Genomic DNA, 72089 nt, shown 5'->3' with positions numbered 1-72089 from the left:
CTAATCCCCTCTGGGTATAAAGGGAATTGGACTTTGCTTATTAGATATGCCATATTTCCTTGGCTTTTTGATCCTTTGACTTCCTCGAACCGACTTGGAAGTAATCCTTATATATTATTTGTGACAGCTCATTGACATATGGTCCCTGCCAGATGTATTTATACATTTGGGAGACCTTAGTCGCCCATTGGTTCCAAAATATGTCATCATTTTGCTCGCTTATTGACCTTCCCAATTGTTTTTTTCTCCCGTTTTTACAAATCCATCCCGTGTTGCGACAAGCATACTATACTAATCTTTCCATGTTCACATAGATAATACTTTATATTATTATGGGCATCCCACACACACTTTTCAGACATGCATCACCCATGCCGAGATCAGCACTAATTTCTGCAGTGTTCTATAAAACAGCACCAATCCAATATGGTATCCGGTGTGCTCCTTTGGCAACCAGACCAGTCCTAGTGGTGACTTAGATGCTGACCAAGTACAGAATCATGTGACATGGTACGTAAAGCTGGGTTACACAGTGTTGCTAAAATACCTGATCCACAGGAAATTCCGTACGTCCAGAGACAGGAGAACCGGAGAGTAAGCAAGTTTGGTGTTCCTGATACATTGAGGTAAGGCTTGCACACAATCCAGACATGGCCGGTGTTGATAGTTACATCCAGACTAGTAGTATGATCGACCAGGACAAGTAATTAGACTTTGTCCAATGTAGAAGTTTCCAGATAAAGGGAGTCCACCGTGGAACATAGCAACATAAACAGCATAGAAATTGACTTCGGAGTCTCAACTCATATCAATGTAATCCTCTCTACACAGGTATGATGGCCCCCAGGGGTCTTTTGGGACAGATACTTTGCGTCATTGTTTGGATAAATACTGCAAACATGACTCTTGTTTTTTTGCATATTTAGGACCACAGTGTTCCGTATTAAGAATTGAAAGGTATGATGAAATTTCTTAATCATATACGCTATTGGGTGACACAATCTTTGTTAGATACATATAAGCACCTAATCACGAAATAGGGGAGCATCCCTTTTTACACTCAGCACAGACGCCCTAATCTGCATGGAACGTATAGTATGCTATACACAGCAGAATATGTGAAGTGGTGATTTGCATCCTCACAATTTGAAGGATATGGTTCTGGTCATAATGAGTTTTTCGTAATCTGATGGTGATGGAATTATTGTGATGTCACAGTACATATATATGAACATACCCCAAACCCCAAACCCCAACCCCAAAACTACTACCAACTTACTAGTGGTATACAGATCACCCAACAAAAATACACACCCTGACTTGGACATACCGCTACTCCTAACGCCCCTCATCAAGCCTAAAACTAAATGCATAGTCCTCAGTGACTTTAACCTAGGATACGATGACCCCCTGGACTCAGAAGCTTCTACATTCTATACAGCCATGTCAGAAATGCACTTTGTACAACTGATAGATAAACCCACCCACTCAAAAGGAAGAACCCTAGACTGGCTTCTCACGCTCAACTCTCTAATCACCATTGACTCCATCCTCCCAGTCAATTGGTCAGACCACTATGTAATTAACTTCACCATAGATAATGCCAGTACAGAGTACATCACCCCTAAAAAACCAGAAGCATTCGAAACTAGAAATATCAAAAAACTCTCCTCCGACAAACTCACTCCAGTCCTGAGTGCTGCCCTTGCCCTTACGGTTCCAGGCACTAACAACCCTTCCTATCTAGCTGAACAATACCAACAATCCCTTACCCAAACTATTGACCTACTTGCTCCCATCACCACCAAAACCCGTAGACCTGACAAACGTTCCTGTTTTTGGTTTAATGAGGAACTTGTAGCCTTAAGACGCACAAAAAGATCTCTTGAACACCTCCATAAGAAAAACAGTACCCCAGAATCGGCACTAGCCTTCGCTGAAGCTAACAAAATATATAAATCAGCTATAATCTCTCAAAAAGCCAACGCCTTCAACCTCTGCATTACTAATGCGTCCTCCGACAGCAAAGAACTGTTTACCATCCTTAGAGAGCTCGAAAACCCCTGTCAAACTTCGGCACCTTCTAACGCTAGCAAAGACTGATGCACCACTATACAAAACGCACTCTCATCTAAAATTCTCCTACTACAAAACAAAATTGATAATAAAAAAAGGCTCCTAGCTGACAAAACTCCACCCACTATATCAACGACTACATCAAATGCCACTATTGGCCCCCCATTTCAATTTACACCAGTGTCTAACAAAGAAGTATTTGACACCATAATGAAACTCAAAGCTTCCAACTGTAAAGAAGACCAATTCCCCTCCCATCTAGTAAAACTCTGTGCCCCCACCCTCACACCCATAATTACCGAATTCATCAATGCCTCTTTCCTCACAAACACAGTCCCCACTAGTATCAAAACAGGTTGGGTGACACCACTCCTAAAAAAAACATCCCTGGACCCCTCATTACCCACTAATTACCGACCCATTACAACGGTCCCATTTCTCCTAAAAATAATTGACAAAATTAGCCTATTGCCAAATTCAGAACCATTTGGAACAACATCAACTATTAGGAGACCGCCAGTCAGGATTCCGCCCCAACCATAGTACAGAGACAGCCCTCCTTTATCTGAAGATCCAAATGGGTGCCACTAAAGAAGCAGGCAAACTCTGTCTGCTGATGCTCCTGGACCTCTCAGCGGCCTTCGATCTGGTCGACCACGACAAACTCTGCAACACTCTAGCAAACAACTTCAACCTAGCTCAGAGCGCTACCAACTGGATCAAATCATTCTTGCCTGATAGGACCTCCAGAGTGTCCATCGGCAAAGAATCAGCAGACCCAGTGCCTGTCCCAGCAGGTGTGCCGCAAGGGTCTTGCCTATCCCCCACACTGTATAATGCCTACACTAAGCTATTATTTGCAGCTTTGGATGCCATGGGTGTCATCTATACTAACTTCGCCGATGACACCCAAATCCTCATCCCTCTCTCAGGCAATCATGAACAAGACTCCCTTCTGGTTAACCAAATCTCTCACTCATCCAAAACTGGATGGCCAATAACAGCCTTTGTCTCAATGACAATAAAACGGAGCTCCTCATACTAGGCTCCTCCAGCAAAATCAACACCCTTGAGCCCGCCTTCAAATCATTCACCATCGATGGAACCACAATCCCTGTTCTTAAACAAGTCAAGACCCTTGGCGTCTACTTAGACGCAACACTATCCATGTCCAAACAAGTAAACACATTAGCCTCGTCCACCTCCTACACCTCCAAACTCATCTCCCTCAGCCGTAAATTCCTCTCAGCCAAAAATTGTGTTACTCCTGCCAGAGCACTCATAGTGTCTAAGCTAGACTATTGTAATATCCTTTTCCTGGGCACGTCCAAAGCCAATTTAGCCAAACTCCAACTCATGCAGAACAAAGCCCTCAGAGCAGCCTTAGGCATCAAAAAATCTGAAGATATCTCCAACACCAGAAGAGACCACCACTGGCTCCCCATCCAAGCCAGAATTCTATTTAAAACCCTGAGCATCACCCACAAATGCAGGGCTAACAAAGCACCCAAATACCTCAACAATACAGTCACGATGAAGCCTCAGACTAGACTTCTCAGGTCCAACAAAAACGCATACCTCGAAACCCCCAGATACAAAAGAGAGAAAGCAGGGGGTAGTAGCTTCAAAACACTGGCACCTAGACACTGGAATGGGCTACCTACCCACATTATGAACGAAACCTCCTTCCCTAAATTCAAAAGTTTCCTGAAGACTTGGCTCTTCAATAAGTTCTAACTGAACTAGAGCACTAATCCGCTCCAATTAACTGCACATATCTGACTGCTTTGCATTTTGCTCTATATTCTTGACTGCCTCGCATATTATTGTATATTACTGACTGTTATTCCTGTGTTTTCCTCTGTGTACTTTCTAAGATTGCATTCCCCCATTGTCTGTAACTACGCCGTGATACCCCCGGGTCTGGGCGTATAACAAATGTAATAAATACATTTTTAAAAAACAAATACTGGGAAGAGTTATTTTTAATATTGGTGATGTATCATTGTATAAGAGATATGTAGGAACAAGAAGTGTAATTAATGTAATCTGGGTCTTGCTTTGTTCTATTCTGTTTTACCATATACCCATAGAAGTCCACTCCTGAAGAAGGGGTACAGCACACCGAAATGCACAGAGTATGAAGGACTTTGCATGAAACAATTATTTTGCTGTAGAAGAAAACTACAAACTTGTTGTTCACATTGAAAAATGGTGTTGTTCCTGACTATGATCACATCAAATGATGTATCATTTTTTTAATTGTTTGGTCAGTAATCAGCATGTATGGTGTGCAGGGAGTGGGAGTGTCTATAGATTAGACACTAGTTCATTGTTTGGCCTGTATGATAGGGCAGGTGCAGGCTGTTTGAACTCCCCAACCATGCTCTTTTCCGCACCACCATGGCATTCAGCTTTGCTGTGCTCTCATTTTAATTGATGCTGCCATGATTTTACAGGAGGGGGCCCCTTTGGACCTTGTTCTATTTGTGAATGGGCATTGACCGGGTGAGGGCTTGTTTTCACCTTCTGGACTACTTGAGTGGTGTGATGGTATTCCAAGAGAATGCTTCTCAGCTTCTCAATAATGCCAGGGCACTTGTGCAGGATCAAAGCTTGTTTATGCATATGCCCATTCAATGCCTGGATGTCACCTTTCAGCACCCTGAGCATTGTGTCCACTCTTGCTGCCCATTCCAAGAAAGAACCAGGGTTGCCCCCTCCCAGAGATCTTTTGGGGCTACAGCTGGTGATACATCCAATGTGTCCGGTATTTGCATAGAGAATAGATCTTGGCTTGCAGGGTAGTCCAGTGGGGTGTCATGAACTTGGGAGGGTGCACTTTCAGCATTATCTTTCTAATCTTCTTCATCATCCTTTACACTGTATGCCATCACTGCCACCCCAGCAGTAACTGAGGTACTTCCGTGCCTGCTAGAGACGTATCTTCTGTCTCTGGTAAAGCAATTACAGCCATCCTATCTATAATCACGTCGCTAATTAACATAATTTCAGCAAAGAAGGGTATTGTTGCAGCCTTAAGGTGGACAGTTGCATTATTAACTCGATTCAAGTTGGTAAACAAAGGGCCATTCTGTATTCTGAAAAACCTGTAATTATTCTGCCCATCACATCTGTTTAGTGGTTGTACTAAGCACTTTTTAACATACAGCCTGTCAATAGAGCGGTCCAAAGCTACAAGGATAGATTGGGCCAGCAGGGATTCTTGGGCTGTGCCTGCCATTCCTGCAGTCGGTGTCACTTTCCACTTAAGTCTAATGCATCGAGGATTGATCTGTCTGCAAGGGTATAGATAGTATTGTTAGTAATGACTTCTGTGTTTAAATGTAAAGAGTAATTTTCGCTAGGAGCACCACTGACTTCATCAGCACTGACTGCAGTCAACATTTCTTGGAGATCCGCACGTGCCAATCCTCTGAACCCCAGGGGGGTAATCACAGTTTTCCAGCATTGAGGCTGTGTTTGTATGTGGGGCCATAGGGGTGTTAAAGTGACAATACAATCCCTACCTTCCTCCACTGTCGCGAGGCTATGCCTGGCTGCCTTACTGCCAACTTAATTGTTGATTGTATGTACTGTTTCATACCATGCAGATGTTCTATCTGAGAGGGAGGTTTCCTCCCTTTTCACTCTGAGGGCCTGATTCACAGATGTGTTTTATAATGGCGCAATCCCATTGGAAAATCCTCTGTGAATCACACCTTAAATGTCAGAGCCATTATAAGTGATGCCGAGCACTGTTTATGATCAATACTTTATGTAAACTATATGGAAGGGCAGTACCGAGCCAAACTGGGCAAGTGGCGCTCAATGCCGGGCAACAGAAAGTAGGAAATTATGAAAATGATGGTAATAACCCAATCATAACGGTGCACTGCAGGGTGTGGCTTGCACTCACTGCAGATGCCATTGGCAGAATAACAGGCCCGTCCTTACCCTTCGGTTCAGGTACGTGTCCACCCTCCACCTTTCACGGCCTCAGAGGGCTCTGCATGCCACCATCAACCTCTGTTAGTCCTCAAAAGGTATCTGCATCCTCATGCGTCTCAATCATCTCAAAATAGATGAAAGGACTTCAAGGCACAGAAACCGTTAACCTGAACTGCTACGTGCAGCCTCTTTCGATGGCAACATTTCCCAGAATTAGCCTGGTAAGCTCAACAAACTCAGCTATGTTAGGGGTTTGTGCCCCAACATCTGCATGCATACCAATTACTGAAGCCCAGCAGAAAGGATAAATGAGGTTATGTTATGTTGTGTTGAAGGTAATTATATAGTGCACCGTCACCAATGGATTTGGTCCCCAGGCGAGGTGTCATATATTTCATTAGTCTACATGGCAAGATTATGAATATTGCACCTTCATCATGTATACTGCACACACTGCCTAAGTTTCTGCATGAGTTGCTTAGTATACTGGATAGAACTTCATAATAGAATGCTATTCATATCAATGCATTGCTTAATGCACTAATTAGCTCATGATATTTATTGAAATGATCCTTGACACTTTTTGGTCAACATTATAAGAATCCCTCCTACAGAGTTTTCATGAAAAGTAAATGCACATGTGATGTCATCAGCGATGTCATCAATTACATTTGTGATGTCATCTTTGATGTCCTGGGTGTTAGTGTTAGCAGTGCACGGTGGCGCGAGTTATGGTTGCTTATTTTACCATAACTGCCGAATTTCAGGGGGTTTTCGTTTTTACTTTTAACTATAACGTCCCTTTAACAAAGTTTTTTTACTGAATTTCATAGTTTTTTTAGTAGCACAACGTAACAATAATAACTTTGACTTTATGTACATGTAATATGGAACACACTGATCCCTTTCTACTGAATTTGACTGTCCGCGGACATGTTTGAACAACAGTACCACCACCTAAAAACTATGTGGGGGTATGTGTAATTGTTATATCATAACCTAGGAACATTTAACAAATTCACAAAGCAGCACACATACAAAGTATATGTAGTAATACTTAAGAAATGTAACCCATATATGTAAAACACTAACCATTCATTTAAATACAATATGTTCTAAAATGGAATATGCCAAAAGAGGATAAAGTGCCTTCCAACATAATTACCTCACAGACACTCCACAACTAAGAGCAAGACCAGACGTTCAGACTACTCATCACATACTTTCCTGAAATAGTAAGTGCACTTCATTTTACTCATATATTTATAAACTTTCTGTATTAGATAAAAAAAAAATATTACTTTTTTGATTTCTCACAGAAATGTGTAGTACTCTGGAGTGGCTAGAGGAGCATTTCCCACAAGACAAAATGTCAGAAGATAGTGCACCTAATGGTACACACTTTACTATGTAAACCAATTAATAAATATTATTTTGTATACATTTAACATATACATTTTTTTTACAGACCATACAAAAATTGCCACTACCACAGAAAAGAAGCGGTGGATAACACTCTGGAACACATTAACCAAAAAATGGACCAATTTATGGCAAATTTTAACGATTTAAAGAACTTTGTGGAAGATCACCTAAAACTACCAACAACATACCATTGTCCCACCTGTACTTGTCCCCCCTCACCATACCCCACTCATTTAACCCCAAACCCTCTCCATGGACCAAAACGTTTTGATGACATTTCCATCCCTTCTTCACCTGATCCCAATTATGTTGAAATCCCTAATACTCCTGTTTTTGTTTTCAGTTTCTGCCCCAGCTTCTCAGTCATAAATTGTTTATATATGTCAAATAAAGTTACTTTTTTATATTGTGTTGTAATTACTTTCAGTTCTTTGTGTTAAAACCAATTTAGGGGTCCACGGACAGCGCAGTTGTTCGGAAATGTTCGTAAATAAACGAAAATGTAAGTGTCCTGAGGACACTATATCTGTCCGTAATGTTCTCATGCAAGTTGAAACTGTTCTAAGAACACTCGTACTGTCCTGAAATGTTCGTACATAAACGAAAATGGAGGTGTCCTTAAGAACACTATGCCTGTTCGTAGTGTTTGCTAGCAAGTTGAAACTGTTCTAAGAACACTCCTGGTGTCCTGAATTGTTCGTAAATAAATGAAAATGTAGGTGTGCTGGGGACGCTATGTCTGTCCGTATTGTTCGCAAGTAAGTTAAATTGTGCTAAGAACAAACTTCTGATGACCCTTACCTTTCGAGGGTCACAGTTGTATGTATTTATGTACTGTGACACAGTACTCTGCAGGGGGGAGCGACTTCGGAGTGCTTTTGAGACTATCGTCTCAGAGCACGAGAAGACCTGCTCACTACCCATGCTCACTACCCAAATAAAACCCACTCTACATCTTCCTCTCTCAGCTCGCCCTTTCTTATCCCTGTGGTTGGTGTCCCCCACTTTACCGTCCTTTCCCCTCCTCTCCTAGTGTGTCGTGTATAAAAAACCAAAAAAAATACAAAATAACAAAAATAAAAAAAAAGATAAGGCTCTTTTCAGAGCCGCCTTTCACAGTTAAAAAATAGAAGTGAAGATAAATAACACAGGGCCCTTTGTATATCTTAAAAGTCTGTGGACAGTTCGCGAACATAAAAAAAAATGGGGTGCTACCCTATTGTAACCATTGCATTTTTCTCTGGGAGCAAGTGGTGGCTCTGAAAAGAGCCTTTGGGAGGTGTTTGTATGTCAAAAATTATAAATACTTAACACCTACTTCAAAATGGATGCTGTATTTCTAAAAAAAGGTTGCAATGCATTTTGTACATTTCTCAGAAAAATCTTATTGCCAGCATAAGTAAGATGGACTCCATCTCTGCGAAAAATGTATGTACTACGAAACATAATATTTTCATTGTGAAAAGAGGACATGCCAAAATCTCTTAGGAAGGCACAAACAGCCTTATTGACATTACGCCTTGCTTTCTCCATTTGTGGACCACATGAGAAAGAACAAAGCCACATTTGTCTCTGCGCAATCCGAGAAAAAATTACTTTGGAGTTTGGAAACATGTCGATGATCTTCTGAAGTCCTTCTTTCATTGCAAATTGCAAAGAAATTCCAGACACATGTCCTAAACTGTTCCCTCCACAATGAATTACAATTATGTCTGGATGTTCCTCTATCTTCAAAGTTGCACAGAGAGGTAGCAAGTCCAACCACTTCATTCCACGCACTCCATGCCAGTGCACTTCCACATGTGGGAATCCAAGATCTGTAGATACTCCACAGCTTTCTGCATGCACCTTCAACCAATGTATCCACGAGCCTCCCAAAATCCACACAATCTGTTTTTTGAAACACTCAGCCATAGCTATCTGTTCTTCTCTCAGCAAAAAGAATATCTGAGAAAACCTCTCCTAGCACAACACACTCATTAAACTTTACTGACCAATCCCTTGCTACATTCAATCTCATTTGCATGCCTCCCCACCCCAAATTCCCCGGATGTAATACGCGGTGTCCTAGAACTACCGCCATGTCCGTGAACATATTGTAACATGGACAGCCCTTCTACCATTTCCACTTCACTCTCTGTACCATTCCATCATTGGATGTAGCTAAGAAATCACATGACCATCCACCAATCAAATCCAAGACCTCTACATGTAACTGCATCATCATAGATCAGCACTGCAAATGTACGGTGAATCTCTCGGAGTACAAGTCTCATACCATTGGCAAGCACGATCTAGGAGAAATACTATACAAGTCTCCAAGATTTCTACTTGCAGCTTCGTCCATATCCATATGCATGAACACAAACTACAGATATGCATATTTTCTATACAGTACATGAACACATTTTCTAACCGACTTTTACCTTGTATAATCTGTAAAATGAATCTACAATCATTTTTTCATTGTCCTAAAACTGTGACTTACAAATCTTTATACTGTTTAATTTCTTCATATACACACACGCAAATAATGTTAAAACAACATTTTTGAAATAAAATATATAGACTACATATAATCAAACAAAATTACATGCACACTCTATGATCAAATCTCAAACAATAATAATTGTACAAACACATAATTTGTTTTCATTTTTTCAATTTATATAAATTACTTACATTTATATATGACAAGCAGGCTATGACATTGACTCACTATTATGTGGAAAAGAAGGCTATGACATTGACTTACTATTACGTGGAAAAGCTTAGTTACAGGAATAGTGGTATACAGTGGTACATTATAAATTTCACAAGCCATAGTAAAGATATTTTCTTTCCTACAGTTAGTAATAAGATAGTTTTAATGGTTTTGAGGAAGGCGCTGAGCATTTCAATTTAAAAAATCTATGTCTAAATTAAAAACAGTGCTATATACAAAACGAATTACTAATTTCTTTCTTTTACAATTGCAATGAAGACCATTCTCCAGAAAAGAAGCAGCCGAATTTGAAGTACAAAGAACAACTAAGAAGCAAACTGCTCATTTTAGAAACAAAGTAAGTAAAATGTTACCATAATATTTGAATTATTACTCAAACACACTGTAAGGGTAATTCATGCTATTTCTGTGCCTAAAAATAGAGATTCTGCACCATTCTGACCAAAAATCCCCCCTTCTTAAACTGTGATTTACTGGCAGAATGGCCCACAACTTCCTATTTTTTGACACACAAATTACCCAACTTTAATTGTATAGCTTTAGATATACTATTTATACTTCTGAAACCACTGGCTTACTTGTTTCTGTCATCTGAACCCCAGTTTAGTAACACATTAATTCAAGAATACCCATCCCTAGTAGTTGTACTTCTCAAAGCACAATCACACACCATTACATACATCTTTATCATCTTACTCAAACACTCATGCACACAACACACATGCATTCCAGAACACCCCAACCCATACCTTCTGTATTTTTTTCAACAGACCCTAAAGAATGCCTACCAAAAAGCAACTCCGTAGAAAGGAACGCAGAAGTAGAGCAAATGAAAAGAAAACTCTCCAACATAAACATCCATCTATAGCAGAATTTGTAAAAAAAAGTTGAAACACAACAGCTAATACAGTCATGTAGTGAAACAGAAGAGGTTTCTAGTACAAAATCTTTGCCTCCTCTATCAAAAAGTAAAACAAACCAAAAAACAATTAACAGAAAATCAACTATCACTACAAATAAAACTTCTTCTATAAATCTTGATGTAGTACAAAGTAAGCATACCAAGAAAAGTATTTTAGCCAAAATGTTCCGTCACAAAGTCCTTCAAAATCTTATGAAAACAGGAGAGAAACCAGGTTCAACACTTCAAACCTATCGTAGAAAAGTAATCTTAGAAGCGTTGATAGACAGTGCAATTCTTCTCAAAAGAAAGTTATTTATTTTAGTGTTAAACAGAATAAAACCACTAACACAACTAATAACTAAATTACAAAAAAGACTTCTCAATAAACAAAATGTCAACAGAAATAACTTCTTAAATATCTGTGGAGGTGAATGGAGTCACACTACAAGCACAGAACCATACTTTAATGAAGAAGCGTACAAACAAAAGCAAACACATACAATTGACATACAAAGCAGTGGTCGAGGTTATGAAAAAGTTAATAATACCATAATGGAACAAGAAGTACTCCTTACAAAAATATGTCCTGAAAACTTAGATTTACCCCTCCATTCAACTGAATCAGAACATCTAGTGTACAAATGGCCATGCACGTCAATGTGTAACATTCCCAAAAAATGTTCAAGTCTTTATGCCAATTCCTCAATCAATATCTGAAAAGCAAAGACAAAATGAAAATTAAACTACTGCAAAATATGGATGCTTGTCCAGTACGCAAGTACACAGGACTACAAGGACATTCATTGGCCTGCATTACAGGAACTACTTGCAAAACAACCTTCAATGATATCAAAAGGATATCAACACATCATGCAAGTATAAGAATTCTAGTTTATAAACTGTACTATGCTAAAAGTCCTGCTTTAGCACTAGCCAATTTAAATAACATTTTTCTACATGGTACAGCAAAAGACCTACTAAAAGAAATCGACTATATCCAGACAAAATATTTTGGAAGTTAAACCCACTTACAAGATGAATTAGCTGTAAACCAACTTCGTAACAATTCTGCACATGGCAACCTTTCACTACACACATACAAAAAAGAAATACTAAAATTTGAAAGTACTTCAGCTGAAGTAACAAACCACGTGTGTGTATGTTGCCGCAGAACTTTTTATAAAAGTAACACAAAAACTGTAGACCTATCATACAAAATAGAAGACAATGAAGAATCTAAATGGTTTGAATTAGCTCTCTACCTTATAGCAGAAAACAAATATGAAATAACTGACCCCATAATACTTTGCAGTTACTGCACTACAAAACTTGACAACAACCACACTCCTTCACGTACTATCACAAATAACTTGGAATTATATCCACTACCAAAACCCCTTCAACAACTTAATTTATATGAGAGCATCATAATTCAAACAGTGCACCCATTTCAAGCAATAATACGCCTTGAACCAAAAACTGCTAAATTACCTCCCTCTGAATTAGTGAAAGGTATTCGTGGAAAAGTAGTGTACTTACCATTAGATCTAAAAGAAAATGTGCACACTCTAGGAGTGCAACGTCCAATGCAACAATCTTTAATTATCTTGGTAAATGGAGTACCTACAAAGGACAAAAAAATTGGCAACAACTGGTAGATTTACATAAAGTTAGAGAAGCCCTGCAATATCTTAAAGAGAATATTACAAAGAAATTAATATTGAAAAAACTTGAAAGATACAACTGAAATAATTCAAGAGACACAAGAAGCTGGTCAATTTCAGCTACTAGATCCTGCTACAATATCAAACACTTTAGACCATTATACAATTCATCCATTGCACTCTAATGACACCATAGAAGATGCACTGGAAACGTACCAAGTGCGTCAAACAAAAGGATCACCAATCAGCATACTCTTTCCGACTGGCAAAGGAGGAAGATACGATGATAGACCTATTCAAATATCAGCATCAGAATAGCGCTCATTACGAATGTATTCTGAAGATCCCAGATTTCGACAAAATGTGAAATACATATTACACCTACTCTTTGAAAGTGAACTAGCAAGTTTATGTTACGGAGTTGCACACATATTAAAATCAGGATCACACTTTCAAAATATGACAGCTTCACAATTATTACAAAAAGTTCAACAAAAAGATTAGGTTTTACAAGCAAATCTTACAAATCTATTAGCAAATATGCGTGGTACTAAATTGTACTGGTTTCGACGTCATGGAGATGTACGTTGTATGATCAGAAACCTTGGCCCACCCACTTGGTTTGTTGCATTAAGTTGTGCAGAATATGCATGGGAGGATTTACATGCTTTCCTACGCATATCAAACGAAAACAAAACAAACATAGATATACTAACACCTGAAGAACTTTGTTCTCAGGATCCTGTTAATGTTTCAAGATATTTTCACCATCGCTTCATTGCTATGCTACATTTTATTTGTAATAAAACTGTTCCTCCCCTTGGAGAAGTGCAACACTTCTTTTGCAGAAAAGAATACCAAGCCAGAGGAGCACCACATGTCCACATGCTTTTATGGATTAAAGATGCTCCTAAATTTGGTCAAGACAGTGATGCCACTGTTTTCCAGTTTATTGAAAAATATGTCACTTTTGAAATTCCATCAGAATCCACAAATAGTGAACTTCATGTGAAAATTTTACAATTCCAAAGACACGAATGTGGCAAATATTGTTGTCGCAAATACAAAAACAAAGGGAAATACTACACCAAATGCCGATTTGGTTTCCCTAGACCAGTTACAAATACAGGTCAAGTGAACAACCTCATGTCTTCAGTTAAACATAGTGTTATAGGTAAGTCACCTAAAAATACATATTGCATAAAAAGAAAAGAAGAAGAAAAATATATCAATGATTACAATGCAATCATTGCCCACTTATGGAATGCAAACATAGATGTGCAGTACATTGCAGACAATTCTACTGCAGTTGCAGGATATATCACAGCATACTTAACCAAATCAGAAAAGACAGAGCTCCAAGACCTCTGGAATGACCTGTCATCAGATAAAACAGTGTCTCAGAAATTATACAGCTTGGGCATAAAAATGCTGTCCCATAGAGAATGTGGATCCTATGAAGCAGCTGATCGATTAACTGGTACTGCATTGTATGGTAAATCTGCAAATATAGTATGGCTAACTCTTGGTCCAGCTAAATCTAGAAAAAGAGTTCTAAAATCATACGAAGATATAGAAACAATAGCCAAACATGATCCCGACAGCCAAGACATTTTAAAAAACAATTTATTGGACACATACTACCCAAACAGGAGTGCCACTTTGGAAACCATGTGTCTTTACCACATAGCCCAAAACTACACATACAAAAATAATATAAAACCTGATGAACAAAACCATGAATACAAAGTGACAAACTGTGAAGGCAGCTTAGTAAAACTCACCAAACCAAATTGAATTAATCATATCAAATTGTCATTAAAGACTCCTCAACATAAAGAAGTATATTACATGTCCCTGCTACAACTCTTTAAACCATGGAGAAAAGAAGAAGAAATACTAGATAACTGTGACTCATATGAAGACGCTTTCAAAGCAAATGAAAGCAGTATAACTGATGTAAACTTTGCACATTACAAAACAATGTTGCACAATGAACAGCAACACGAAGAAGAACTCCAGGCCCAACTAGATAAGGACACTCCTGACAGTAGTCAACCTTCTGTCACAGGAAGCCAAGAACAACTGGGAGACCCAATAATAACAAATGAGGCAGAATTAGCTATGATAGAAGTAGAAAACACCATGTGCCAGTATGAAGATAAAGAAGACTTAACTATACTACATTCAAAGCTAAACAATGAGCAACGTAGCATTTTTCAAGAAGTAACAAAAGAAATTTCACATGGTGTACAACATGAAAACAAAGAATGCACCTATCAAAATTACAAACCTATACTATTGTATGTCAGTGGAGAAGCTGGTTCTGGCAAAACATTCCTAATCAAAATCATCAGTAAGTTCCTTCAACAATTGACAAACAACAAACTGTCAGCTGTTGTCACTGCCCCCACAGGTTTAGCTGCCTACAACATAGGTGGTGTCAAATTTACACCGATTACTACTCCTGCCAGTAGAACACCAAAACAAATTAGATTATCACAAACTTTCTGCAGAAGCTGCAATGGAACTACGCAGAGTATTGAAACAAATGAAAATGCTACTAATAGATGAAGTGAGCATGGTGTCCAACCTAATGTTGGCTTTGATTCACCTCAGATTACAAGAAGTACTCAAAACAAACTATGAAGAGCTCTTTGCAGGAAAACACATTATGGTTTTCGGAGATCTTCTTCAATTGACACCAGTAAAATGTGAGCCTATTTTTAAAACATTAGGACACAAACTCTGCCGTAAAACTGTTGGCAGCATAGGAAATGTCAACCTTTGGCAACATTTCCAATACACAGAATTAACAGAAAACATGCTCCAATCTGCAGATCTCACTTATGCTAACATCTTAAAAAGTATCAAAGTTGGTATACTTTCTAAAGAAGCAGAAGCAATATTGAAAACCCGGCACTTTCATGCACTTTATGGTGATAATGCATGTGCTACAGATGTTATGGAACAATTAGCCCACAAAAATGTCAATTGTATGGCCTTAATACCAACTCTTGCAAGCTGTTTCAAATTCAATGAAATAATGTTAAGTAATGAAATGCAACCAATAATGGAAATTAGCGCCACAGACAAACTAGATGTACATGGAATTACACTACCCATGTGTGACCAATCCACAACAAGACTAAATAGTTTAGAAAAATCAATCTCAAACACAGCAGGCTTGGAAAAGATATTAAAATTATCCTTAAATTGCAGAGTAATGCTGAAACGTAACCTTTACGTGGACCAAGGACTAGTTAATGGAGCACTGGGTACAGTTGTCGGCTTTCAAACATACCCACTTGACAACAAAATTCAGTCTGCTCTTCAAAGACATGTATGTACGCAGAGAACAATTTTCTCTAACTCTTGCATACGCAGTCACCATTCATAAATCACAAGGTCTTACGCTAGACAAAGCAATGATAGACATTGGTAACACAGTCTTTAAAGAAGGCATGAGCTACATAGCACTATCACGCTTACGTACACTTGACGGTCTATTTCTAATCAACTTTGATGCAAGTAAAATAAACGCTAATATTCCTTGCATTTTAGAATGCAATAGACTTTGTTCACTATACACTCCCCATCTAAACACATATTCTGTTCCACAAAAGGTAAAACATTATAAAAGAAAAATAAATCAAACAGAAAAGCAACAGGATGTCACTGCAAATCCTCCAAAGAGAGTAAAAGAAAGTAATACTTCATCAAGTGCCACAAGCAAAAAAGAATCAATTAGGGAAAGTCAACCAGGTACTTCTTCAAAGAAGGAAGACAAACTCCAAAAAAGCAGTCAGATACAGAACTACCTGGTCCATTTAAACTCTCAAATATAGTTGGTGTAAATTGCTATGCAATGAATATTCTATTTCAATTACCACCAATTGTTGAGAACATTTACTTACACAGTACAGACCCATTGTGTTTGCAAATGTTAGTACTTCACAGAAACACAGCAAACAATCCTGACAACACGTATAGTGTTTATGGAATAAGACAACAATTGGACTACTCTGCAGGAATGCTGAAATTCACTATAAACTCACAGGAAGATCCACAAGAATTTCTAATGTACTTACTATTAGTACTGGAAAACAAAAACATACCTATAAATGAAATCTTCCAGATTTCATACATGTGGAAACAAACATGCACTCTCTGCAACAATGTGAATCCGTTCCATTTCAGCAACTTGTAGAAAATGCAAATCATGGTAGATAATGTTCGACCTGCAATTCAGATAATCGCTCCATGTTAGTAATTCAAACATATAGTAAATATGTAATACTAATGCTTCTACGTTACAATGCAGATGGTACCAAAAACAACTGCAAGCTGACTGGATTCACACATGGTCAAATATCACTTGGTAGGAAAACCTTCACAACAATAGGTATAATCTACCACACAGAAGCCACAACCAATTCAGGGCACTACACTGCATATATAAAAAAGAAATGTGGATGGTTTGAATGTAATGATAGTACCATTACTCTAAAGCAGAGATTCCCAGCAAATCTTACAAACGCTTATTTAATGTTCTTAAAACAAAAATTTGATAACTAAACTGTACTTAAACCTTAAGTACACTTGTAGTAAAAAAATATAAACTGTCACAATATTCCAAAAGCTATCTAACTGCCCAAAGATGCTACAACAACTAATCAGATAAATTAATACCACTCAAATAGAGAAAAAAACAGACAGTTAGAATACGCCAATTGGTATCTAACTGTCCCCAAATTTAGAGATATCCAAACAGATAAATCAATACCACGAAATTATATAAAAAAATAAACAGTTAGAATACGCCTACTGGTATCTAACTGCTCCAAAACAAACAAACAAATAAACTGTAGCATAACACAAAAAGGTTATTTTTTTAATCCAACATGGATTTTTTTTCTCCCAAAGACCCAATGATTTTAGCAACAAACACAGAAACTGAGCAAATTGCACAGTACTCTCGTTTGTCATCTACTAAATATGAGGGTCAAAAAAAAGAAGAAAATGTTGATTGTACAATGTAATAAGTCTTTATAAAATACTAATACTAACATGCAATTTTCTTTTATCACATAAATGAACAAGAAAAACATGGACTCCCGTTACTAAACCAAATAGTAAGTATAACATGATAAATACAACCATCGCAGCCAGCATATCACACCCATACTGGCTTATAACAATGTTCCTTATAAATTTGTTTTTGACCCAAAGTTATAAGCCACTATGAGTGTGATATGCTGCGGTGCTTGTGGCCAGAGCATAGACTCTTGGGTGCATGGCATATGAGTGTGATATGCCATGCACCCAACATTCTATACCCTGGCCACAACCACCGCAGCATATCACACCCATAGATTCAAGCATTGCAACCATTTTAATGTCTGCGGACACAAGTAAGTTCCTAGAACACATTCAACTTGCCAGAGGACGATACGGACAGCGTCCTCAGGACACCCCCATTTTCTTTATGTACGAACATTTCAGGACACCGCGAGTGTTCTTAGAACACTTTCAGCTTGACAACGAACAATACGGACAATGTCTTCAGGACACCCCCTGCGAACATTCCAGGACCCCACGAGTCTTCTTAAAACACTTTCAACTTGACACCAAATCCATTCTGCTTATTTACGAACATTTCAGAACAGCCGTGTTGTCCGCAGACAAATCGAACACAACAAAAGCGTCTAGCACATAAAAAAAATACAACATTGCACCTATCTCATACTCCCCCACCCTCCCCAAACACTCTTACACACCAACACACTCCACTAAATACAATTTTTAAACCAAGTTTCACCTCGCTGTCCGCGGTCGTCCGCGAATGCAAGATGTCGTGCGCCACCAAAAATCTGACGCGCTCCACGCCCCACGCCGTCCAATCAGCGAACACGTCGGATGTCCGCGGACATCGCGCAAGCCGCTCAGCCAATCAGGGCACTGTCCGCAGAGCGAACCGGGAAGCGAACGGAGATATCACTAATTTTTTTGCCTTACATTTTGGTCATTTAAAAAAAAAAACTACTGGACGGATTTATACCAAATTTGCAAAAGCATGCTTTCGGGACCAAGCCCCCGCTCCTGCCAATTTGGTGTAAATCTGTCCAGCGGTTTGTCCCCCCTGGACTAAACCTCTCCAGACTTTGCAAAAAAATTCAGAGTGGGCCATATACTTTTTTTTGCAAAGTTTGGTGAGGATTCGTCCAGAGGGAGCGAAGTTATAAGCCGCCCAAAAAATGCTCTTCCTATGGAAACACCAACTTAACCATAACTACATGGATGCTACCACATCCATATATATATATATATATAAATACTTATGTGTGATTTGTATATTAAATAAATAAATACATATTTACATATTTACCTTTACAAACTAGCCTGATTCCTTACTTGTGGGGTATTTTGAGAAGGGTGTGATATGTGTGGTATATCATTCAGAATATTGAATTCATAGACACAAATAAAATAAGTATTTCATTGCGCACTACATGCTAAGCAAGACCTGGGTGTGTGCCTGATTGAAATCCTTAACAGCTTGGGGTCTTGTGCCATGATTCGGAATTTGAAATACCACCCGTGACAGTCTAACACAGCATACTGCCCTGCAGGGTACAGATACCTTGCTGGGTTGGGGTACTGTGCTACACTGTACAAGCACCTCTCAAAATAAATACTCAAAAAATCGGGCCTGTTTGTAAAAGTAAATTAACCCTGAAATAAGTCATAAGGAAATTGACATTTCCAGGAAATTGATATTTCCAAAATGGCGATCCCAGTAGAAATTTATATTGCTAGGTGACACAACCTGCACAAACTCTTTGTCAGGGGTGAGTGGCCTGAACAGGATGAACAGGTATGGCTGCAGGAAATAAAAGAACAGGTCACTGCTATAGACTTAGATACATGGCAGGACAAGGGCCCATTACACCAAGTGCAAAGTGAACTGTATATGGCCCCAAAAATAAAAGAGGAGCCGTGTAAAATTGTACCTCCATGTAGGAACCATACAGGAAAAGCATGCAGAAAACATAGTTCTGGCAAAGAAGCAAAGGAAAACACTACAGAAAATCCAAACTAATCGGGACTCTGCAGAGCAAATGCTCCAAAAGAGCCAAGAATCAGAGACCGAAGCTAGGCAGTACTTGACAAACCTAAAGGAAGATCTTACAGCAAGAGAAGGCAGAGCAAGATACCCAAGTACAGACACTGCAAAAGGAGTATCAGGAAAGGGTTGACTCCTTACAACAGAGTCAACAAAAGCTGGCACAACAATTCACTTTTAATAGAGTCTGTGCAGAACAGATGGTCGTCTTACAAGACCAGATAGACCAATTAAAAGAGGAAAACAATAAATTAATTATTAAAGACTTAGAATCTCAAGCAGAATTTGATGAGGAGCGCCAGAACTCCCATGCATTTAAAAGACAAAGGGATGACCTGGATGAACAGAGGGGCACTCTAAGTCAGGAGAGGGACGCCTTAGGCCAGGAAGTCAGTCAATTAAAAACCACGTTAGAGGAAAGAAAGCTGGCCTCCAGGAGCTTAGTGAAGTTAAAACTGAATATGAAAAGCTACTAGAGCCCACCAGGTGGGTGGAGGATGTTCTAGAAAAGAACACTCAGACCAATAATGACAAAACTCAGGAGGTGAGTCTCCTGCAGCAAAAATTGGCCCAGTATTTCCAATTCAGGCAGTAAGCACAGAGGGACAATGAGGCTCTTTGTGAAAAAATGATAGGCTCCATAAACAGATAGCCATGCAAGAGCAAATCATTGAGGCCAGTAAGGCCTTAATAGAGGAGCAAAAGAGTCAGATTTTGGCATGTCACCAGGGAATAGGGGCTGACAGAGAAGAGGTAGGAAGGAACAGAGAAACCCCCTGAGCATAACATCAGGACCCCTGTCATCAGGGACTCTAACTCCTTCAGTACCATGGACTCTGCCACCCTCATGTCCACTGGCTCATATGAACCAAGGGCCATGGGGATGGTAGACTTCAGCAGAATGGGCAACATGGGACTGACAGATCAGTGCCTCCCAGAAATGGATGGGTGGGCATCTCTGTACAGATTCCCAAATGTTAGGGCTAGCCTCTCTGATCAGGAAGACTCATGTGAGGGGAGAATCAGGGAATTAGATCCTCAAAAATACTGCTTACCAAAGGATCAGTCTGTAAAATTTGGTGGGGAACTCCAGGAAAGTAGGCCCACAAAGAGTATCTTACAGACCTCTTCCCAGCTAGGGCAGTGGGGGGGGGGGTACTCAGCCATCCTGGGAGTAAGGGAGAGTCAGAAGGTCAGAAAATTCTTCTGAGCATCACAGGCATCAATAAACTAGGCCCCCACATTCTGCAAGCCATTCTCAAGCTTACAGAATCAGGGAGAGCCTAGCAGATCAGATAGCCACCTCCTGTAGCAGTGCTTCTGAGTCAGAGGATGAGTGGACATGGGTGACTAAGACTAAAAAGGTCAACAAAATTAAGAGGGCTCTACTAAAAGAACCCCTGAAACAGATCAAGGCCATTAGGAGTGTCATAACTACCTATCACAAAAATGGCAAGTATTCAGTTGGGGAGCACCTGGAGTTATACAAGCAAAAGATGGATACTTTCCCCTGAAAGATAGCCAGAGTTGCATCCAATATGTCAAGTGGACATTTTCCCCTGAATACTCCAGATTCTTTGCAGGGCTGGAGGATCAGAACCACTCAAGATGGTCCACCTATAGAGTGGCCATCTTAAAAGATTTTTCTGTACATAGCAACCCCCAAGAGACCCGCAAGGCGGCCTACAATCTGCAGTCTAGGGAAGAACATGCCACACAAGAATGTGTTCAAGAACTAAAACGTGCCTTTGCGCAAACCACCAGGAGGTTGCACACAGATAGTAGGGAGTTCATTAATAGCTTCTTTCATGCACTCCCTAAATACATCATGACCCATCTGGTGAGGGACTTTCACAAGAAGAGATCACTATACTGGGTCATTGAACAGGCGACTCGTATTTATGAGGTGCAGAAACCGGTAGAGAATAAAAATACAAATAAAAACCCCAAACCAGCCAACACCCCTGCTGCTGCTAAAGTGGTGGAGGTGAAGGTTACCCCCATTTTAGATCTGGAGTTGGGGGGCCTAAGAATATTCCTGTGCAAAATCCTTCTAACCAAAGAACCAAAAGGCCCTCGGGCTAATCCCAAACAGGTAGCCAGGGAGATAATCCCACAAATGGGACCCCTAACTCCCCTAATTATATCAGCCCCCGTTACAAGGGCAACATACCCATCCTGGGGTATGTGTGGACTCCCCCCCCGAAGGGGGGGGTCCAACCAGGTAGCAACCAACCCAGGAAACTTCCCTCTTAATTTTCCCCAGGAGGGCAGTAATCCCCCAAATGCTGGGTTGAGCTTCTTTCCCCGATACCTGCCAAATTTCTACCCCCAAAACAACCGTCCTTTTTTTCCCACTTTCCTGAGGCCAAGGGAGGAGGGCTACCAGAACTATCCCAACCAAGGGTATCATGGGAGAAGGGACAATTACCCTTCCCGTGATCCACCTAGGATGGACCAGAGACCTCCTTACCAGCCAGAGCGGGTGTTCCAACTAGAGTGCCAGGTCCAGAACTTGTCACAGGATCTGGGTCACATGTTGAGGGCTCAGCAGAACCCTCCTATGAACATGGCGACCCAGAACCCCTCAAACTAAGGGCCTGGTACTCCAGAGCAATGACAGGAGAGAACCCTGACAACCCACCGGTTCACAGGGAGGAGGCACATGGGGAAGGGGGTGTAAAGACTCAGAGGAAGCTTTCTTCCCCACTTGTGAAAAGCCCCTTGAAACCCAGGAACCGGAACCAAAATCTCCTGCCCCCGAAAGTCTGCAACCTAAGGAACAGAGGGTGGGTAGGAGAAATAAAGGGCCTAAAAAGACTCATTTTGTGGAGGAGGTTGGAGTCTTTCAATTTGAAGCAGAGTGGTCCTCAGAGGACTCTGGGAAAAGGATCTTCTCCTTCAGGGATGGGGGAACTCCTCCCAAAGAAAAATGGGTCCAGAGAGATCCTAATCCAGGCTGGGTAGATGTGGGGTCTGAGTTACAACCGCCCATCATTGAACCCCAGAATGATAAGCCAGAAAGTCACCTGGCCCAAACATATTCTGGTGACTGCCTCCAAAAAGCGGGGGCGGCCCAGAATCTGAACCAGGGGAGCCCGAAACTCTCCCAATATCCAACTGCCCTATTTTCTTTGCAGATCCCCAAGCTCCCACACCAAGTCATTCCCAAACCTATTCGGCGGAATGCCCCCAGAAAAGGGGGGTGGCCCAGAACCAGAGAAAGAAGATTCCCTAGCTCCCCAAAGCCATTCTGGGGACTGTCTCCAAAAAGGGGGGGCAGCCCCAAATCCGAAAAGGAGGTGCCCGGGACTCCTCAAATCACTGAGTGTGAAATTGCCTGTTCAGATTCCCAAAACACCCAACTCCATACTGGGGACCACCTCCTAGAAGGGGGGGGCTGCCCAGAACCAGCACAAGAGGAACCAAAAACCCCACCGACCACTTCTGTTGGCTGTCTCCAGAAAGGGGGGGCAGCCCAGAACCAGAACAAGGGGAGACCGAAACTCCCCAAATAGCAGCGTGTCAAAATTCCTTGCCAGATTCCTCAACTCCAACACTGTCTCTTGACCCAACTATCCTGGTGTCAGAGTCAGAAATGAGTAAATGGACCATCCAGCTCACCAAGAACACCCATTACCTTTGCCCATTGGATGAGAATGAATGTAGATTCTACGCCTCCGTCCAAGTGCAAGGGCAATGTGCAATTTCAGCACTGGTGGACACTGTATCCCAAGCAACTTTGCTGTCACAGAAGAGTTTTGAGCAGCTAAATTCAGTAAGGGGGGAGAGATACCAGATCCCTCTCACTCCTCTTCCTGGACAGCTCCAGAATTTTGATGGGAAGGACATTTCTGTTGAGGGGTCTGCAGAGCTGGAAATTAAAATTGGGCGACACAAAATGAAGCACCCGGTCATAGTCGTATTGCCAGCGGGAACCCCCTGTCTATTAGGGAATGTTATCCTCCGTAGGGTGTCTCCCCTAATAGATTGCGTTAATAAGGTACCCTGGACCCAGACTTACAGGCCAATTAAATTAAAACAAAGTGTCAACCATGTTAGTCTAAATGGCACATGCCACATGGTTGAACAAAAACTAGACCAAATTAAGTTCTACCTTCAAAACAAGGACATGCCTGACGTCACCATCATAGCTGTGGGACAACAAACTGGTGATGGGAACTCCTCTCTATTTCTGCAAATCAACTTTCCTTCCAGTCTCAAGTGGCATTCCACACTGGAAGGGGATACTCTAAAGTTGTATATGAATTCACAATCAGAAAATCCCAGTTCCATAGCCAAAATGTATATCAAACCAGCACAAAACTTAGCTGGCATTCTGAAGAAGTGTGAACAGCTCTCTCTCCTGATTCAGTTAAATAGCGGGAGGGAGTCTGTCTTCGCCCGAGTTGACCTGAATAGCGAAGAAAGCTTCATCAGCAAAGTATTACTCAAGAAACTCCCAAAAGATCAGACTTTACCCGCCATAGATTCGGTGCAGCAATGGGTATGGGACCCGGAAACTCCCTGCTCCAAACATCCTCTGCTTAGCAGTTGAATGATCAAAATTTCTAGAGATAAGAAAAGCATAGTACATAATTGTTGGGTCATGCGAGGTGGTCACCTCCTCAACCAACTTGAAATTAATTTGGACCCAAGTTATTGCGAAGCCCGGTCCCAACTGGAGAGTAAATCTCAGGGTCCTGGCAGTCCTAAGGAAGCCTTCCGGTCAGCACTAGTGCTACGGTAGGAAATGGAATTTCAGAAATGAGGAGAGGTCACCATCCTAGGCCTCACCTACAGAATCCGCATCCCCAAGGGAAATTTGACAGAAGGGGAAGACAAGTGGGTCCACATAAACCAGCTAAAGAGTTGCCATCCCAGGCATACTTTGCGGCAAATAGAAGAGCCTAACGTAAACCCAGAGGGGGAAAATCCAGAGATCTAAAAAATGTATTAAAGGTTCATTAATTACATGCAAGGAACGTGTTACGACTATCACTGAATATAGGCGGGGAATATTGGCCATTGTTATTAAATGCATGCATCCGCCCCACTACACCCCTCGGGGAACAGTAGTGGGGACCGTGCTATGTTCTGTTTTCTAGTACTGGAACTAAATCCACCTAATCACCAAGGAGTTCCTCCTCGGGGACTGAGAGGAAAAAACCTAAGAGCTTCGGAGTGTCGCTCCACACTTCCAACCAGAACTAGCGAGGAGAGCATTTCGCATTCATCGCTGACGGGAGAAGCAACCGGATTTCTTCACATGGACATAAAAAATCCCATGTGCCCGACTCCCCATGACTGGAAATCACGCTGAAGTCGGGGGGGGGGTGGGATATTTCTATTTCAACCCATGCCAATGCACCACACTGCACCCCTTTGCCAATGGGGGAAAGAAACTGCCAAAAATGGAGACGCTAACCCCTGTGCGCGCCAAATCTGCAAAACTGCACATGGTTCATAAATCACAAATGGGCTGAACCACCTTGCCAAACACAGGCAAAGTTGATGTCAAAACAAGAACTCCCCGCTCATGTCCCGTGTCTCTCTCCTATTGCCCCCCACCCCCCGCTCATGCTCCGTGTCTCCCTCCTGTTCCCCCCACCCCCCACTCATGCCCCGTGTCTCCCTCCTGTACCCCCCAACCCCCGCTCATGCCACGTGTCTCTCTCCTGTTGCCCCCCACCTCCCGCTCCTGCCCGTGTCTCCCTCCTGTACCCCCCACCCCCCGCTCATGCCCTGTGTCTATACTGTTGCCCCCCACCCTGCGCTCATGCCCCGTGTCTCTCTCCTGTTGCCCCACACCCTCCGCTCATGCCCCGTGCCTCTCTCCTGTTGCCCCCCACCCCCGCTCATGCCCTGTGTCTCCCTCCTGTTCCCTCCCACCCCCCGCTCATGCCCCATGTCTCACTCCCTTTCCCCATCACCCCCCGCTCATGCCCCGTGTCTCCCTCCTGTTCTCCCCCACCCCCCGCTCATGCCCCGTGTCTCCTTCCTGTTCCCCCACCCCCGCTCATCCCCCGTGTCTCCCACCTGTTCCCCTCATGCTCCGCTCATGCCCCATGTCTCCCTCCTGTTCCCCCCACCCCCGCTCATGCCCCGTGGTTCTCTCCTGTTGCCCCCACCCCCCCCGCTCATGCCCCGTGTCTCTCTCCTGTTTCCCTCCACCCCCCGCTCATGCCCCATGTCTCTCTCCTGTTGTCCCCCACCCCCGCTCATGTCCCGTGTCTCTCTCCTGTTGCCCCCCACCCCCAGCTTATGCCCTGTGTGTCTCTCCCATTCCCACCCACCCCTGCTCAAGGCCTGTGTCTCTCTCCCATTCCTCCCAACCCCCGCTCATTCCCCGTGTCTCCCTCCTGTTCCCCCCACCCCCTGCTCATGCCCTGTCTCTCTCCTGTTCCCCCCACCCCCTGCTCATGAACCGTGACTTCCTCCTGTACCCCCCACCCCCCACTCATACCCCATGTCTCTCTCCTGTTGCCCCCCACCCCCTGCTCATGCTCCGTGTCTCCCTCCTGTTCCCCCCACCCCCTGCTCATGCCCCGTGTCTCCCTCCTGTTCCCCCCACCCCCCATTCATGCCCCGTGTCTCTCTCCTGTTGCCCTGTGTCTCTCTCCTGTTGCCCCCCACCCCACGCTCATGCCCCGTGTCTCTCTCCTGTTGCCCCCCACCCCCGCTCATGCCCCGTATCTCTCTCCTGTTGCCCCCATCCCCGCTCATGTCCCGTGTCTCTCTCCTGTTGCCCCACACCCCCCGCTCATTCCCCATGTGTCTCTCCCATTCCCCCCCACCCCCGCTCATGGCCCGTGTCTCTCTCCCGTTCTCCCTACCCCCTTTCAGGCCCCGTGTCTCCCTCCTGTTCCCCCCACCCCACGCTCATGCCCCGTGTCTCTCTCCTGTTCTCCCACACCCCCCGCTCATGCCCTGTGTCTTCCTCCTGTACCCCCAACCCCCACTCATGCCCTGTGTCTCTCTCCTGTTGCCCCCACCCTTCCGCTCATGCTCCGTGTCTCCCTCCTGTTCCCCACACCCCCCGCTCATGCCCCATGTCTCCCTCCTGTTCCCCCCACCAACCCGCTCATGCCCCATGTCTCTCTCCTGTTGCCCCTTGTCTCTCTCCTGTTGCCCCCCACCCCGTGCTCATGCCCTGTGTCTCTCTCCTGTTGCCTCCCACCCCCCGCTCATGCCCCGTGTCTCTCTCCTGTTGTCCCCCACCACCCGCTCATGCCCCGTGTCTCCCTCCTGTTCCCTCTCACCCCCGCTCATGCCCCGTGTCTCCCTCCCTTTCCTCACCAACCCCTGCTCATGGCCCGTGTCTCCCTCCTGTTCCCCCCACCCCCGGCTCCTGCCCGTGTATCCCTCCTGTTCCCCCCACCCCCTGCTCATGCCCCGTGTCTCCCTCCTGTTCCCCTCACCCCCCACTCATGCCCCGTGTCTCTCTCCTGTTGCCCCCACCCCCCGCTCATGCCCCGTGTCTCTCTCCTGTTGTCCCTCATGCCCAGTGTCTCCCTCCCTTTCCCCACCAACCCCCACTCATGGCCATGTCTCCCTCCTGTTCCCCCCCCACCCCCGGCTCATGCCTGTGTATCCCTCCTGTTCCCCCCACCCCCTGCTCATGTCCCGTGTCTCCCTCCTGTTCCCCCCACCCCCCACTCATGCCCCGTGTCTCTCTCCTGTTGCCCCCACCCCCCGCTCATGCCCCATGTCTCTCTCCTGTTGTCCCTCATGCCCAGTGTCTCCCTCCTGTTGCCCCCACCCCCCGCTCATGGCCAGTGTCTCTCTCCTGTTCCCCCCACCCCCCGCTCATGCCCCGTGTCTCTCTCCTGTTGCCCACCACCCCCCGCTCTTGCCCTGTGTCTATCTCCTGTTGCCCCCCACACCCCACTCATGTCCTGTGTCTCTCTCCTGTTGCTCCCCACCCCCTACTAAATGCCCCGTGTCTCCCTCCTGTACCCCCCACCCCACGCTCATGCCCCGTGTCTCCCTCCCTTTCCCCACCAACCCCCGCTCATGGCCCGTGTCTCCCTCCTGTTCCCCCCCACCCCGGCTCATGCCCGTGTATCCCTCCTGTTCCCCCCACCCCTGCTCATGCCCCGTGTCTCTCTGCTGTTCCCCCCCACCCCGGCTCATGCCCGTGTCTCCCTCCTGTTCCCCCCACCCCCCACTCATGCCCCGTGTCTCTCTGCTGTTCCCCCCCACGCCCCACTCATGCTCTGTGTCTCTCTCCTGTTGCCCCCACCCCCCGCTCATGCCGCGTATCTCTCTCCTGTTGCCCCCCACCCCCTGCTCATGCCCCATGTCTCTCTCCTGTTGTCCCTCATGCCCAGTGTCTCCCTCCTGTTGCCCCCCACCCCCCGCTCATGGCCAGTGTCTCTCTCCTGTTCCCCCCACCCCCGCTCATGCCCCATGTCTCTCTCCTGTTGCCCACCACCCCCCGCTCTTGCCCCGTGTCTCTCTCCTGTTGCCCCCCACACCCCACTCATGTCCCGTGTCTCTCTCCTGTTGCTCCCCACCCCCTGCTAAATGCCCTGTGTCTCCCTCCTGTACCTCCCACCCCACGCTCATGCCCCGTGTCTCCCTCCCTTTCCCCACTATCCCCCGCTCATGGCCCGTGTCTCCCTCCTGTTCCCCCCCACCCCCGGCTCATGCCCATGTATCCCTCCTGTTCCTCCCACCCCCTGCTCATGCCCCGTGTCTCCCTCCTGTTCCCCCCCACCACCCGCTCATGCCCCGTGTCTCTCTCCTGTTGTCCCTCATGCCCGTGTCTCCCTCCTGTTGCCCTCCACCCCCGCTCATGGCCAGTGTCTCTCTCCTGTTCCCCCCACCCCCTGCTCATACCCCGTGTCTCTCTCCTGTTGCCCACCACCCCCCGCTCTTGCCCTGTGTCTCTCTCCTGTTGCCCCCACACCCCACTCATGTCCCGTGTCTCTCTCCTGTTGCTCCCCACCCCCTGCTCATGCCCCGTGTCTCCCTCCTGTGCCCCCCACCCCAAGCTAATGCCCCATGTCTCCCTCCTGTTCCCCCCAGACCCCGCTCATGCCCCGTGTCTCTCTTCTGGTTCTCCCGACCCCCCGCTGATGCCCTGTTGTGTTCTCTTTCCCCGCCTTCCCTTTCCATGGTGTCCATCTTGGTAAAAGATTTTCCTTCCTACACCGGGACGCTGCAGCCGTACCGGTTTGGGAAGAAAAATCTGTTTTTTACCACCCCGGGTTCCCACTTTGAGAACCTAGGATGCTGGTGGTCTTCCCCATTGAAAAGGATGTTATGGTTACGTTGCACTAATAAAAAACTATGAAATTCAGTAAAAAAAATGTGTTAAAGTGACATTATGGTTAAGGTGCGCTAATAAAAACCTATGAAATTCAGTAAAAAAACTTTGTTAAAGGGACGTTATGGTTAAGTTGTGCTACTAAAAATCTATGAAATTCAATAAAAAACTTTGTTAAAGGGACGTTATGGTTAAGTTGCACTACTAAAAACCTATGAAAATCAGTGAAAAAACTTTAATAAAGGGACGTTATGGTTAAGTTGCGCTACTAAATACCTAGGAAATTCAGTGAAAAAACTTTGTTAAAGGGACGTTATGGTTCCAAGTAAAACAGAAAAACCTCTGAAATTCCCCAGTTATGGTAAGCTAAGCAACCATAACTTGCACCACCACCGTGCACTGCTAAGACTAACACCCAGGACATCAAAGATGACATCACAAATGTCATTGATGACATCACATGAGTATTTACTTTTCATGACATTTTTGAACAAGGGATTCTTAATATAATGTTTAGAAAAAAAGTGTCAAGGATCATTGCAATAAATATCATAAGCTATTTAATGCATTAAATAATGCATTGATATAAATAGCATTCTATTATGAGGTTCTATCTAGTATACTGAATAAGGTTAGGCTCTCTACTGGTGGCTTAGAGCTCCACTATATACTTTTTGTAACAACGTGAACTGTATCTGCATTTGGGGCAGTTAGTGACTGAATAACTTGTTAGACAGTACTGAATTGACTGGGCAAACAAAGTATTTCAGCTTGTCACCTCCTACTTTGTATTTACCTGTTTAACTGCATCAAAATTTGAAAACAGCTTAGGCAACGAGCAAGCACTCGTACTGTTAATTGTTTTGATTGTGATTACGAGCGCTCTGTTTGCGGGAACTACAGTTCCCAGGAGCACTAGCGGCTATTTACTGAAACGTCAGGCGCTTCAGCGCCGGCGCTTCAGAGGCAAGCCGGTCTGCACCGGTCCCGCCGAGCCTCTTATTAACCCTTCAGTTTGCCGCCAGTCACTGAATAAGGTTAGGCTCTCTACTGGTGGCTTAGAGCTCCACTATATACTTTTTGTAACAACGTGAACTGTATCTGCATTTGGGGCAGTTAGTGACTGAATAACTTGTTAAACAGTACTGAATTGACTGGGCAAACAAAGTATTTCAGCTTGTCACCTCCTACTTTGTATTTACCTGTTTAACTGCATCAAAATTTGAAAACAGATTAGGCAACGAGCAAGCACTCGTACTGTTAATTGTTTTGATTGTGATTACGAGCGTTCTGTTAGCGGGAACTACAGTTCCCAGGAGCACTAGCGGCTATTTACTGAAACGTCAGGCGCTTGTCCTCGCCGATTCCGCTGTCCATGGCCAGAAACCCTGCATATTCTCCTCTAGGCTCAGTCCTGCCCTCCTACCTAGGTAAGAATGGGAATAGGAAAGCTCAACGATCTCCTTTCTAAACTACAAGACCTACAGAAAATAGGAGCCATACACGCACAAGCACAGGACACTTTAGACATGGCCCATAGCGTTCTAGCGCTCCCGGACCATGACCCCATTAAGAATGATACTACAACCCCCTCCTGCAGGTCGATCCCAGCTGATCAGGTACCTCTTAGCGATCCGCCCAGGATAGAAACCAAACAAATTCACGATGAAGAACCCCTGTCAAAAAAACTGAAAGTTTGCCTACTGAACACACGCTCCCTTAATCAACACGCCTCATGTGTACACGACTTGATTGTGTCTGTTAGGCGGAAACCTGTGCAGTTCCCTCTGGGACCACTGCAAAAGATTTAGGACTACAGGCGTTGGCGGTGAACCCACTTGGTAGCAGTCTGCACCACACAGATTCACATGGTAGCTGTGGCTGAGCAGTCAGACTTCTCTCAAGAAAAGTTGAGCAGTATGTGGAGTATCCAAAATAGGACAATTCTTCACAGCAAGACAAGTAAACACGCAACGAGGCTTAGTGTAAAGATATTAAGGCATTTATTTATAACAGAACATCTATGAAAAACACTAAGGCAAATCACGGCAAACAAATCAAACACAATTACTCTACGAAGTAGACGATCAATCCCCCTAGCAATATCGACAACTCTAGGTTCTACCGGTACCACTTATTTTCAGACAGAGGAGTATACCTCAACCCAGATGACACTCGAATATTAGTTAGGACGGGAGAGAAAAAGATAGGCAGGTCATGAAGTCAACACAGTTCAATCCTAGCGGACAAAATGCAAGGCAGGAAGGCAAGAATCACAATAGATCGTAAAGTTCAGAGGCCAGGCCCACTCGGAGAGAGGCAAGGCGCGATGTCCCAAAAAGTCTCTAGTGGAGATGCATTCAAGTCTGTGTAGCAAATTGTTATCGGCAGGTTGAACCAGTTCAGAACAAAGAATGAGAAAAGCTTGGAGGCGACCCAACGGAACGGAGAGGATTAAGATACCTCACTCGAACCGATCGAAAGGGAAGCCAGGCGGACACGTTACCTTGTTGTGGAGGGCAGCTCCGGCGGGGGCAGTTGTTCCTGGTGGTGGATGCACGTCGGGTCTTTGCCAAGAGTAGAGATGAATCTCGTCGTCGAAGAAAATGAAGTCCGGTGCACCACCAGGGAAGAGACCAGCCGCGGAGTGCTCCGTCACAAGGCACCGCCTTTTGGTCGCGGTACAGGGGTAGTGGCTATCCGGTTGCCGGGTTGTTCTGCACGGGCAATTCGACCACTGCGTCCTGAGGTGAATAAAAAGCAAAGGGGACTGGTTGTTCCCACCAGCCAGGGGAAGAGACTCTGCGGCAGGGAGATCTCCTCTGTCGTCGGGAAGTGGTGAGTCGGTTCCACAGGGCTCCACCGGAGGTGTCGTCGTTCAGGTTGGCTCAGCGTTACCCTCGTCGGATTCATAGGTCCTGTGGCAACTTCTGAAGATCCAGTCCCAAAAGCCCTGCTTTTATGCAGAAAACCCCCATTCATTCAGCCTAGCTGTCAATCAACACATGCTAAGTGGTGAGCGGGAACGCTCACCACTTGGGCCAATCACTCCACAGTGCGACCTGAGTTGGCAAGGCAACTCGGTCCAGGGTGCCTAAACCCCCTCCCACGCCCCTGAGGTAACCCAGACAGAATGGCACCACTTTGGAGGGTCTCTATACAGAGGCCCGCCAAAAGTGGAACAAAGGGCTCAACCTTTGGTTTAGGAGTCACAGAGACGAACACAGACGCCATTTTACAAACCGAGTTCTGGCAGAAAATACCATCCGATAAACTTATTTAAGATAAGTAGATCGGTGGTACGTTAGAGATTAATGAGAAAAAGGATCAATCTCCAACAATGGGACGAATCCCATAGGGTTATGCTCGGGGTCGAACATAACAAGTAGTTTTCACTGCCACCAGCCAAAACTCGACGAGGGGGGACGGGACAGTGCCCCCTCGAGTAACAGGGCTAGGAGTAATCGAATTACCCCTACTAGTACGTCCTCAATAAGATGGTTTGTACTAGTCCTGTTAGTAAATTTAGGTCTAGTAAAGCCAATGGTGACTTTACATTCCCGGGGAGACAGTAGTCAGTCCCCAGGTATGGAGTCTATGGTGGGGGTCCGCTAGGATGCCCCGGTGTTACGGCACGTAGGGTGCGGTGTAACACACACAGAAAAACATATGAGACCCTATGGAGTAAAAGACCCCATAGCCCATCGAACACATTGACATCTCAAAGGAATTACACACACATACATGTCCAAGAGTGGGAGAAAAGAGTCTCACTCTTGGCAGGATGGAAAAAAACAAACTCTAGAAATCCAGCAAAGCTGCTGGGGGACTCACTAGGTTAGGAAATTCAGCCTAAACAGAGAATTCTCCCTAACACTCGCCCCCCCCAGACTAAAGGACAGGAGGATTTAATCCACTCCTGGATGAATCTCATACCTCTAGTCGATGACATACATCCTAGAGAGACCATCAGCATTTTGGTGGTGACACCCTGACCTGTGCTTAATGGTGAAATCAAACCCTTGCAGGCAGATCGACCATCTCAATAGTTTTGGGTTTTCCCCTTTCATTTGCATTAACCATCTCAAGGGTTGGTGGTGAGTCTGAATGACGAAAAAAGAACCATACAAGTACGGCCTAAATTTCTTCAGAGCCCACACAATAGCAAAGCACTCTCTTTCGATTGTTGCCCACCTTGTTTCAGGATCCTTCAGCTTGCGGCTGATGAAGCAAACGGGGTGCTCCCTACCTTTCCCATCCAGTTGACTGAGTACGGCACCTATCCCTACATTGGAAGCATCTGTCTGCACAATGAAGTGTTGGCGGTAATCAGGAGCTCTGAGTACTGGGGCTTGGCAAAGAGCCTTTTTCAGGTTTTCAAAAGCCTGATTGCACTCCTCGTTCCATTTAACCTTTTTAGGGAATTTGGGCGAGGAGATGACATTCAGTGCAGAAGCTATGGTCCCATAGTTCTCTATGAAATTCCTGTAATACCCGGTGAGGCCTAGGAAGGCTCTCACCTGGGTTTGAGTAGTCGGTGTTGTCCAACTTTGCACAGCTTCAATCTTACTGAGCAAAGGCCTTATTTCTCCACCGCCTACCTCATGCCCAAGATAGACTAGCTTACTCTGTCCAATTTGGCATTTACTCGCCTTTATGGTCAGATTGGCTCGTCTGAGAGCCTGCAAAACATCTCTCAGGTGGGTTACATGTTCTTCCCAGGAATTGCTGAACACTGCAATGTCATCCAAGTATGCCATGCAGAAGTCCTCCATCCCATTCAGAACCTGGTTTACCATCCGTTGAAACGTAGCAGGTGCATTTTTCAATCCGAATGGCATTACCTTAAACTGGTATAAGCCAACGGGGGTAGAAAATGCAGTTTTCTCCTTGGCATGGTCCGTCAGGGCTATTTGCCAATAGCCTGACGTCAAGTCAAATGTGCTGAGGAACTTGGCAGCGCCAAGTTTATCCACCAACTCATCTGTTCTTGGCAAAGGGTGGGCATCAGTCTTGGTGACTGCATTAAGAGCTCTATAATCCACGCAGAATCTAAGCTCTTTAGATCCGGCCTTTGGTACTAACACAACTGGGCTAGACCATGGACTAGTAGAGGGCTCTATTACCCCGAGATCGAGCATCTTGCTGACCTCACCTTTGATGTGGGTTTGTACATTCTCTGACATTCTGATGTATCCTCTGCTCTTGACAGGCAGACAGTCACTAGTGAGTATGTCGTGCTGGCCCCATGGGGTCAAGCCTGGTGAAAGCGAGAACAGAGAGGCAAACTGATTCAACATAGACTTGCACTCTTCTTGTTGCTCTGGTGTCAGATTGGAGGAGAGATTCACTCCTCCAATTTTTTCATTTAAAGGTAAGCCTCTGAGGAGATCCGGAAGAGCTTCACTCTCTTCTTCTTCCTCGGATGATGCTAGAAGCGACGCTCCTACATCATGTCATGAGACATACGCTTTAAGTCGGTTGGTGTGAAAGACTGTCAGAGCCTCCTTGGGATTGTCCAAGTCCACCAGATAATTAACCTCTCCGAGTTTACCCACTACTCGGAAGGGTCCCATCCACTTATCTTGCAAGGCCCTCTGCCTTGTTGGGATCATAACGAGAACGAGCTGGTCTTGAGCGAACTCAACCATGTTAGCCTTTTGATCGTGCCAGTGCTTGATCAATGCTTGTCCAGCTTTCAAGTTATCGCTTGCTTCCGTCATCATGTGCGACATTCTCCTCCGGAGACCTATCACGTAGTCAGTCACTCTGACTGGCTTGGGGGAAGGAGCACTCTCCAACCCCTCCTTAATCAGGGCCAATGGACCTCTGACGGGATGACCATAGAGTAGTTCGAAGGGAGAGTAACCTACTCCCTCCTGAGGGACTTCTCTATAAGCAAAGAGAAGGCATGGCAGTAGAAGGTCCCACTTACGCTTAAGGGGTTCCTCTAAAGCACCTATCATGCTCTTCATGGTTCGGTTGAACCGTTCCACCAATCCATTGGTTTGGGGGTGGTACGCCGTTGAGAACTTGTAAGTAACTCCGCAGGTTTTCCACATGGCCTTCATGTAGTGGGACATAAAGTTTGACCCCCTGTCAGAGATTACTTCCTTAGGAAACCCGACCCTAGTAAAAATACCAAGGAGGGCCTTAGCCACAGCCGGAGCTGTAACAGTCCTCATAGGAATTGCCTCAGGATACCTAGTAGCATGGTCTACTACAACAAGTATAAACCTGTTGCCTGAGGAGGTTGGAGGATCAAGGGGACCAACGATGTCAATCCCTACTCTCTCAAATGGGACTCCCACAACTGGGAGAGGCACTAACGGTGCCACATTCTTGGAGCCAACCTTACCAGAGGTCTGGCAGGTGTGGCAGCTCCTGCAGTGTTTTTCTACTTCGGCCCCCATCTTTGGCCAATAGAAGTAGAGGGAGAGCCTTTCCTTAGTCTTCTTGAAACTCAAGTGACCAGCCAAAGGAATCTCGTGGGCTAACTGCAAGAACTGTGGTCTGTTCTCTTGGGGTACTACAAGTCGTTTGTAGTCTCCAGGTGCAGACTCGGTCGGTTCACTGTAGAAGAGGCCATCTTCCCAGTGCAACCTGTGTTTCCCAGGCTCTTGCCCTTCAGCCTGAGCTTCTACCTGGTGGCGAAGACCTTCCAGAGTTGGACATTCTCTCTGTCCCTTACTGAAGTCTGCCCTGCTGGGTCCAACTTCTCCCAGTAACGACTGCAGCTCAGGATGGTCAACAGGATCCAGATCTCCAATGAGTTCCTGGCCTTCCATTAGCTCTTCCTCAGAGTCTAATTCTACCACGCAGGGTTGTACCTCCCTCTCAGCCTCCGCTGGAGGTGGAGTTACGGGTGTGACTTTGGACAACCGCGGGGAAGTCCGTGTCGGCTGCACTGGAATGCTGGCGGCTGGTTTCGGGATAGAAGCCTTAGGTTTCCCTTTCGCTTCTGATTTCCTGGAGACAGCGGCCGACAATTCCAGTGGAGCAGGAGTGATATCCTTCTTCATCATCTCCTGGAGAGTTCCGCGCATGGTCCTCTCTCTTGCAGGTCTGGTTAGCTCCTGTAACCATTTACTGGGAGGTCTGGGAGTATGCGATACAACTCCGAGAGTTTTCAAATCGTTACCCAACAGTACGCGTCCTGGTACCTCACTCTGTATGCTGACAGGTATCTTCACAGTCATGTCGTTACACTGGATGAGAACTGGTAATTGGGGAAGCATCTGCACAGGCCCTCCAGCTAACTTGGTGAGGCGTTTGGGTGCCTTAGCAACATCCTCGGCCAGAAAAAACGATTTATCCACCACAGTTATGCTGGCCCCAGTGTCCCTAATGGCAGGAGTCTCCTGACCATTCACCTGGACACTGTCCTTATAATACTCTTTAGTACTATCGGGGATAGAATTATAGACATCTAAATTCTGTTGTTCCCACAACCCCAGAGATACTAAAGAAACGCTGGCTGAGACTCCAATGGGTTTGTCAGCTAGCAGTAGAAAGTTTCCACTTGCCATTTGGACTTCCTCCTCTGGAGCGAAGGCTAAGGAGACAAGCTGGACCCCTGAAGGTTTACCCTTACATCTGGGATCTCCTTTCACGTGGTCAGTTGAGCCACAAACAAAGCATTTACCAAATGCTTTCTGGAATGGTGGCTTGTTCTGCCCTCCTTCCGGTTTTGCACCAGAAGGCATACTATTCTGCTGTGGTTTTCCCGGTGGCTTACCCTTCTGGTTTTGTTTGGGCCCTCTTTGGAATGTGAGTTATTCGAATTCTCTTTTGAGTCTTTTTTAGGCTGTTTTCCCTCATCCTTTTTCTGAGTTGCCCCAGAATCCTTATGAGTAGCCCTGTTGGCAACCCACAAGTCAGCAGCCTTAGCTAGCTCCCTGGAATCCAACTCCTTCGAATCAGCCAAGTGCTGTCTGAGCTCAGGAGAACAGGCATCATAAATAGACTCCAACATAAAAAGATTTCTCATACCCTCATAAGTGTTCACTTTGTAACCCTTAATCCACCCCTCTAAGTTTTTCAACCCTTCACTCACCCAGGTAGCCCAAGGGGTACCATCATGCTTTTTGAGGGTTCTAAACCTCTTAAGATACTGGGAAGGGGTCTTCCCGAATCTAGCTATTAAAGCTAGTTTCACACTTTCGTTATCCGTCTTATCCGCCTCCCCCAATTCCATTACCACATCAGTCGCAACATGAGGGAGCCTAGAGAACAACCAGGGAAGCAACGCATTCCCGGTGATGTCCTGGAGCCCATGATTGTATTCAAACAGTTTCAACCAATCCAACACATCCAATCTCGGTTCATATATACCCTCTAATTCCTTCGGCATCCGGGGTCTTTTGGGACTGGAGCTCCTAGAGGAACCAGAGGAGAGAGAAGCATTTTCCATAGACAACTTTTTCATCTCTAACTCGTGATTAAGTTCTATTTCCCTGAGTCTTAACTCAGCTTGCTTCTGCTCAGCCTGGGAATTCATCTGTCTGAACTCAAGCTCTTGGTTTCGTTCAGATTGAGCCAAGAACCGTTTGTATTCTAGTTCGAGCTTCATTTTTTCAAGTTCAAAATAAGCAGGGTTACTTGTGGGACCTGGTATGGGCCCCGTAGGCACAGCTGGTAAGGCAGGTAGAGGAGCAGGTGAGACAGTTTCGTTAGCCTCGCCGTCCTCGTCAGCCTCTTCATCGCTATCATCAGAATTATGATTCAGATCAACACCATCACTGTTATCTACAGTTGCTGGAGAGATTGGTTCCTCTGAACCAGTACCCAGACTTTGGTTCGCCAGCAATCTCTCGATTAGTTCTAACTTCTTGCCTCTTACAGAAAGATTCTCTTGTCTACAGAGAGCTCGCAAACTCTCAGTATTTTCACCTGACAAAGACTCTTGACTGTAAGTTTCCGTCGTAGACATGTTTTTGAAAGTTGCTTTTTATGCAAAGTTTTGTGGTTAGTTATCCTACAGTGTCGAAAAGCACTCTAAACTGTATACACGATACAAATCCCACCGCTGCCACCAGTGTTAGGCGGAAACCTGTGCAGTTCCCTCTGGGACCACTGCAAAAGATTTAGGACTACAGGCGTTGGTGGTGAACCCACTTGGTAGCAGTCTGCACCACACAGATTCACGTGGTAGCTGTGGCTGAGCAGTCAGACTTCTCTCAAGAAAAGTTGAGCAGTATGTGGAGTATACAAAATAGGACAATTCTTCACAGCAAGACAAGCAAACACGCAACGAGGCTTAGTGTAAAGATATTAAGGCATTTATTTATAACAGAACATCTATGAAAAACACTAAGGCAAATCACGGCAAACAAATCAAACACAATTACTCTACGAAGTAGACGATCAATCCCCCTAGCAATATCGACAACTCTAGGTTCTACCGGTACCACTTATTTTCAGACAGAGGTGTATACCTCAACCCAGATGACACTCGAATATTAGTTAGGACGGGAGAGAAAAAGATAGGCAGGTCATGAAGTGAACACAGTTCAATCCTAGTGGATAAAATGCAAGGCAGGAAGGCAAGAATCACAATAGATCATAAAGTTCAGAGGCCAGGCCCACTCGCAGAGAGGCAAGGCGCGATGTCCCAAAAAGTCTCTAGTGGAGATGCATTCAAGTCTGTGTAGCAAATTGTTATCGGCAGGTTGAACCAGTTCAGAACAAAGAATAAGAAAAGCTTGGAGGCGACCCAACGGAACGGAGAGGATTAAGACACCTCACTCAATCCGATCAAAAGGGAAGCCAGGCGGACACAGTACCTTGTTGTGGAGGGCAGCTCCGGCGGGGGCAGTTGTTCCTAGTGGTGGATGCACGTCGGGTCTTTTCCAAGAGTAGAGATGATCTCGTCGTCGAAGAAAATGAAGTCCGGTGCACCACCAGGGAAGAGACCAGCCGCGGAGTGCTCCGTCACAAGGCACCACCTTTTGGTCGCGGTACAGGGGTAGTGGTTATCCGGTTGCCGGGGTGCTCTGCACGGGCAATTCGACCACTGCGTCCTGAGGTGAATAAAAAGCAAAGGGGACTGGTTGTTCCCACCAGCCAGGGGAAGAGACTCTCCGGCAGGGAGATCTCCTCTGTCGTCGGGAAGTGGTGAGTCGGTTCCACAGGGCTCCATCGGAGGTGTCGTCGTGCAGGTCGGCTCAGCGTTACCCTCGTCGGATTCTTAGGTCCTGTGGCGACTTCTGAAGATCCAGTCCCAAAAGCCCTGCTTTTATGCAGAAAACCCCCATTTATTCAGCCTAGCTGTCAATCAACACATGCTAAGTGGTGAGCGGGAACGCTCACCACTTGGGCCAATCACTCCAGAGTGCGACCTGAGTTGGCAAGGCAACTCGGTCCAGGGTGCCTAAACCCCCTCCCACACCCCTGATGTAACCCAGACAGAATGACACCACTTTGGAGGGTCTCTATACAGAGGCCCGTCAAAAGTGGAACAAAGGGCTCAACCTTTGGTTTAGGAGTCACAGAGACGAACACAGACGCCATTTTACAAACCGAGTTCTGGCAGAAAATACCATCCGATAAACTTATTTAAGATAAGTAGATCGGTGGTACTTTAGAGATTAATGAGAAAAGGATCAATCTCCAACAATGGGACGAATCCCTTAGGGTTATGCTCGGGGTCGAACATAACAAGTAGTTTCCACTGCCACCAGCCAAAACTCGACGAGGGGGGACAGGACAGTGCCCCCTCGAGTAACAGGGCTAGGAGTAATCGAATTACCCCTACTAGTACGTCCACAATAAGTTTGTACTAGTCCTGTTAGTAAATTTAGGTCTAGTAAAGCCAATGGTGACTTTACATGCCCGGGGAGACAGTAGTCAGTCTCCGGGTATGGAGTCTATGGTGGGGGTCCGCTAGGACGCCCCGGTGTTACGGCACGTAGAGTGCGGTGTAACACACACAGAAAAACATATGAGACCCTATCGAGTAAAAGACCCCATAGCCCATCAAACACATTGACATCTCAAAGGAATTACACACACATACATGTCCAAGAGTGGGAGAAAAGAGTCTCACTCTTGGCAGGATGAAAAAAAAAAAACTCCAGAAATCCAGCAAAGCTGCTGGGGGACTCACTAGGTTAGGAAATTCAGCCTAAACAGAGAATTCTCCCTAACAGTGTCTGATAATATTGACATAATGTTTGTTTGTTTGTTTGTTTGTTTGTTTGTTTGTTTATTCACTTTTTATGCGCGCCAGACCCAGGGGTAGCAGGGCGCAGAGGCAAGAAAATGCAAAGCTTACAGGTTACATCGGAGCATAGCGTGCAATATAAAATACAGTAATTACAAAGTTTACAAATTCGACAAAGGTCAATCACGTTACAGGTTACATCATGGCAGAATGTACAGTAGAAAATACCATGAGGTCATAGGACACAGATAATTACAAAATATACATGGGACACAGTTACAAATATACAAGGTTCAACTGAGGGCAATCAGGGTTGTAGGTGACATAGGTCATGTGAGGTCAGCTGAGGTCAGTCGAGGTGAGGAGTTCGATGACATTTTTTCTAAAACGAGGGTAGGGTGAGTCCACTCTCAAATCTTGTGGTAGTGAGTTCCAGGTCTTTGCAGCCTTTACCTGAAAACTATTACCTCCGATCGTCTTAAGTCTAAAGTTCGGTATTGTCAGACAGTTGGAAATGACAGCTCTAGTCGGTCTGAGGGATGTTCTCCTGTGGAATTTGTCAATCAGGTATTTGGGGGCAGAGTTATTAAGGGCTTTGTGGGTCAGGGATTACATCTTAAGTGTTATTTTGTTCTCAGTGGTCAACCAGTTGTGATAGCGTCTGGCGGCAGAGATGTGGGATCTTTTGTTTATGCCTAGTGCTGCTCTCAGGGCATTATTTTGTAATATTTGTAGTCTTTGCGTTATAGTTTTATTCGCTCCAGTGTAGAGAGCGTTGCAGTAGTCAATCCTAGAGAGTATTAAGGCTCTAGCCAAGATTAAGCAGCTCTTGTTGGAAAGGAAAGGTTTACCGGCTCTTATTAATTTGCACGTGTAAGCCGTGGAAGAGGCAAGGGATTTTAGTTGTTTGTCAAGAGAAAGGGTAGAATCAAGATAGAATCCCAGGGTTTTTACGTCCTTGGACACTTGGATGATATTCCCGTCTATGTTAAATGAGGAGAATTCCTGACCTAGTTTTTTGATATTAGTTTGAGTGCCCAGGATAATCAACTCTGTCTTATCATCGTTCAGACAGAGGCCATGGGTGGCCATCCAAGCCTGGATGATAAGATATACCTTGTTCACCAATTCCGTGTCCTTCGCATGATCCCCAGAAAGCGGGAGGAGGATCTGTGTATCATCTGCGTAATTAGTGTAGGTGATACCGAGATGGTCCAAATCATCAAACAAGGGCTTGGTGAAGATGTTGTATAGAGTTGGGGAAACGCAGGAGCCCTGGGGGACACCACATGAGATAGCAGTGGGATCTGCTGCTGCTGAGGGGGAGAATACTCTCATCGTTCTTTCACTCAGAAATGACTCAATCCATCTGATGGCTTCCGGGGAGAAGTGGGCAGCAGAGTCTAAGTGACTACAGAGGACTTTATGATCCACCAAATCAAAGGCGGCTGAGAGGTCAAGGAGTAGCAGAAGTACTGTTCTCCCTTTGTCTCGCAACTCGTCAATTTGGGATTTCAAGTCAATAAGGGCAGTTTCGGTTCCATGTAAGGGGCGGAAGCCCGATTGTCTCTCTCCTAGGAGGTTGTGTAGTTCTAGATGCTTTTGAATTTGGTTATAAGCGGCTTTATCCAGAATCTTGAGAAGAAACGGTACCGTAGTAATAGGGTGGTAATTAGTAGGGATGAGGGGGTCTAATGTCTGCCTTTTAAGTAGGGGGAGTACCCAGGACTGTTTAAGGTTGGCAGGGATGGTGGCTGAGGCAAAGGAGGCATTAATCAGTTTGGTGATAAAGGGCGATAATTCTCTGGCAGAGTCTTTTATTAACTGTGCTGGGCAGAGGTCACCTTTACAATTGGAAGGTTTAAGGGACAGGATAATTTTTTCTACTTCCAAGGTGGTCATTTTAGAGAAGTGGAAGGAATCACTGTGAGCCAATAGATTATTGGTGTTGGGCGTTTTGGGCGAATCCTGAATTTTAAGTACTTCTTTTTTTTGTTGGATTTTATTTTGGAGAGTAGTAATTTTGTTTGTTAGGGCATGCTGGATATCTGTGCACAAGGTTTATCCTTCTGCAAGCGTCCGGTGTGGCGATAGGAGACTCACGTTCCTTTAGAATAGAGAAGAGCTCTTTCATGCTGGAGTTAGAGTTGGCTATGCAGTCATCATACGAGTTACGTTTAGCCTGGCAAACTTCTTTTTTGTAGAGTGAGGAGAGAGAGGTTAGTTTGGCTTTGTTGTCGACTGAAGGACAGAGCCTCCAGGTAGTTTCACTTTTTCTTTTCTTAGCTGTGACGTAAACCATTTATTTAGGTGGGCTTTTGGTTTACTTGATCTGAGTTTGAGAGGTGCCAGTTTATCTAGGGTGACGAGCATGATATTATTGAATTCTTGTACTAGGGTGCTAGGGCTTAGATTAGCTGATAATGCATTGAGGGTCAGTAATATAGCTGGGATCACTTTCTCTACCGTAATGCATTTTTTATTTCTGGTTAAGCAAGGCGGTGCTGTAGGAAGGACTATGGGGATAGGTCTGGCAGTGGCTAGGTTAAAGGACACTAAAGAATGGTCTGTCCAAGGTAGGGTTCTTATGGATAGGATAGTGGCTGAGCAGTTACAGTCAGCTATCCAATCTAGCGTTCTTCCCTTGAGGTGCTTAGGCTTGTCAACTCTTTGAGTTAGGCCTAGTGCGTGAAAAGTATTGGCTACCACTGTTGCATTAGTATCCGTAGTATCATGGAAACCTAAGTTAAAGTCCCCAAGGAGGATTATTTGAGAACAAGGTTTAAGGTTATTAGTGAGAAGGTTGTGGAGATCCTCTTCAAAGGTGCCTAAGGGGCCTGGGGGTCTATATAAAAGGTGGATGGTGAGAGTTTGATTATTATTTATCTGGAGTTTAGCGGATAAGGTCTCGGAAGATTGGATCGATTGTGTGGGTACTAGTCTAAGTGAGAGGCTTGTTTTGGAGATTATGGCGATGCCGCCACCTCTTGCACCTTCTCAGTCATTTCTGATGATCGTATAGCCATCCGGGATGGCTAGCATGAGCGAGGGTCCTGCTGCATTGTGTAGCCACGTCTCTGTAATAGCGAGAAAGTCAAGGTTGCCTTCTGAAATTAGGTTGGCAATGTCAAGGGCGTGGGCAACAAGCGATCTCACGTTCAGGAGTGCTCCAACGATAGTTGGGGAGTTAGAGACCTCTGTGGCCTGGGGAAATGGAGTAGTGGGTGTGTTAGTGGGCTTAATGTTCTGAGTTGGGTAGGTATTGGGATTAGGTGAAGGAGGTGGTCTGGTATAGCGAGGATTGCAGATCTGTTGGAAGTTAGTTTTGATGTTGGTAGGCGGAAGAGATCTACGGGGAGGTTCATACAGTTTAGTTAGCCTAGCACGGAGTCTAAGGTTTGTACTAAGTGTATCGCATGGACGTGATACAGAGGTGGTCAGATGTGTTACCGATGTCAATGGAGGCAGGGTGTTAGGCAGGTTAACATCTAGCATGGTGAGTAGATGTAGGATAGTCCTCAGTAGGACTGTGTAAGTAACTGGTAGATACATGGTTGTATAAGGAGGCCTATCTAAAGTGCCACATTAGTAGATGGTGAGAGCAGTTGGTGACAAGTACAAAGCACGATGTATGCTATAAGTATTAGCATGTAGGGACAATCTATTAGTAAGAGTCACCTAGATACTAAGTGCTAATATGATGTGTGTAGTCAATGACTCAATAGCAATGATTCAGCTAAGCATGCTAGGTAGGTACGAAAGCAAATGCAATCAGGTCTCTGAGGCAGAGGTTTAACTATGATGGCTAAGAGAGTACAAGTGCAGATGTAATCAGTGATTCAGAGGCTGGGCCGCCTAGGTGAGTACAGAAACAAATGCAAGCAGGTCTCAATAACAAAGGTCCAGCTATGCTGACTAGGAGGGTGCAGGACCAAAAGTGCAATCAATAATTCTAGGCAATCGTTTGGCTAGGTCAAGTCGATGAATGCAGTGTCACAGAAACGTGGTTACAAGATCCAATAGGACCGACCTGTGCTTTGGCGGTACCCATGAGTTACACAGTCCACTACACAAATAGAGAGAATGGGAAAGGTGGTGGGGTAGCCATAGTAATCCGAGATTCGATGCCCGTCTTTACATCCACACTCTCTTGTTCAGGTTGCGAAATTGTACACCTGAAACACTGTCCTACTGACAACAATTGCATTAACTTCATCCTCATTTACAGACCTCCTTCCTTGGAATCTGAGTTCAACGATGAACTCACCATCCTTGCAGACTCACTTATAGGCCTAAACAAATCCACAATCATTCTTGGTGATCTAAACCGATGGCGCGCAGACCCAAAAGATAAGGAAGCTATCGTCCTTGAAAACACTTTGGATAAAATACATTTTAATGTTATGAACCACAAACCCACCATGTCTAATGGCCACCAATTGGACTGGATCATAACCAACAACATTGAGACCAATAACTATACCACCTCTCCTTGTATATGGACCGACCATTACAAAATAGTATTTGATTTGTATCTACCTACTCCAGCAAAAAAACAGACTAACAAGGCAAGTAAAGTCCTTTCCAGAAATGTTAAAAACATTGGAAGTGCGGACCTACAACTCTGTATCAATAGCATCCTGGCTGACATTGATTAAAGTGACACGTGTGATTCTATCATCAAAAAATACGACCAGCAGATGCTTTTGTTAATTAACCAGAAAGCACTGAATAGAGAAAAAACTGTTAGGCCCAACTCCAACCACCAAAAATGGTTCACACCTGAACTCACCTCTCTCAAGAAAAAAAAAAACATAGTGAAGCTGAATGGCTTAAAAACCAAACAGAAGATCAAAAAACAAGTTGGAAATTAATTGAGAAAGCCTATAAAACCAAAATCATTGAAGCGAAAAAGAACTATTTCAATAGTCAAATCGAAGCCTCTGCTAATTCAGCCAGCAAGCTCTTTGATATTCTCAAATCCATAGAGAAGCCCAAGGCGTTGGCCCCGGCATTTATACTATCACAATCTGAATGCGAAAACACCCAGGCAGCATTTGCTAACAAAATAACTAAAGCTAGAGATCGCATTTCACTAGCACAAGCACAAAAAACCTTCATGTAGCCTCCCTGTTGAACAATCATCGATAATTGGAAAGGAGAAGTTTCAATTCCAACCTATCTCTCCAGAAGCCATGTTAAAAACCCTAGCTTCCATGAAACCATCCTCATGTGCAGAAAACATCCTCCCTCCCAAGATTATCCTACAACATCCTGAAATCTTTGCCCCTCTTTTCACTAAAATTGTTAACACCTCCTTTCGGGACCAAACAGTGCCTAGTAACATAAAAAAGGTCACCATAACACCACTAGTAAAAAAACCTACACTGGACCCTCGAGACCCCAAAAATCTAAGACCTATTACTAATTGTAATTTTACTCTCAAAATACTGGATAAAATAGCAACAGCCCAACTCCAGAAGTATGTGGAAAGCCACAAGATCTTACACCCCCAACAATCTGGCTTTAGAACAGCTCACAGCACCGAGACTGCTATGCTGGATTTACAGTCCAGAATGCTGGAAATTATGGACAAGGGTAAGGCCGGCCTATTGGTCTTGTTAGACCTGAGTGCTGCATTCGGCCTGCTAGACCATCAGCTCCTACAGAATGCACTCGAGAAAATTGCAAACTGTTCTAAAGAGTCCATATGTTGGTTGTCATCATTCCTGGAAAACAGAATATCCAGAGTACACTGGGGTGACAAATTCTCATCCGAGTTTAACATCTTTTGTGGGGTACCACACGGAGCTAGTCTGTCCCCTCTGCTCTTTAACCTATACATTTGCTTCTTATGTGAGCTACTACAAAAACTTCAGGTTTACTTTACCAACTATGCTGACGATACTCAGCTCGTTCTAGAACTGAGTGGGGATCATACTAAAGATAGTATAACACTAAACACACTATACGAAAACATTGAAGATTGGATGGACAATAATTGGATGTGCCTGAATGGCAATAAGACCGAATTCATGGTTTTCGGATCCACTCAGGCCCGTGCCAAACTCTCTGATGATTATAAGGCCTTCCAAATTAAAGAAACCCAAATTCCAGTGGCAGACAAAGTCAAAACATTAGGCATGACACTGGAAGCCTCCCTAAACTCATATGCACAGACTATGTACGTTAGCAAAAATTGCAACTATTACATTAGGCTTCTTAAAGCAATTAGACCCCTACTGAGCGAGAAAAACTGTGCAACAATAGCAAGAGCTACCATCATGTCACGTTTGGACTACGGGAATGCCCTCCTGGCAGGAGCTAGCAAGCAAAGTATCCGTAAACTCCAGCTGGTCCAAAATAATGCGATTAGAATGGTAAAAAAGAAAGCAAGAAGTTGTCACGCTCACCTGATTCCCACGGAGGCGCAGGTCTGGCTTCGAGTGCTGATGCTTCTTCTATGGTGAAGCGCAGGACTCTGAAGATGGACTCACTGGCTCGCAGGAATATTCCCCTGTGCGTGAAAAGGGAGTATTACCTACTGACGGAATAATGCTCAAGCCTCCCACTCCCTTCCAGCCCTCCACGATACCCTTCCTCGATTCCCCGTGAAGTCTCACCTTAGGGTCTGGAAGGATGAGTTCTCCATCCTGCTTCTGATGCAGGGGCGCGTTGAAACCCAGTTACTTCACTGGATTGAGGTTTGATGGGAGTTCAAATAAGCTTAACTATTCAGGTAAGGCGCTGTAAGAGTTCTGTAGCAAGTTCAAAAGTTCAAGCCTTATAATAATGTTCATTGTCTTATTGCAGCAAGTGCTAATCGCTTATGTCTTTTTTCCCCTTAGGGGCCGGGGTTCGGAATGCCGGAGATATGGCGCCGACCCGAAGTGAAACGTGCAGTTCCAGTAAATGACAGGTCAATTCTGGATGAGCGATCGGGTAATGTCTTTGCATTCGCTCATTCAGTGTCTTTGTCTTTTTTCCCCATAGGGGCCAGGGTCCGGAATGCCAGGAAGCGGCAGGACCCGAAATGAAATGGGAATGACCCAACAGGTAAGTCTTAGAAGGAAACTGAGCTTTTCCTATTCCCTTCCTTCTCTCACCTTGTGTTCTTGTCTTTTTCTCTCTAGGCTCTGGGAAGTGGCTGCGGATCCGGATGATCGCTGCTGAAGATGGAGGTGCCCAGGAAAGGTGAGTGAAATGCAGCGCTGCAGCGATCGAAGCGAAATGCTTTTAAAATGATGTCTTCCCTTTCAGGATCGTCGGTGTGAAGTCTCCGTGATGCAGCTTTAGCAGGTAAGGTCTTCTTTCTCTCCAATTCTCACTTAGCAGGTGACCCAGGATGCTGACAGGCGTGGCTGAAGTCCAGATGCAGGAGCTGACACGGTGAGCGTCCAGCTGCGAGGAGCAGAACAACGCGAAGCGTGAGTTGCTGATCGGGCGTGGTTTAAATAGCTTTGGAAGAAGTTCCAGGTATGTATCCTTCCACCGATCAGGTATGTATCCTTCCCCGACCACACCCAGGGGAAAGTAGGTCCACAGGTAAAGTAGTTCCATTCAGACCTCAAGAGGGCCTGGATGTAGCAGCATGGTCTGCATCAGGTAAGTGCACCTTAAAACACTTGAACACATGTCTAGCTTTATGAGCCTGGCGCCTAAGGCGCCAGGACAGGGGTCCAACAAGAGCCTGGCGCCTAAGGCGTCAGGACTGTGTCCAAAGGGCCCCAGCTTGGGCCCGCTGGCACTTCCCTGGGGGAAATGATGCCTGCCTCTGGGGTTGCTGGGTCGGACCTGGCTCCTTGGAGGTAGGCATCATGACAGAAGTGAACACATTAGTGAAGCTAGACGGGATCTTCACTGGCTGAGAATAGAGGATCGCATTCAATTCAAGTCCATGTGTCTAGCCCACAAGTGCTTATATGGTAAGGCTCCGGCCTATCTGAAATCCAAACTTTCCTTCTACCATCCCCCTAGGACATTAAGATCAGAAGCAAACAGACTTATGACTCCCCAGAAATATAAGAAGGAACTCAGCTTGGGTAGAGCTTTCCCCAACCAAGCGGCAGCCAATTGGAACAAACCGCCGAAGTACATCAGATTGGAGCCAAACCTTACGGCTTTTCGTAAAAAGCTTAAAACTGAGCTGTTTAAGTAACTTTCAACCTAGAACCACTTAATTAGGTTTCCAGTATCTTTGTATCTGTCCTGTTGCACCTTCTAGGCTCTTTCGGAGTCTTGTCCTTGTTTCTATGTGAGCACCTCGATGTCTGCGGGAGGTCGGCGCTATACAAATAAATAAATAAATAAATAAAAAATACTAAGCTACTCATGCAGAAACATAGCATTGTGTGCAGCATACATGATGAAGGTATAATATTCATAATGTTGATATGTTGAATAATGAAATGATAATTGTTTTCTTATTAGAGTTTTGTGTACTGTGAAATATGTAATAAGTAGCTAATAAAACCCATGTATTACATAATTGCATTACTACAGACACAACACAAAGAGACAAGAACACATTCAAATATGGGTATATACAGGGAAAGTGAAGTTAGCAAAAAAAGCACAAGTAGTAGCAGAAACAATTCATAACCAAACTGATTATTTTCATGCAAATAAATGATTGCTCTGTTTCAAAGCTGCTATTTATGTATCACTTGATGGGATTGGACCCTAAGGAAAGTAGAGTGAGTACAATGTATACAAATATGACCATATACAGGGAAAGTACAGCCATAAAAAACAACAGAACTATCAGGAAGTGCTGATAACTCTATTGATTATCTTCATGCATAGAAAGGATTGCTGTCTTTCAAGCTTGTGTCTTCCCCTATGTATATGTTTCATATGATGTGACTGGACTCTGTAGAATTATCCTTCAAGTAGGTTCTTACAGTAATTCCCTTAGAGTCTTACAGTAATTCCCTTAAATATAGTAGGTTTACAATTTTTAGTTCCTGACTGTTACTGAAGAAAACCATGTGGCCTAGATATGTCAGTAAAGGAAAAAAGAGGGAGCCCGACATGTGATGTCATCAGTGATGTCATCAATGACATTTGTGATGTCATCTTTGATGTCCTGGTGTTAGTCTTAGCAGTGCACGGTGGTGGCGCGAGTTATGGTTGCTTAGCTTACCATAACTGGCGAATTTCAGGGGTTTTTGGGTTTTACTTGGAACCATCACGTCCCTTTAACAAAGTTTTTTCACTGAATTTCCTAGGTTTTTAGTAGCGCAACTTAACCATAACGTCCCTTTAGCAAAGTTTTGTCACTGATATATATATACATATAAATAAATGAATATTTACCTTTACAAACTAGCCTGATTTTTGGTTCAGTGTGACCTGGGGGGTATTTTGAGAAGGTTGTGATATAAGAGGTATATCATTCAGAATATTGAACTTACAGACACAAATAAAATAAGTATTTCATTGTGCACTACATGCTAGGCGAGACCTAGGTGTGTGCCGGATTGAAATCCTTAACACAACCTACGGAGTGGGTTCATCCGGAATTCCAACTCACCAGTTTCCTCACCTCTGTTCTTTGTGTCGAAGTCTGGGGAGCTCTGGACTTGCATAGACTACCGCAGGGTGAATCGGATCACCATCAAGAACCGGTATTCGCTCCCCCTTATCTCTGTTCTTCTAGATCAGGTTAGAGATCCAGTCATCTACACCAAGTTGGAACTTCGGGGCGCATACCATCTGGTCCGGGTGTGTGAAGGAGACGAATGGAAAACCGCCTTCTGAACAAAATTCGGATTTTATGAATATCAGGTTATGCCATTCGGTCTCTGTAATGCACCCACTGCAATTTAACCTTTTTTGGATGATGTTCTCTGAGAATATCTAGATGTATGCACTGTTGTTTACATTGATGACATCTTGATCTATTCTCACAGTTCCCAGGAACATGTGTGCGCACTGTTTTGCACAAATTAAGAGAACATCATCTCTACGCCAAGTTAGAGAAGTGTGAATTCCATCATATCACTGTGGAATTCCTTGGGTATTACTTAACACCAACTGGCGTACAGATGGATCGCAAAACGGTGCAGGCCATATTGGATTGGGCATCCCCTACTAATTTAAAGGAAGTACAGTCCTTTCTAGGCTTCGCAAACTTTTACAGACGCTTTGTCAAGAATTTCTCTGCATTGGTTACCCGGATTGAAAGACTTCTTCGTAAAGGGTGCCAATTTGTGTGGGACACCTCCGCAGAACAGGGGTTTCAACAGCTCAAGAAAGCCTTTAATGATGCACCAGTACTAAGACATCCCGATTTGTCTCAGCCTTTTGTGGTTGAAATAGATGCTTCTAGTTATGCCTTAGGAGACATCCTGTCCCAGAGAGACCCTCAATCTGGATTACTCCACCCTGTGGCCTATTACTCAAGGAAACTGCTTCCCACCGAAGCAAACTAAACAATTGCAGACTGTGAATTGCTAGCCATAAAAGCTGCGTTTGATGAGTGGTGATATTATCTGATGGGGCCCGTGACACAGTGACGGTAATAACAGACCACCCTAACCTCCAGTTCATCAGGACAACTAAAACCTTGAGCCCACGCCAGTTACGCTGGTTTTTGTTTTTTGCCGAGTTTGCCTTCATTATTGCGTATAGACCTGGGATCAACAATCGGAAGGCCGACATCATCTCGCGTTATCCAGAGCCGGTTGTGAAAGAGTCTGAGACAGCACTCAAATCAGTAATTCCCTTAGTTCGTATTGTTGGCGCAACTAGCGATTTGTTTGAACCGTGTAGAAGGAACTGACCATGCAGGATATGCAGAAATGGTCCTCTCAAGACCCACAACAAAGTATAGTTACTGGGCTCATCAAGCATTGTATTTACCTGCTAAGGAGCTCCAAGAAAAAACCATGTCATGGTGCCATGACTCACCCCTAGCAGGACACCCAGGCAGATCTAAAACTCAGGAACTAGTAGCAAGGCATTTTTGGTGGCTGACATGGCAGCATGATGTCCGGCAGCATGTAGCTGCATGTGAAACCTGCGCCCGTAATAAGGCGGACCACCAAAGCCAGTGGGCCTTCTCCGCCTTTTACCTACCCCTTCCACACCATGGCATAACGTTACTATGGACCTTGTAGTGGACCTACCGGCAGTGCAAGGCTACATTTCCATCTTGGTGATTGTGGATACTTTTTCAAAAATTGCTCATTTTGTTCCCTCAAAGGGGTTCCAACAGCCGGAAACATAGCTGAACTGTTCCTCCAACACGTAGTACGCCTTCAAGGACTCCCATATCGGATTATTACTGATAAAGGACCACAGTTTACCTCCACATTTTGGTGAGAATTCTGCAAAATCGTAAGGATGGATGTGTTTGTCATTGGGTTACCAACCCGAAACAGACGGCTAAAATGAGCGTGTAAACCAAGGCCTTGAACAATAACTGCGTTGTTTCACCACCAGCAGAGAATCATCCTGGGTTCAACATGCTTGGTTGGCTGAGTTAGCATATAAAAACGCTATACACACATCCACCAATCAATCCCCTTTTTACTGCCTATATGGTCATCATCCTTCCTGTTGCACCCTCAAAGAAGGTCCTCCATGCATTGAAAGGGCAACAAAATTGCATCGAGCAGATCTGTAAGGAGGTGCAGGGTAATCTTGTTCCGTAGAAAACATTGTATAAAAGATATGCCGACAACCATCGTCGGGCCAGTCCCTTGTGCCGTGTAGTTGATCGGGTGTGGCTATCCACCCGAAACATTCAACTATATAGACCCTGAAAATTACAGCCACTTTATCTGGGCCCCATCATTAACCCTGTTGCCATGTGATTAGCGTTACCACCCCAAATGAAATTTCATCCTACGTTTCATACTTCCTTATTGAAACCAGCCCCAAACATGGCTCAGGCCAAAACAAACACCTCATGTGATATTGCAAGGAGAACCTGAGTATGAGGTCCAGACCAGGCCATTTGGTTCAGGTCCAGGCCATTTTGAATTCCAAGAGACATAATAATTGACAGGTATATTACCTAATTGAGTGGGTGGGGTATGGACCTGAGGATCGCTCTTGGGAGCCTTCATCTCATGTGCATGCCCCAAGAATGTTGCCACTTTCCATAGGAACTATCCCAACAAGCCCAGGCCATCTGCCTTTTGTGGGGGGCGGAGGGGGCTGTCAGGGGCAGACAAGGAAAAGGGAAATGAAGCACACAAAACAGACAAAACCTGTGCAATACAGAAGAACTGTAGGTGCTTTAAGTCACATTATTGCCACCAATACTACAAAAGCCTTGAAACCTTTACTGAAGGGCATACCGCCTTACAGGATACTTCTTTGCCATCTCTGTAGGCTTAAGGTACACCAGAATTACACTGCCCAGTATGCTTTGGGCATTGAACAGCCAATCAGGAGCCGGATTGAGTGGGGCACGCAATCGCTCATGCGCGAGCCCCGAGTCACGGGGCTTGTGCTCGAGACTTCAAGCTGGAAGGACGCATGCAGAGCAGCTCCGGCAAAAAGACACACGAGGGGCCCAGCCCCACTGGATCAGCACCCCACCCCCTCGCCTACTTCAGATAAGTGCCACAACGTTGCTCAGGGGGCCTATTTTGCCCAATCCAAGCCCCTGCGGCTGCATGTAGAGCTAAGTGATCGTGCCTACAGCCCAGCACCAGTTGTTTGTTTGCTTGCCCATAGTTCAGCGTTTGTTCCGAAAAAGCGTTACAGCTGATCACGCTTTGAGATACCTATTGACACACACGGATATGCTTCTGTAGACATTGTTTTCACAGCATATAGGCTTGCATGGGTCTGAGGACAACAGCCTGTGCGGCGAGCCATTGAACAGGGTGACATAAGCCATGTGCGGCAGCGCATGCCCATAGAACCCAGAAATAGAGTGTGTGTGTGTATGATGAGTGTGGCATGAAGGTTGAATGTTCTCGAACTCTATGAGCACACAGTAACGCTGTATTCTTGTTTGTAGCTTGGACCTTGCTCATAGCAGAAAACGTACGTGGCACTAGACTGACAGCCTCAACTGGAGACGACAAGGGACTACATCCATGGACTGGACTCTTCAGAAAGCTAAGTGTGCATGCATGTTGTGAGCTACAGCAGTGGTGTGTTAACTGCTGCAAGTAATGCCTATCTTTTTCTCAGTTATAGTATTGTGAACCAATTCTGCTCTCTGTTGTAGAATTATAAACTTTGTAATACTACTTAAGGAAAACCATAACCACCACGGATAGAAGGTGGTCAAGGGTGCGCAAGAATCAAAACCCTCTCTTAAATTCCCCAGTCCCACCCACAACCTCTACCTATCCTCCTATCCAGTTTCCCTAAATTCCTCGTACCTCTCCAACCAACAAGATCCTAATCCTCCTTCCCTGCTCTGGTCACGGATGTCTGCGTAAACTTTGACTTGCAGGCGCCCAGACCATTGTGGGGGTGGTTGGTTCAAGTCACTCCTGCGCCAGGACCAATATGACCTGACACCAACAAATTATGCAATAAACCAAGTTGCAAAAGGGGCAGATGGAGGGGCCAAGCTTGCTGAGTGACACCTCAGAGGTGATTGATCAGACCATTCTTTTGGCCGTTTGGATAAGTTTGCACAAATTCTCAGATCCCACTTGGCCAACTGCCTTCAACCAAATAAGTACAACCTCAAGTTGTAAATGGTGCAGAAGTAAAGGCCAAGAGAGGGGACTGGCACAGCACAGGGGGTACACTCAGACCATCCAGATGACGCTTTGGATAGGGATACACCAATTCTAAAGCAAGTCATCTTATATCCAAAAACCGATTGGCAGTGACCAGGAGTGACAATCTGTAAAAGAGAACCTCTAAAAGGCAAAGGGTTGAGGCAATCATGAAAGCAGTGAAAATAGTCAGAGATAGTGCCCTTGTGACACTGGGTGGTACCATTTTGGAATTAGCATGTAGACAAATGAAACAGGCAAATCCTACCAAGCAAAAGCCATTGATAGCATGAAAACCCAAGACTTTGATGAAATGCAGGTGGTATTTGCTTTGCTGAACTTGTTAAACAACAAACCTACGTAGGGAAATTGAGTCTGGGCAGGAAATGGAAAGTCGCACAATCTGAAATGGAGGATACAAATGGCCTCATACACTATGAGTTTGTGTTTCAGAAACAGATAAAGGTCACTAATAACTAAACTGCAAGAGGACCTGAAAAGGCAAGAAATATAAGGATGGGACGGTGACTCATGCTCAAGTAGAATTAGTCAATAGTTATGTTAAACATCTGAAGTATGGTAAGCCAGAACGAATAAATTGTATAGATTGAGTTATTTATTCCAAATTGTAAAGCAGCTGACACGTGTTTCGACCCACAGGTTGTTTTCAAGGCCTAAATTCTGATTCAGATTGACAATTTCTGTACGGACAAGCTAGTACTTATAACGAAGCAATCTTCATATTGATAATCCAATAGAATCCATAAAATGGGAATTTGAAGATTAGTAGAATGACTCTGAGAACTCAGTGAAATAGCGCCTGGTTATAGGAGTCAAAGAGCCTTCAATGAATACATCCAGTGGTTGTATCCAGTCATGGCACATCAATGGGTGCAGAGCAGAGTAGTTGCCAATAAAGGGGCCCAATCCCCTTGTTCAGACAGTTTCGTCCATAATTCTGAATTACTGACTAAACTGTCTGAACGCTGGGATTGGGCCCATTTATTGAATCTCTACCCATTATGGGAATATTTAATTTTTATCTCGCAACTACTCTGCTCTGCACCCATTGATGGGCCATGACTGTATGCAATCACTGGATGTATTCATTGAAGGCTCTTTGACTACTATAAACAGTAGAAACACGTGTCGGCTGTTCACAATTTGGAATAATGAACTCACTCTTCTGAATGTATTCGTTCTGGCATACCATACTTCAGATGTTTTAACGTAACTATTGTCTAATTCTACTTGAGCTCGAGTCACTTTCCCATTCTTATATTTCTTGTCTCTGCAATTTTCCAACTCTGCTGGATGAGTTGGAGCGAAAAGAGTAATTGCTGCAAGTTCTCACTATATATTTGCTGTTATTTAATTTAAGAGTGTTCACTAGCGCACAGTACCAATATATCGAATCCACCGACTTGTATTTACTGTAGGACTTGAAAAGGGAAAGGAGATTTTATAATTCTTGATAGTTAGAACAAAACTGAAAGGCCACTGGTAAAGAGAAATGTAGTGAAACACTGTGCAACATAAACTGTGACAAATGAGCACTACCCCTCTAAAGTGTCCAACATTATGTCTTCACTTGTGCCTAATCACCAGGGCAGATCAAATGTACCAACCATTCTCTCTCCTCTAATAATGGTTACACTTCCAAACCTTGCACAAGAAGCTCAAATTCAGGACCCCCTAAATGTACTGATCTATCCTAGAGTCCAAATCGTCCATGCCAGAAGTCAATAGCATGGATAGATGAAAATAGGAATACATCAAATGCATTCCTAAAGTTGAGAAGAGGGGGCCCTGTAACACTCTTAAAAACAAAGGCATAGCATAGTTAAACAAAAAAGTGGGTCAAAGTACAGTATGGGAACAGAACCTTAAATGGATGAAAAGGGCAAGCCTTCCGAAAAGGGCAGGCAGAAAGGACTACATCCTCAAGGATCTGGAAACAGAAGTTTGATTTACCTTTTGAGGCACGGAAACGTATTAGGAAATGTGTTCTTAAATGCAAAGCTGGTCTTGGACATACCACTCACCCCAGGATTGATTTATGTCTATTAACCGAATCCTGGCCAACCAATGCTTCCCCTGCCAACCCACCAAATGTCACTTGCTGATCCCCTCCTCAGTGAAACCATGCAGTGATTACGTTGCTTATATGCATACTCCATTCTCTATGGCCTTGCCTCCCCATTGGATGGCATGCCCCACCTATACACCTTCTTTCTCCTGTTATATCCCTGCCACCCTTCTATCATCCTCTCCGTCTATTTCCCTAATAGTGGCTCCACCCCCATTGCCATTTCTTTATCCCCTCACACATTGCAATAATGTGCACTGTTGAGGACAGTAATCTTAACATGTCTTCAATCCACAGAGATTTTACAAGAACCACTGATATTGTTAGAACTGATATAATATTGTTTTCTCCTCATTGTATATGTTGGCCTATGCCCAGTCGCTTTGCAAGGAAATCCGTATTACAAGGTCGTGACCTTAAGTGAATCAAGCATCCATTTTAGGTTAGAGCTACCATTTTAGTTTATTGTACAAAGTCACCCTGTGGCCTAAAATGGCTGTCTTGTGTTCTCTTGTTCTTGCTTTAACCTCTTCAACCTCTGGAGGAGAGTTAATGTCCAACCTGCCTTAAGGCTACATGTTAGGGTCATGTAGACCTTGTCCTTTGTTGACCTCGGGATCAGGGGATTACTTGAATTGGCGATGTCAACCTAAAAGTATACAAGAACAATAACGCTATCTAAACACGACATGCGAAACATTTGTTTGGTCTGTATTAAAGCAATGTGTAAAGAGTGTAAAGTTAAACTTAGAGAATAATAGTGTTTGTTAGTAAATGTATTAAAAAGTAAAACGCATGCACAAGATATGTAAATTAGGAACGAACCTGGCGTGACCCTAGCCCAGTACATGAGTAACTTGTAAGAGGCTGGACATCGTTATAACGCAACTGTATAAATACGCTGATGTCCAGCTAGCAAATCCTGTTCACTGCTCACATTGAACCCTGCTGGTGGTCTCTGTGATGTACTGACGGCCAAATAGCTATTTGTGTACTTTGTTTGTAAACTGTACAGAATTGCAATAAAGATTCTGGGAATCTTTACAAGCCTGTGTCGGTGTATTTCTCTTTGCATGGTGGAAAAGCCTTAATATTGTATTTTCTGATTCAACAGATGGCGTCCGAATAGGCACCCTCAAGATCGACTTCGTCTCGTTGAAGGTTGGCTCGGCTATCGGACCGGGATCGGACGGTGCCAACAGAAACGGCCCCTCTGGACGAGAAGTGAATTCCTCGACAGTACTGCACGATCCGATCCCTGAACGGTGAGCTGTAGCCCGAAACGACATCTTGACAAGGTTCCATATATCGAGGTGGGTAAATTTGCCGGAATCACCAGACACGTGGGTCCTTAGCATTGTCCTTAGTAACCCGATCGGGCCTCCCCGTCCTTTGGTCAGGTGAATCATGACCCGATTCTTAATCTAACCCTGACAATTTGAATTTGGCGCATTGTACTCGCGAGCACAATTATTTGACCAGGTAACACCAGAACTTTGATATGCCTGGGAAATTGTCTGCCTGCTTTAGGGCATTATTCCGCAGGGACAGACAAACTTTGGAAGAAAGCCATCCCGCACCACAGGAGGGGTCGTCGGCATGTACTATGTACTGTAAAAAAGGCTTTGGTAGTATAGCATTTAATGACATTTGGCACAGACAGACCAGACATAACTCTAATCTTCGGTGGCCAACCAATGGTAGCTTTGAAATCCCTCATATAGAATATCTAGAGTCTGTATTAGTAAAGAAAAAGGCTAGACCTGCAGCATTTGACGCATTGCATAGTTGGAAAACAGAAGCTTTGCAGCAACAAAAGAGTAGAGAGAAACATATGCGTCGACATATGACAAGTGTCGAAAAGACACGGTTATATGATCAAAATAAACAATTGGAGTCAGTTAGGAACACGGACAGGGCGTTTCAATTAGCCATTCAGAAAATGTACCCTTCAAAAGATTTTCATACGTCAGATGAATTGATTAATAAACTTTTGCATGAACGAAGGCCCGGTGCCTCCGCACCACCTCTGTATGTCCCTCCTCCTGGCACTTTGCCCCTTCCCGTTGTTATTCCTCCTCCTATAGTTCCTCCGGTCCTCTCTGTTGTTCTTCCTGTTGTTCTTCTAGCCGTCGCTCCTTTGCCTGCCCCCTTGCCTCCACCTGTTGATATTCAGAATGTGCCTACTCTTCCACACTCGAAAATTTAAAAGGTATTCCTGAGAAAAATGTTTTTATTGAAGAATTAGGGATTCATTTGAGTATAATGTGGAATAGATTAAACAATGTAGATTTCCACCAAGGGTTATGGGATTTGAACGCCTTAGCGTTGCCCAGAGATACAGCGGAGAAGGTATATGAGCATGTTGAGAGGATTTTTGTGTATAGGAAGGAGTTGGAAGAGCTACAGAATGAGGAAGCAGAAGGTGATAGTTTAGGTATTATGTTCTTACATAAACGTTATTTTCCTTGCTGTGAATTAAAAGGTGAGGAAGCACGAATTTGTACAAAGGATGCGATAAAATGGATTTCGGATATGTCGATAACTCCAGATGAAGTATATGACACATATAGTCAGTATACGTTAGAAATGCAAAAGAAAGTGATACAGGTTATGGTAGAATACCTGCAGAATGAGTGTGTAAAAAGAAAGATTTGTTGTCCCGCAGAATTGTTGAGTGTTTATAAGAGAGCCTTTTCGATTGATACTTCTTCGACTGCCTTAGCGCTTGATTTGGCTCTGTTGCTTAGTAAGCGTTTGGAGCTGCCTACTTCTCAGTTGCCTATGAGAGAGGTCCCTCCGACATTTGTCCCGAAAGTTGGGATTGCGGCCGATGCTGCACGAGGAATACTCGCGGTGGACATCCCTGCACATTACGTATCGCAGTTTGTTCATGTCCCGTTTTCAAGACAGGAAGTGAACACCATAAAGCAATCTATTCCCGATGTAAGAAAGAATCCGACCGGGTTATATAAAGAAATAGAGTCGGTTTTACAGCCATCGTTATTCACCTTAAGTGATATTGATTTATTATTTCCCTTACTCCTGCCAGTTGATTTGTGGAAACAGATTAGGACTGTAGATGATGTACCTGGGTTAGGAGATACATGGGATAACATGGTTAGGCTCGACAGAGAAAGACCAGCTGGTGAGCGACCGCCTCAAGTGATATTAACTTTGCCTGATAGGATTATTGTAAAATTGAAAACTATAGTTCCTGAAAAAAGAATCATTTGGGACAAGCTTACGGCCTGTGTCCAAGGAAAGTCTGAGGGTGCTACCGATTTCTTCAATCGGTTTGAACAGGTATTTTCAGATTTCAGTGGACAAGACTTAGGCACAGAGTCAGGGAAAAGGCTGTTTGTCGACAAATTTGTACGTGGATTGCTGCCTGACATCCAGTTACAGATTATGTCTTCCGAAAGCGCTTGGCTGGCGAAGTCTCAATCAGAAGTACTGCACATGGCTCAGTACTATGAAAATCGTGTGAATAATGAAAAGGAAAAACTTGAGAAAAAAAGGGTGACCTGAAAACAAAAGTCCTATTACAACAGATTGTTAGAAACCCTAGAGGGGGTAATCAATTTAGAGGTCAGTACATTCCACAGGGAAGTACGCCCCTGGCTCTGGTAACCATTAACCATTGTGCCTATTGTCGACAGGAAGGCCACTGGCGCGCACAATGTCCGACCTTGCAGCAAAGGTCATTTGGGAACATTGGTAGATGATCCAGAGGTCGCCCAGGTGCAGGCGGCCCTGGCAGAGGTCAGTTTGCACCAGAAGCACAGCAACCTCCTTCACAGGATAAGCAAGTTTTGAATGTGGATAGTAGAAACATTTTTGATCACCCTTCTGCCGCGTACCTCTCTGAAGAGCTTCCTTTTGAGAATATTCTGTTTTGCTAGGATTGCCCGGAGCAGGATTTGGAACCGACGCCTATTCCCGTTCATCAGAAAGGCCCCTACGTTAAGATGGCGGTGGGAAATAGGAAGCATCTATTTTTAGTAGACACGGGAGCACAGAAATGTTCCATTGACCATTTACGGGTTCCAAATATTCCCCTGTCAGGCAGTCTAACGTTTCCGTATCGTTTTCAGGGACACCTGTAGTTTGTCCGGTCTCTTTGCCGGTACCGATAACACTGGGTCCCTTCACGGAGCAGTGTCCATTTCTACTTACCACAAACTGTGGGGAGAACATGCTGGGGTAAAATTTGTTGAAGGAATTGCATGCAGTAATACATTGTTCTCCGGACGGAGTTCGGTTAACAATTTCACCTCAGCAATCACTCGCCTCTCAGTTTTTGACTCGACCTTTACCGCCAGAATTCATTAATATTCCGGAATGCTTATGGGCAATTGATGATAATGATGTGGGCATTCTTCAAATTGAACCTGTGAGAATTATTCTGAAACATGGAGTTAAATTGCCTCGCATCCCACAATATAAGATCTCAGTTGAAGGCGAACAGGCTTTGAAATGTATAGTCTCTGATTTTGTACATCGTGGAGTAATTGAGGAAATTACGGGTAGTTTTGTAACAGCCCGATTTTGCCAGTATACAAGAAAGGTGATAATGCGATTCCCTTTCAGTTTATAATTGATTTACGTGCTATTAACAAAATTGTGGCTCCTCAATTTCCTATTGTACCTGATGTTACAACGATACTAGCCTTGATTCCGGCTTCTGCCACTCAATTTAGCGTTGTAGTATTCCCATACACAAGGATAGTAGGTATTTGTTCGAGTTTACCCTAGGTGGATGCTCGTTCACATTCACTCGTGCATCACAAGAGTACACTGAGAGTCCAAGTATTCATAGGAGGGCATTAAAAGAGCAGCTCGATACTCTCGAGTTGCCTACTACTTGCATGTTACTACAGTATTTAGATGATCTCCGTTTGGCTGCTGATTCTGAGAGTGCCTGTAAAGAAGGCACCGTGTTTTTGCTTTGTCATCTAGCGAAACATGGCCACAAAGCTTCACTCAAAAAAATCCAATATTGTTGTCAGGAGGTCGCCTATTTAGGCTATCTCCTGTCAAAGGAGGGAAGACGGTTTACACCTGAACGAATAAAGACTATTTCTTGCATATCTGTCCCAAATACACAGAAGGAAGTTAGAGCCCTGATAGGTATGGCTTCTTACTGTAGATTGTGTATCCCTAACTTTTCATTAACGATTAAACCAATGCTGGCTTTGACAAAGAAGGGCATTTCTTTGCCTTTGCCATGGACTTTGGAACACCAGAAAGCATTTGACTTGCTCAAAACCGCGCTGTGTTCAGCGCCGGTTTTAGGAACTCCAAATTATGAAAATGCCTTTGTGTTGTATGTGCATGAACGTGATGGATGTGCTTTGGCTGTGTTAACGCAGGAACATTGAGGGAAGAATAGGCAGTGCAGCTATTTCTCATCCGCCCTTGATCCTGTTGCATGCGCTTTGCCGAGATGTTTGAGAGCTGTTGCTGCTTCTGCTGCGTCTGTAAAACAGAGTGAGGGAATGGGCCTGGGTCATGCGTTAACCCTAATGGTACCTCACTCTGTAGATATTTTATTGAATAGAACTCAAATGCAACACCTCACTTCTGCATGATTGACAAGATACGAACTGATCTTGTTTGCTCCCCACATTCAAATTCAGAGGTGTTGTGTATTAAATCCGGCTGAACTTTTACCTGTCCCGCAAGATACTGTTGATGGTGACGAAACGTCACACGATTGCCTTTATGCGACAGAACAAGAGACTAAAGGTAGAATCGATCTGAAAGACACTCCTTTGAATAGCCCACAAGGAGAGCTATTTTGTGATGGCTCTTGTTTTAATCTTCCGAATGGTACATCCACGGCTGCTTATGCCGTTACTACTTTAAGCACGATTGTGGAAACCAAAAGAATTATGCATAATTCCGCGCAGGCCGCAGAAATTATAGTGTTAACTGGAGCTTGTGAACTTTCTGAAGGGCTTACAGTAAATATATATACTGATAGTCAGTATGCTTTTGGGGTGGTTCACAACTTCGGTAGACTTTGGAACGAACGAGGTTTCTTGACCTCACATGGCACGAAAATTGAGCATGGCACTTTAATAATGCGATTACATTATAAAATGTGCAGCACATCAAAATGTTACAGATAATATAGGAAAAGGGAATGCTTTCGCTGATCAGATAGCTAAGCAAACTTCCACTCATTTTAGTTCAGAAATGTATGCTGTAAGACAAACTGTAAATATTTGCAATTTTGGTGAAAGTATCGATTCTGTAAAAGACATTCAAGCAGATGCTACTATAGAGGAAACCAAGAGATGGGTCGAGGGTGCCGGAAGGTTGGATGATGATGAGTGTTGGGTGGACAATGTTGAAGGAAAATGGTTACTCCCTGACGCCTACATTACAATGATGGTTATTATGGCTCATGGTCCGACACATAAATTGGCTAAAATGCTACACAGTGTATGGGCCAATGATAAGATTTTCAAAACTGCGGAGCGCTTTGTCCAAGGGTGCATGGTCTGCTTGCAGCGTGATGTAGGAAAAGGTACCTCGACTCCTAGAGGAAGTTTCGCTCCACCGTCTGTTCCGTTTGAGGTTATTCACTTTGATTTTATTGAAATGGAACATTGCAATAATCTTAAATTTGTGTTGGTTGTCATTTGTGCTTTTAGCAAGTGGGTTGAGGCCTTCCCTGTTAGAGATGCAACGGCCATAACCACGCAAAAACTCTGTTGAAAGAGTTTTTTCCTAGGTTCCGGCTGCCGAGAGTCATCTGGTCGGATAATGGGCCACACTTTATCGCTGCTGTAATCCTACAAATATGCAAAGGATTACAGATTGATAAACGGTTCCATTCGGCCAGACATGCCCAAAGTGCCGGATTAGTGGAAAGGCATAATGGTATCTTAAAGAACAAGCTCGCTAAAACGAGTGCTAGCACCAAGTTAAAATGGCCGGACGCCTTACCGATCGTGTTGCTGTCGATGAGAACAACCCCTCAAACTAAGACTGGGCTCTCTCCCTTTGAGGTGGTAATGGGGAGACCTGCTAATATTTGGGGTATGCCGAAAAATCGCTCGTTGCGGGATATAGAGAATGTGCTTCTTTCAGATTACTGTAACCAGTTGACTAAAAATTTGTTTTCAATTTATCACCAGGTGCGAGAGGCATTACCTGTACGTTACGAGGGTCCTGGTCACAGTCTATGACCGGGGGACTGGATCCTCACGAAAGTTTTCGAGAGGTCATCGTGCCTTGCACCTCGGTGGAGGGGTCCCTACCACGTGCTGCTAGTCACCCAGACTGCTGTGCGGGTAGCGGGTCGTAAAAACTGGACCCACACGACGCACACCAAACGGATCCCACAGCCCGTGCCATACGATACAGAAGACACAGAATCCCTTTCCATTGCTGTAACCAACATGCCCGAAATAGCAACAATCGGCACAAGAGTATCGGAGACCGTTCCAGAATTTACAAGGCCAGACAAAACGGGTGATCTTGTCTCCGCACTCTCCAACAATGGTACTTCCGGATCAATCATTTTCTGATCCCATTTCTGTTCGCTCGCCACCTCCAGTGGGAAGTGACAACATTTTGCTTTCTGATCCTTCGGCACTGGAAATTGTGAAATATAATTTACATCCAAGGAAATAGACGTACAGCATGGTTTGACTGTGCGATTGAGGGAATCATTTGAGGGCTTGCCTTTTGGCCCGACTGTACGGAAGGATTCTATTGGCTAAGGGTTGTGGGAAAGACATTAAGAAGACGTGCGACTGGAGTCACCAGCAAACAAACAATTGGTGTTTTTTCGATTGAAGACTACAATGCCTGCACCAGCTACCGCTTGTACTGAACTTTTAGATAAATATGTGACTAGCAGAGACAATGATCAAGCATGCAATGGGACCCCCAAAGTGTATTGTTGCCTTTTTGTAATAATAACTGGGTTTTTAGTAACTGTTGGTTTTGGGTTATGGTATCTGGAGGAAGCATATCCGCTAGAGGACTTTTTACCTATTGAAAATGTATCTGTTTTCCCCACTCCTTCCGTGCAATTGCATACCTTATCGCCTAGAGATTCTTCGCATATGCGGAACTATCAGAATAATACCCTTTTGTTAATAATGAATGCCATTCATGCAATTTTAGATATGACCAATGGCTGGATCTGTTCACATCTACCACAACATGGGGATAAGGGGCTAGGTTGGTATATTCATCCTTTACCTTTGACAACTGCTTGTTATGCTTCTCTTAGAGCACTATTCTTTAGCCGATGGAATGACAGCATCTCAGGGAACTTTGATGGTACAAATCTGAATAGTTTTGAAAAACGTGTTTTGATGCCCCTGGGATGCTCGCTTTTTGCAAATAGAAGTAAACCAAACGTTGCTTCTGTTAGGCCCTCTGATAGATTGTCTCGTCCTTTTCAGTCTTTGATCTCTTTCAAAATGGCTCCTATAGGCAATAAGAATGCCACGCCTCCATCTTATTCTGTTAATCATAGCCCTGATTCAGTATCCTTCTGCATACAGAGGAATGGAACACGGTCAATGGGTAATTTTAGAAAATGCGCCAACGTTGCGAATTTGACTAGTGAGAACAGACCTCTGTACGTAGGCGAACCTGTCTATTTTCTTTGCGGTAATGTGGCATTTCCATGGTTGCCCAGGGATTGGCAAGGAACCTGCTATTTAGGGATTCTATTACCTGGGGTATTTATTGCCAGTACTGCAGAAATTTCGAAGACTCGTCCACGACGATGTGTGAAAGGGGATACTCCAGCGCAAACTCTAGGGGACATCATCAAATCCTTTTTGCCATTTTTTGGGCAAATTACGAATTCAGAAGATATCAGGGGACTAGCGAGAGTATTGGAGAGAACCATCAACCGGCCCACTGACATACTCTATAATATGACGTTAGAACAGAAAGCAATAAGATTAGTGGCTCTTCAGAACCGGATGGCATTAGATGTCATTCTGGCTGAGCGCGGAGGAGTATGTAAATGAGTGGGGTCTGCTTGCTGCGTTTACGTACCAGACTCCTCTCCAACGATCTTTAGGGCTATCCAAAATCTACATGTTCTTAGTTCAGAAGTGCATGTTCCTGAGGGAAACTGGGAACTTAGTGCATGGTTTTGGGACCTCCTACGGTCATGGGGATGGAAGTTGTTTTCGGCCCTGCTGATTATCTTGGAAGTTTCCTGTTCCTTTGTTGTTGTATACAGTGACTCCCTGGTATATGTTCAGTATTAGGGGGGTGTTGCGCGTCTGACAATGATTCGGGGTGTATAGACATTGAAATGTGGAGTTAATGGCAAAATGATTCAAGGTAGTTTAGCGCTTGGCATAGGCCAAAAGGAGGGTTTGTTAGAACTGATATAATATTGTTTCGTCCTCATTGTATATGTTGGCCTATGCCCAGCCGCTTTTGCGAGGAAATCCGTATTACAAGGTCGTGACCTTAAGTGAATCAAGCCTCCATTTTAGGTTAGAGCCGCCATTTAAGTTTATTTTACAAAGTCACCCTGTGGCCTAAAATGGCCGTCTTGTGTTCTCTTGTTCTTGTTTTAACCTCTTCAACCTCTGGAGGAGAGTTAATGTCCATCCTGCCTTCAGGCTACATGTTAGAGTCATGTAGACCTTGTCCTTTGTTGACCTCGGGATAAGGGGATTACTTGAATTGGCGATGTTAACCTACAAGTATACAAGAACAATAACGCTATCTAAACATGACATGCGAAACATTTGTTTGGTCTGTATTAAAGCAATGTGTAAAGAGTGTAAAGTTAAACTTAGAGAATAATAGTGTTTGTTAGTAAATGTATTAAAAAGTAAACCGCATGCACGAGATATGTAAATTAGGAACGAACCTGGCGTGAGCCTAGCCCAGTACATGATTAACTTGTAAGAGGCTGGACATCGTTATAAAGAAACTGTATAAAAACGCTGATGTCCAGCTAGCAAATCCTGTTCACTGCTCACATTGAACCCTGCTGGTGGTCTCTGTGATGTACTGACGGCCAAATAGCTATTCGTGTACTTTGTTTGTAAACTGTACAGAATTGCAATCAAGATTCTGGGAATCTTTACAAGCCTGTGTCGGTGTATTTCTCTTTGCATAGTGTAAAAGCCTTAATATTGTATTTTCTGATTCAACAATATCTCCACTTTCTTCGTCCCTCCTTCCCTCTGCTCCTCATGCCATGTCCTCCTCCCTTGAGCTTGTTTCAGTTCTCCACACATAATGATGTGGCTGTGTATGCAAAGTTAGACATTACACCGACCGCTTCCTTTATTCCCTATCTAACTCATCAGCAGCCCCACAACCTTCCCAGCCCACCCTCACAAACTCTACTCCTCGCCTATGATTTGGTGAGTCCGGGTTCAGGGAAGGTGTGTTAATCTATCAGGACTATGGACAGTAATGTGACAACTTAGTAGCACTTGACAGTCCAGGGGTTCTAAAAACCTACTGTGTGTTCTTTATGCTTTATGCTATCAAAAAAGGCTCATGAAGCTGAAAGGTAACACATAGATAAAACTGCTATGGTACAGGAACTTATATATAACCTATTGCCATATATTTAATATATATGGATGCAGGACAATTTATTCACTCTAGTGCAAAATAACAGGTCTTCATAAAAGCACACTTACAATCAACAAACTATATTTCTCTCTCACTCTCCATCAAGCAGTCTATTGCTCACTCTCTCCCGTCCCCAAAACGTTGCAAATTCGAAACACAAAATAGATAAGTGGTCACGATGTTACTCTCTGGCTAATAACGACAACTTGTTTGAAGACATAAGACACTTTGCTAAGGTGAATTCTGTTTTACGCATTGTTACTTTGACCTCGTTGCTTAAATCAGACCTGTTGTTGTGCTTTAAACTCCCTGTATATCCGGTTCTCTGAACCAAGGAGTTTAAATGAGTATCCACGTAGTGCGTACCGGCCTGACGTGACGTTATCCAAACTAATTGACACAGCTAAAATAAGTCTCTTGACATTGAGCACGAGGCACTATTGATCTTCACGCCGTCTATGCAATGATGGAAACAGTCGTTGCTGTTTCAAATGACCAGACGGAAAACAATATATAAACACAAATGAGCAATAGTCCCACAACAGAGCCCTTGGGGGAGTCAGGTTGTACACTGCTATTTGATCTAAAGCCTCAGAAGAAAATGTATTGATACCTTTGGGAGTTATAACTGATCTGACCTCTGGAAAACCGATAACCAAGGCTGGAAGCCGAGTGCAATTAACAATGATTCACAATGATATCCCAATAACTTTTAAAGCTGCCGCCATGTTTACTGCTCAGGCTAGAAAGAACTGGAAGCATATTTAGAGGAGAAGGAGGTGGTATAGGTGCACAGACACCAGAGGCTACTGCAGGGTAAACGTTTCTAGAAATGATAGGCAAATCTACGACAACTCTACCCCACCACCCCCAACCCTCCGCCGAAGAAAACGAAGAAAGGTGGCAGTGGCTGATATCCAGCGAATATCATCAAACAGGAACGTTTGGCCTTTAGGGTTGAAGGATGCTGTTAGTCCATTGCTTGCCTTGGATTCTATTCACAAGGGCATCTGTCTTGCGTTTCCTGTCTCCAGTCACAGCTAAGACTATGACATTAATATTGTTCTGAAAACAGTAGTTTCTCCTTTTGGAAAAGGTCAGGATATGTATTTGATAATACATATAAGAAAACGGTCATCACTCATGACTAAAAAAAGTCATGAGGATTACCGTTTGTTTATCAAACTGAAAAGTGGAGTTATTAAAGAATAATCTGCTTAATATTTTGTCATTATTTTCTAAAATATGTTTTTTTTCACAACCTGGTAGACCCAAGATATTCAGAAAATGTTCATGTAATTATTACATATCACGATGAAAGAAAGGTGTCTGCATTGCAAAAGCGGCGATGTAAACGTAGAGCTGGATTTTACTAGGTAGCTTATTGGACGTCTGATTTGTGAGGTATCAGTTTTGCATCCATTCACGTACAAATATCTATAACAACAGTACTTTATATGTATCTGTTTAATGAAAGAACATTGTGCTTCAACAGAAAATACTGTGTACAATGGAAGGAGGGCAAAGAATTGGCAACAGTGAGTAGGTGCTAGACAGGCCAAATCTGATTGCATTTATATATAACTTCAAGTGCCAGGGAGAGTGACAGTATTATAAGTGTGTGGGGCTCCCTCTACAGAGAGAAGTTTTTTTTTTTAGGGTATACGTGTACCCCGTCACTATATTAGTGCCATTGTAATCTGGAGGTTTGGAATCTCAGTGGCGAGACCCAGAAAGGCATAAGTGCAAAAAATGGGAGACACTACAATATGGACGATGTTTGTTAAGTTGAGGACAGCTTGTGTCATTGGATGTAAGACCGTTATGGTCAGGTAGGGTGAAACTAGTCTATGAATAGTTTAAAAGAAAAGAAGGAAGACAAGGATAGTAGCGCTGGCTTGGAGGGTATCTTCCGTCATGTAGGGATTTATTTTTTAAGAGACAGCCATCATGGAGGGATGGATATGTGGGAGATGAAGTAGTCAGTAAGAAACAACGTTTTTTGCAGAAAGATTGGTTATTTCACAGTAGGTCAAGTGGAGGATCCGCAAGAGGTGACGGGAAGAGTGATTGATATGGAAGAGACAGAGGAAGAGATGAGGTTGAAGAGGGAAAAGGTGGAGTGATCAGCGTGTTGGCGGTAGAAGAGACGAAGATTAGAATAATGTGGGATGAGGGAAGACTGTGAAGCAGTGGGGACCATCGGAGAGGGTGTGTGTAGTCGCCATGTAAAGGGTAAAGAGAAATCCTTGGGAGAAAATATTCAGGAGCATCATGTCAGGAAATTCTAAAGTTTTTAGGATTGACAGCTGGAAGGATATATTACTATGCGGAAGCAGCGGGCAAAGGCAATGAATAGGGCAGTGTGACAGAATGCCATCTGTTGAGGATAGGATAGCCCAAGCTTTTTGGATTTGTGTTACCATAACATTAAGTCAATAATTCTGTTTGTGAAAGTGAGGTCTGCTAATCAGAACCTTATTTGAAAGTATTCCATGCTAAAGTTAGAATACACACATGCTTCTTTGCTGTGTGGAAGAGCACAGCCCCCAGCAAATGACAATAAATAAATAAATATATATGGCGCTTTGAAACACAATTCTGTTGAATAAAGCACCTTTGAAATGCTAAATAAAATAAATAAATAAATGCCAAATATAATATAGCGATCACAGTGACAGTGAAAAAATTAAAATGATGGAGGGGGCTGGGATTTTCTTTTGCAGTTTTTATGGAAAACAAAATTCTGCCCATCATGACTTCATCCCTATCACCATAAAACCTTAGTGTTAACTATTTTTTTTTAAATCCTAGTGGACTTTGTTCAAGGCGTTCCAATTGTTTCCAGGTATTGCTGGATGCTATGAGCTGGCCTGCTTATGTGTATCTAAATTTCTTACCACAGAGATTTAGCCTGCTTCTAGTGACTCTGGAAACGATCCTGAACTAGAGCCAACAGAATGCGCCCTTTCTAACTGGCTCTGACAATAGGGTTCTCATCGGTGCCAGATGGCATCTCAAGAGTGGTGCCTCACATGATGAGGATGTAACCATAAATAAGAGTGAGTGGCCATTTTTACCCAGAAGTACACTATCACATTCCATCTGCTGGACATGGACAGTGAAGATGGCCTAGTCCCTGGAGCTAATTGGACGTTTTGTACAAGCTGGAGGTGGGAAGAATGTGCTGGAAGGCCTACTATGTGCCTCTTAAAATGTTGCGGTCAAGAGTCTCAGCAAGCATGCAAATGATTGATCTGGAGGATGGGACGGTTAAGTCTTGGATGCTATTTGTTTTCCAAGCAAACTGGAAAAAACATGTGTTTAATCAATCTGAAATCAAAACAATTCTTTTTGCCATTCACAGATTGGTGACGCAAATCGTATCTTCTGCACAACACTGTACGGTGCTGGACCATGAAACAAAAGAATAGGTAGAACACCAAATTTAACTGCAAGGGATTTATAAGGAGGGGGTGCCCAGGTGCATTTGTAGCCACTCAGGGAAGCTGAGCGTTTTTAATAATATGCTTGTGCTAAAGGAAATCTGTTTAGGGAATTTTTAGGAACATTGCTTGGAAATTCTGGATTCGGTACAATATATTAATAATTTATTTTGCCTATTCTACTGTGGTGGTCTTGGCTATTGTATATGTCTTCTTCCCTGAACTAGATTTAACAATAACCAAACCCTGCAGGATTCGGATACACGTATTTGGATTTAGACTGAATGCATTCTGACTCTGGTAAGAGCAGGTGCTCTAAGGATGCCGCTCTGTTATCTGTATATGTGTGTTAGATACAGAAAATAAAACGGGAAGAAATAAGGGCTATTGTGGGTCAGTAATGCCCAATTTAAGTAGGGAAAATTGGAGGCGCTCCATAATCCTTTCAGGACCACTCTTCATAGTCTCTGGAGAAATCGCCTTGTCAGGGCCGCAAAAAGAGTACAGTCAAAGTGTGAGTGGTAAAGGGGCAGATTAGCAAGGGGCACCTGAGAAATTGAACTAGGGACTGGAAAAGGGAAAATGGCAGTCGAGGCAGGGGAAAGATACTCTAAAGGGCTTGCCGGCAAATTCTATGTTCACCGAGTGTAACATTACTACGACATTTTAGACTCTTGGCATTATCTGACTCACAATAACTAGCACACCCAATGCCCCATAGAGGGAACATTTAATGTGAACAAAGAGGTAACGCAGGGATAAGCCTAAGAAGAATAAAAGGTTAAGATAAGTCCCAAACAGTCTGGCATGTGAGACCTGGCTAGAGGCACTGGCAGCTAGAAACAATGAGCAAAGATTGGAACAAGTTGCAGTGACAGATAAGTGCCTGGGATTCATCAGAGGAAACTGCACAATTGTGTTCCCAGACTGTGGAGGGAAACATGGATACGGGGAATGATTATCAAAGAAGACATTTTTTCCCCAGTTAGAGCAGGCCAGCGACAGGTGGGGCAAGAGCCAAAGGTGACAAGAGCTGTTTAATCTCTCGCTGCTGCCTCACCCCAACCTGCTATACCTTACGCAGTGATGCTGCCCAGCCAGAGGAATCTGGGTGTCCAACACATGGATGGGGCATACTATCTGACACACCTCCATTTTACACCCCATCTCAGAGGAGGGACGATATGGTGTATGGGAGAGACACTAGGTTAGTCCAAGCACCCCTTACTCAGATTCCAGCAGAAAATTAGTATAAGGGCAACAACAGCCCAACCTCATTACTATATATATTATCCATTGACACTATGTGACCAGGGAGCCTGGTGAAAGAATTCCCAAATATTAGAGACGGACCACATAAGTTCATAGAAGAACTAGGAGGTCATTAAGCACGAAACCCCCACTTGGCCGATATGAATCAATTCACAAGGGTGGTAATCGCTCCCAAAATGAGAAAGCGACAGGGCCAGACCCCAGAAAAACACCTGGAATTGGGAGAGCCACTTGTCCAAGATTGGAAACTGCAAACAAAAGAAGAAGTAGCTGCCTGCAGGTCAAGCCCAGTGACCGTATCTCTCCAGGAATGAAATCTCTGCACTGGCTCCCAGTGGCTGCAAGGATTAAGTTCAAAACCCGCTGCATTGTCCACAAAGCCTTCTGGGGCCTGGGGCCGAAATACCTTCAACTCTCTCTTCCTAAATATCTTCCTTCGCGAGCTCTTCGCTCATCCGCCTACAACTCCCTCAGGGTCAGCCCCTTCTCCAAGGAATGAGTTGGGGGTAGATCTCTCTCCGCCGCAGGGGCCTCCCTCTGGAACAGCATTCCTGCCTCCCTGAAACTTGAGGAGAACCATCTTTCGTTCCGGAAGCACCTCAAAACCTTCCTCTTTGCTTCCGCTTTCTCTCCCCCTCTCGCCTGCTAAATTCCTGATTGAAACTGCACTGAATCTGCAC

This window comes from Ambystoma mexicanum, chromosome 2q (genome assembly GCF_040938575.1).
Source record: "Ambystoma mexicanum isolate Mex_15411 chromosome 2q, UKY_AmexF1_1, whole genome shotgun sequence".
NCBI classification, from domain to species: domain Eukaryota; kingdom Metazoa; phylum Chordata; class Amphibia; order Caudata; family Ambystomatidae; genus Ambystoma; species Ambystoma mexicanum.
Note: the sequence above shows the minus strand (reverse complement) of the source record.